The following is a 52567-nucleotide window of genomic DNA, read 5'->3' on the forward strand; positions in this document are numbered from 1 at the left end:
ACTCCCCCACCCGAACCCACTGTGGGGTGACAGGCTGTTGTGCCACTTGCACCGAACAGAGGCTATCACTCATATAATGCTCACAAAATCCATTTCCCCACGTCTTCTGGAAAAGCTCTTTGATCATTCCGGCTCCTTCAGATGATGGCAGGCCGTTAGTATTGATTTTCTGACTAAGCCCTGTTTTGCTTCACAAAGTCCTCTCCAAAATCTATCAGGCTGCAGAAGTGCAGAAGTCAATATATCCCTCTTGAAGGATAAATCTATCATAACACAAAAGGAGAGAGTACTGAGGCCACAACAAAACCTCAACAGATCTCCATATGGTGCCTTGCAATTAAAAAAGAGGGCATAGGGTGGATTAATAATTTTTTGAGAGAGATGCAAGGAGGAGGAGAGGAGTGGGCTTTGGAAGAGATAATGAGTGAGGCGGAGACAGAAGTGGTGTTTGGCCATACACAAAGTAGGACCCTTTCCCTTTGAGCCTTTCATCTCTGGGTCACTGCTTTCAATCTAACCCAGGTCGATTGCGAACAAAAATCATTTTCCTCTGATGGCTGCTTGCTGACCTATGTGAAATGAAATGGTCAAGTCAGCCACCTTCTCAGTTGACAACTGTCCCCATAAGCAAGCCCACTGATCATTATAGAATCATAGCCATGGAGGAGAGCACTGGGGTCATTTAGCTCAATCCCCTAAACCGAGACAGGAGTCACTATACCAAGTCATAGCTAACATGTTCTTACCTAATATTTTTGTCTCAAAAGAGAGAGAGAGAGAGAGAAGATGGAAGTCCTTAGGAAGACATCTGTATGCAGCTGTTGAAAGAGATAATTCATCACCAATGGTGTCGTCAATACTCAGGTCAATTTTTCTTATTTTATCAAATCCAAGAGCAGTGGTTTATTCATCGCATAGATGCCTGGATGTTGATAAGGACTGGATGAGGATGAACAAACTCATGTTGAATCCCTCTGATGAAGTAAACTTCTACAGCTTGTGAATCAGGGAAAGCGAGTTTACCTGTTCTTAAGCAGGTCACACTTCCGAGAGGGAGCAGGTGTGCCCTCTTGGTGTGCTCCTGGAATCTGCATGGCTTCTGGATTCTCAGATGAGTATATGGTCAGGAGTGCTTTTTATTAGACTAGTGGACTAACATTGCTCCTCCAACGAGGCTAGGCTCTGGGCCGGTATCATCCATGTGCCGGTAACCTTATATATTAGCTACTCTAATGCTGCAGCCAAGGCAGAATGCGGCCATTTGTTTATGAACAAGGGTTGTTCACTATGAAAACCTACTGTTCATGTTGAAGAATATCACTGCAATACAATGTTCTTCTGAGCTCTTTCCCCACTAGCAGATGGAGCTCACTGCATGCAACGGAGATTGGTTCCTGCCTGTGCACCTGACCTACTTGATCATGACCTTGTGATGCGTTTTAGAGGTAGCCTACTGTAGTCTGTGTGTCCTCATGCTTCAGCAGCCACTTGAAGAGCAGCTGGAGGGAATGGTATCATGCAAAATAGAGTCATAGAGTTGGAAGGTCCCTTAATTGCCATCTAGCCTATTCACTGCTACTGCAGAATTCTTGATAGAGAACCATCCTGCCCCTGCTTAAAAACCTCTAATGAAGAAGCATCCATGGACTTATGAGGCGGTCTGGTTTACAGTTGAACAGCTCTTCCTAATGTTTAGTTAAAAACCCTGACCTATCTTGTAGTCTGAACCTCTTGTTTCATGTCCAGAGCAAACCAAAATAATCTAGGTGGCGGATCTTCTGATATTGGAAGATGGTGGATTGCAGTGCCTCTTAATCATCTCTTTTCTAGACTAAACTAATCCAGTTCCATTAACCTTTCCTCAACGTGATCACACTCAGTGATTGACACTCAGTATGAAGCTTCTGGGTTGGCTAGTCCTGGTGTAAGTACAAGGCACCAATTTCTGCTTGCTACCTTACAGTTCAAGCCATTGGCTTTGGAGACACTAGATCACAGGACCTCCAGCTGTGGCAGTGAAAGGGGGGGGGAACAGTTGTGGCAGCGCCCTCCCAGTTGTGACACTGTGTATAGATGAGATGGGACAAGATGGTGGCAAGGTTGAGGGAACTCCATGTTGGCAGCAGCCAACTTACAGGATCAAACTCTGAAACTGAACATTGGCACGAGCAAAAACCTATTCATAACCAGACAACTCAGGATCAAACTCTGAAACTTTGGAATGGACAAAAATCTGCTCAAGAAAAAAAATCTCCATTGCATTAAAAAAATTGATACCAGCACTTCTGTCAGACTGAGAAGGATCTGATTTGAAATTGATGTCCCCATACAAATTTAGTTTAAATGAAACTGTCTCATGGGCAGTAGAGGAAAGGAAAATGTACATTGCCTGATGCAGATGCAAAAGAAAACTCCCTATAGGTTCAAACAAAAGAAGAGCTAATAAAATCAACACTCAGAGGAGGTTATAAAAGATGGATGCCCTGGAGAGTGCAGTTTTAATTATGAATTTTATCAGTGTTTCCAAGAGCAGCTGATACCTCCCCCATTAGGATCTCTAAATTATTCTTCAGAGACAGGCTCCTTGCCTTGCATCAATTGACACATAGGCTCATCAGTGTTTCTGTGCTAGATCAAGGCACTGAGCCACATAAAATAACATACTAGTATTGACAGTGGCTACACAGGGTACATCTGGAAACAATAAGGTCTCAGGGCACCGCTAAAGACCCATGACCAGTCCAGAGATCTCTTGTGGGTAGGTGTGCACAATATGCACATCATATTCCCACATCATCTCCATCTACAAGAATGGAAAGGACAGGTGCAAAACACTTTCCTTATTTGATCTACAAACTCAGCTTGTGGACTTTAAGAAGGCTTTCAATACCTGAGGGCTCTGACCAAAGCACAACTCTTTATAAATACTTCTGATACTTTGTGAATGATATCTGCTGAATCTGAGCTGCTAGATGACCCAGATTTAAGATATTGCTCACTTACTGTCCTACCTTAAGGTACAGTAGAATGAAGTATATTTTAATGAAGTATATCTGAACACATATAGGGTTTCCATATTTCAAAAAGGGAAATATGGTTGTTGAGCTTTTCTTTCTTTCCTTTTTTGGCCAAAGCTGTTGAGCTTCAAAATTGAAGTTTTTACCTATTTTTCAGGAAAATTGTCAAAAAAATCAACACTTCCAATAAGCCCAGGTTTTCCCGGACATTTTAGCCGCTTTTTGAAAATTCCGCCCGGACACCATTTTCAGCAGACAGATCCTGGCTATGTCCGGGAAATTCTGAACATATGGCAGCTTTAAACAAATATATTCTTAACTATAGATGTAGTATGAAGACTTCCAAGGCTCTGGGGTTAGTTGGGTGATCAAAAGTCAGCAGATATACTCTAATGTTTGGTACAAAATTACAATATCCTAGCAATTGGTTCAGAGAGCTAGAAAATAAAGCATATATATATATATGAAAGGCCTTATTCTCGAGCTATCTGAACCAACCAATGAAGTGCTCTATGAGGAGCCAGCTTCAGGCACTAGGCCTGTTGGCAGACCAACTCTGCATAACAAGAAGAAGAAGAAGAGTTTGGATTTGATATCCCGCCTTTCACTCCCCTTCAGGAGTCTCAAAGCGGCTAACAGTCTCCTTTCCCTTCCTCCCCCACAACAAACACTCTGTGAGGTGAGTGGGGCTGAGAGACTTCAGAGAAGTGTGACTGGCCCAAGGTCACCCAGCAGCTGCATGTGGAGGAGCGGAGACGCGAACCCGGTTCCCCAGATTACGTGACTACCGCTCTTAACCACTACACCACGCTGGCTCTCAAAGATGACATGAAGGCTGGCAACATCAACCCCGCTTTATGGGACTCCCTAGCAGTGCCTAGAGAAAGACAGATGGGTCATGCATCCACAGCAGTTACCAGTGGAGAAATGACCACTGGGAGGAGCGCAAAGAGAAGGAATGCCATAGTGCACTTGTAGCAGCAAACTGGACGCCTTCATCTGCCCCACTTGCAATAAAATGTCTCTACAGCCACAGCAGGCGCTGTAACTCTCCAATGGTTTGACTCTACCCCCCCCCCCACGCACACTCTTCCATATTCTCCCAAGACAGACAGGTGCCAACAACTATGTGAACCTGCTGCTGGGATATTTTCAGTTTGCACCAAACATTGGAATAAATCTGCCAGTTTTTGACAACCCAACAAACTCCTGAGTCTACAACCGATCAAATGATTTGAGGACATTCATTTTATTCATTTAAGGTGGGGGTGCCTAACCCCGAGTTCCAGGATCTGGCTGCCCAAGCAATTTTTTTTCTGCCCCCCTTCCCAAGACCACTCTGATTTTAGTGGCATTATCAAAACATTCAGTTTATGGTTATCATCTGTTCCCTACCATTCAATGACCTATAAATCAGACCTACACTTTTCCAGTTACATAGTATCTGTCAGGTCACCATCTATGTATTTCAGCAAGTCTGAAAGATTAGTGAAGCACAAGACCACTTGACTGAAACCATCTACTTTGCTTCTAGAATTATACTGCTCTAGAAAAATGGTTTCCAACCTTCCCTCCCCCAATAACACTTGAAAAATTCTGAGGGTCTTGGAAGACCACTTAAAAAAATTCTGCCTGTTGTAGCAACTGTAATGTACTGTGCTAGATGCTGCATGATTTTAATTGTATATGTATAAAAACACAGTGGACCACCTAAATGAAGCTCAAGGACCATTGATGGTCCAAAGACCACAGTTTGGGAAACCCTGCTCTAGAACCGATATACTCAGGAGGGCAAAACATCACCGGAATTTTCCTGGATCCACTTTCCTTTTCATATTGCCCTCATTGTCAAAGGAACTCAAGTTAATCAGCCAGCCAGCTATCAACAATTGTACTGCAAATCTGATTGCTTGATAAGTACTAAATCATTGAACAAGTCTTCACTCATATAGGCCAGTAAGAACAGCTCTCCCAATCTTCATGGCTGGAAGCCTAGGTTTGACTTTGGGAGAGATTTTACTGTGAAGCAAAATCGGGTGGCGCTGTGGGTTAAACCACAGAGCCTAGGATTTGCCAATCAGAAGGTTGGCGGTTCGAATCCCCGCAACGGGGTGAGCTCCTGTTGCTCGGTCCCAGCTCCTGCCAACCTAGCAGTTCGAAAGCATGTCAAAGTGCAAGTAGATAAATAGGGACTGCTCCAGTGGGAAGGTAAACGGCATTTCCGTGTGCTGCTCTGGTTCGCCAGAAGCGGCTTAGTCATGCTGGCCACATGACCCAGAAGCTGTCTGCTGACAAACGCAGGCTCCCTTGGCCAATAAAGCGAGATGAGCACCGCAACCCCAGAGTCGGTCACGACTGGACCTAATGGTCAGGGGTCCCTTTACCTTTACCTTTAAAATCCAACTAATTTGGAAATGAAGTTCCATCATCCTAAAAAAAAAAAAGGTATATGCAAAGTGTGTGAAAGACAACAAGGATGCAAACTGTATGCAACAGGTAATGGCACAGAGACCTTTTTAAGGTATGAATTTCTTTTCACAGTCTGTCTCTTTGCTCAAAAATCTACCTAATGAGTTATGTAGGGCAAACAACAATGAACGGAAACAGCTTTTACATATCCAATTAGGTCTGCCCTTTCAAAATGGCAATTCTGAAGTCACATAAATTTTAAAAAGAACTTTTTCCTCCTATTAAAAATTCCTTTCTGTTTGATTTGCGTCATTTTTGAACCCACAATGAAATATTTTGGATGCAGTGGTCATAGATCAGCTTGAGGAATTGCACAGACTAATTGCCAAGCTAAAAAGGTAAGTTTGACAACATTCCTGGAATTTGTTTTTGTTTGGTTTGGTTTTGAAGTTGTGCTTCTTTTAAAATATTAAAAATGACAACAACGTTTTCTCTGGGAAATGTTTTAATGGAAAACAAATAAATCTACAGCCAACTTTGCTTTCTGCTTACAAAGAACAGGAAAAGCCAATCCATTTGACTCAAACCCTTTTCAGATGTGATACTTACTAGTGGTTTTTTGCAACCAAAGATACACAGCAGTATTAAAAGGTGTTTCCTCGCCTCTACCATTCCTGGGCATGTGGCCTTCTTCTCATAAGAGCATCAGAGCTCTGCTGAATCATGGCCCAACTAGTCCAGCACTTCCCAGGGGAAGACTGCAAGCAAAACAACAATGTTCTCCCCATCTGTGGTTCACATCAACTGGTATTCAGAGACACACTGCCTTCGACAGTGGAGATGGAACATAGCCATTCTCGGTTTCAATTTCTTGCCCTCGTTTTCCTTCTACCTCTGAACCATGATTTCCTAGAGTCTTCCTTGCTCCCCTTGGCCTACTGTGCTGCATTCTCAGTCCCCCATCACCTGCTTTCATAGGCCCTTCCATTCTGGCCTTCCCTCCTTGGACTCTAGACCATGCTCTCCAACATGTCACCATAGAAAACCAGGACGCGGGTGTTCCAGGATGCACTACTGCATGAGTCACGTGACTCGTGAGAGATCATGGCGACCCAAAACATGCATTTTTGGGCACCATAATCTCACATGAGATCACGCCCTGAATGTTTCGGGGGGCTTCAGTGCCCAAAAATGCACCGCAAAATAGGATGTCCCTATTTAATCTGGGCAGTGGGGGGTATGCTAGACTCTGAGAAGTTTCTGTCATTTCTGCCCCCATGGCATCAAGGCAGACCTGCCTGTCATTTTGAGAAGCATCTAAACACCACATTCTCAGTGCTATATAGATATGTATGGTATAGTTAGTCATCATCACCTACAGAGAAGAGTCAGACTTGCATATACATCCAAGCATTAATGGCATTTAAGCATTAATGTTGGCGGTAGTTTGCTGTGTTTATGGAGTTCTTTGTGCCTAAATTCATTCTGTTGGAGTGAGCCACTGACTGCAGAGAAGTGACCATCACCAGCTACATAACACATCGCTTACTTTCAACTATGTTATGTTTAACTTACAAACTGATGCATGAAAGCTTTATTAAGCACATTTTTATACCATTTTTACTGATGGATTGATCTAGACCAGGGGTAGCCACATGGTGTCCTTAATATGTTGTTGGACAACAACTCCTATAATCCCTGAACACAGGACATGCTAGCTGGGGCTGATGGGAGCTCAAGTCCAACAGCATGTGAAGGGCACCATGTTGGCTACTCCTGACCAAGGCACTATTCTGTATCTAGTAGGGAGCAGAACCGATTGCAATAATTTGAAAATGCCATATTTTGCATTTTCTAAATTTTGATTTTTACAAAACCGTGTGAATTGGTTAGAGAGTTCAAATGTGGAAAACCCAGGTTCAACGTCTTGCTCCGCTATAAAGTGTGCTGAGTGGCATTAAGCTTTTTCTGTCTCTTATCCGAGCTTCCCTTCCTTTTGTGAACCCAAATGCTATCATGAACTTTTTTGGAGGAAGGGAGGTATGTGGGTAGCAGTAGCAGTGCATGTGGCAGGGCAGAGCTGTGAACCAGTGGTAAGCCACTGGTGCTGCTGCTTAACTGGACAATGCTGTGATGGGGAGGATGGTCACACCAAGTTTGATGCTGAGCAGTTGCACTCTTGGGAGTTTTGCTGCCAATCCAGCACCCCGGTGATTCAATCGCAAAGCCCTGACCTTGCCACCACATGAGCAGTAACAATGCAATGAAACTGCTAGCACATTTGCAAAGCTAAGCAGGGTCCGGTATGGTTTCAACTTGGATGGGGAACCACGTGTTGAGATTCCTGCATTGCAGGGGGTTGGACTAGATGATGTTCAAGGTTCCTTCCAACTCTATGACTTCATGTCAATGGCAGAAAGGTGGTTCTACTGCACCACAAGTGCCACTGCTGGTGGATACTGTTCAAGCACTAGGAGGCAGTGGCTGTAGTTTATGGTGTTCTGCTCTTGTTTGAGATAAACAATAAAGTTTACGTTGATTTTCCCAACTGATATGCCCTGAGAGCCTTCTATGACAGGAAACAAACAAACAAGAAGAAGCAGCATTAACCTGCACAGAGTTTGTCTGAGCCTCAGAAGACTCAGCCTAAACCTTCAAAGGTGAGCAGTGCCTGAATCGAGTGTTTCCATATTTTTAAACTTCAAAGGTTTTCACTTAAAAGCCTTTTTTCCACTCTGGAGCTCAGCATGAGCTTGACTGCAGGATGGTTTTGTGTGGCGGCCTGTCAGCTTACATCTCCACCACAGTGAAATTCAACTAATTGTAAGTGTGTATTGTTCCAGGCACAACATACACACTCTGCTGCCCAGGCGATGCACACTTGCAAACAGACTTCTCCACTAATGTATCAGCCTGCTCCAGTTTCCTCCCCTCTGCCCCCAGGATAAACTTGTGGTACCTTTTCCATTAGAGCTCTAGTTTCCAGACAGCATGTTACCTGCTGGAATACGAGTCATTTTACCTGTTTTTAAAATGCAGGATGCAATCCTTCCATATTCTAAAGTCAAATAAGGTATTTAGGAAGACTGTCTCAGGAACATAACAGGGTTTGTCAGTGACATCTTTCTTCTCTGTATACACAATTCCACTATAATAAGAGAAGCAGGGAAGATTATTTCCCCATGGTCTTCTTCTCTCAGACTAGCAAGTTCTGTGTGTAAGTGTAAAAGGCATTCATGCTTTTTACCACTTTACACCAGCTGCATCCTTGATGGTTTCACAAACGGGGCACAAAGCTTAGGTTAAGAAACAAAGTCTTTAAACTTTTAAACAGTGCTGTTTAGCAAACCAAGCCTCAGGTAGACTTTCCCACCTAGAATGGCTCTCAGTGTTCTACCCAGCAACACCCGCTCAGCACCTTCTAGGATTTAACTTTCTCTCAGGGAATCAAAACCAGATTGCCCTGCCTGGCTTACCCCACTCAGATAATTCAATCCCCAACTGCCCACATTGACAGTTAGCCCCTATCCCTCTGACAGTCAAATCTCTACCTCTGCGAGCCAATTCACTATCTGTCCCCACTGATGGATACTCTCTACCTCAGCCCACTCACATAGTCAGAGACCTCATTTGCCCACCCAGGCAGAAAGTCCCTATCTGACCATTAAACTGCCAGCATCTGACTTAAATTTTCCCCTTCTCTCGCTCCTGATTGACTGATGGCCTCACCAGCTCTCACTGGTTGCTGGGTCACCAGGAGGCAGCCCCAAGGCCTGTCCATCACAGAAGGTGTTCTAGATTTATAATATTATCACCATCCATTTTAGGGATGGGTCGATCTGTCTATTTTGAATTTTGAAGGAGGGTTGTGTTTCATTTTGCATATTATTTCAGAAAGTGTGAATTTTGTAGGCTTGTCTTTAAGAGAAAACTTACTGTACTTTTCTGTGTATGAGATAATGTTTCCCTCCCAAGTTTTTAAGTGAAAAATTGGGGGTCGTCTTTTACATGGATTTATATGGTAAGGCTGGGGCTAGTTGCAGTTTGGCATGGAGGTAGCTGGAGATGCGAGGCAAGGGGGTGTGGTGGCGAGGAGGCAGCTATTACACAGTGAAATACAGCTCCACTTCCCACTTCCGTCAACCAGGGTGGTGGATTGAGTGGGGAATCACGGGAGAAAAGCTCATCAACTTTTTGGTTGACCTTATTAGAAAAGCTCAACAACCTTTTGGGCAATTTCCCCCCAAAAAGCTCACTTAAACTATTGATTTCTTATTTGGAGGCTCCCCAAAATAGGGGTTGACTTATACATAGGGTCGTGTTATACATGGGAAAATGTGGTAATTGACTTTCTCCCCCTTCCTTTTCGATGGTTACAACTTCATTTACAATAAAATGCATTTGGTGCCACACACCCAGATGGTAGTCAGTCAGAAGGTACAAGACCAGTTCATACTGTGGTGGCAAAGGTGGGAGTCGACAGATGGCTACCATAGGTTTTCAGTGATCAAATGACTAGGCCCTGTAGCCTATCACACTTTTAAGTGTAAAACCGGTGTGGATAATATTGAAACAAAATTTAATTTAAATAGCTGAGCCCCATCCCGTGCAAAGAAGTTCATTAATCAAATGGCTTTCTGAATAGACAGCAGGAAATTTACTCTCGCCTGATTAAGTATTGCTCCTGCCTGGTGTCCACACTGCATTGACAGTAGCTGTTCGTACTGTATTTTGTGTACAAAAATCCTTTAAGTGGAGCATGGCTTACATATTAGGTTTCTGCTCTCAATAGATCTGTGTAATGCCGATCCTTCTGCTGTAAAAATGAGAGGCACGTAACTGAGGTAGTGGAGTTCGAGATGGGAGGGCATGAATATGGGAGCCACCATGGAATTAAAGTATCCATTCTGGGCCTGTTCCCAAGGCCATGGGATGGAAAGGCACGTCCACCATGACTCAGGTTGCCTTTAGATCAAGTTTTCTTTGTGCAGTTGTCTTTTTCTCCCGGCTTTTTCTGCTTCTTCTCCCATACTTCCTGTGTGGTAGCTATGATGCATAGCAAACAAGACCCCAGCTGAGAGGCTGCTGCATGCTGGGATGGAGAAATAGAGGGTTCCTGATGTAGATCTCTACTCACTCCTTCTTCCCTGGTGGGAAGCGGGGCACCATTTTGTGGTTTGCCTCAGGTGCCAAAATGTCTTGGGCCAGCCCTGCCCAGAAGTCTTTGAGGGAAACCATGAGTATTAAAGTATTATAAATGTGCTTAACATGTATGGTGTGCATGTGAACCAAAGGTTCAGGAATGCACTTGAATCTGTGCTGCAAAGTACTTACAGGCTGGACTTTTTGGCATTTGGTGACCATGGGCTTATTGGTTTTTCAATGGCAATAACTTCCTGACATCTTGGGGAAAGGTTATTAAATGTTCTAGCAGTGCCATAAAGGGGTGAGCAAGACCTGAGAAGTATAGTTTCCTGGTTGATCCTTAGACACCCTATTGAGTCTTGAGGGGTCTAATAAATTTGTTATCAAACCGGCAGCCGTATATCTAACTGCTGTAACATCTCAGACCTGCTATGAGGGCTAGTTCCAAACTTATCACCTCTAATAATTAATAATTGGTTCCACTGAGGCTGTCGTTTTGCATTTTCGCTGTGTTTCACGATCAGTCGATCGTAATAAACGTTTGCTGGATCGGTGAGTATGGCCATGATTGCCAAAGGCCTCCAAGTCCACCTTGCAGAGCTCCAGCGCTTGACAAGCTGTATTTGTACCACACAAATCCTAGGGGTGGATTGATATATTTGCCCCCTAACTGATCCCTCAACCCTTAGAGTATAGAAACCTCAGCCAGTAGAAACCTCAGCCAGTGGAAATACAATTGAAGACTTATGGGGTGGATGTGGCTGTTGAGCTACTACAAAATTAGCAAACAATTTTTTTAAAAAAGAATAAAGAAGGAATTTTATTTTATTTTTAACTCCAGCCAAATGCCTCATTTTTAATTTGGTCTCACTGTTTTAAGATAGCTCAGGGCAGTGCAAATCTAGCAAATCTGCTGTCAGTACACTCTTATTAATAAGCAATCATGACGGAGCTGCAGGTCCTTTCCTCTGAGGATTAAATGGTCTGAGATGCATCAGGAGGTCATTAGCCCCAAGTCAGTCATTAATCCCCAGGAAGTGTCCTTTGCTAGGTGGTACGGCTATTAGCCTGAAAAGCATCATAAAGCAGTTGTGGGAACAGTAGTGTTGTTGCTTTGTTGTATTTTTTTTAAAAAAAATCAATAGGCATAGGCAGTGAAAAGCATAGCAGTGCTTTAAATGGAGGATATCTCTTGTGTAAGGGCATTTTGGTGACAGATACAACATACCAGCAGAAGGCCCAGTAATGTGTCCCTGCTTCCCCGCCTGTGATCACAGCTCAGCGACTTTGTAGCTTCAATTGCACATTGATTTTTGTTTCTCTGAGCACTGTTTATTCAAGTAATTGTCAACTCTTTTCCTGTCCTTTGCTGACCCCAGGAAACAAGTTTTTCCCCCCTTTTTTTCAGAAAAGAAACTTGTTTCCATTTTGGGATTCCTATTATCTACTGAATCGAGCTGCATGGACTTCCGTGGAAGACCAAGGAGAGAGAGAGAGAAGGCGAATGCAATTTAATCTTGAGCAAAAGTCAACACAGAAAAAGGCAGAGATTAAAGCGAAGGATTTCCACCACCCGCTCTTAAAAGAGTGCTAGGACTCTAGAACAAGAATAGCCAAACCAGGATGCAGCCATTAAGGGCCCTGGTGAAATTAAGGGGAAAGGATTGTACAATTTGAATGGGGGGGGAGGCGGAAAGTTCATGGTGTTCATTAGTGAAATTTACTCAGCATGATTTACCAAAAAGAGAGGGATGCAGAAAGGAAACAAGGCAGGCAAAACGGGGTGAGAGGGGGGAGAATCTTTATGATTAGGTGCTGGGCAGCAAAGAAAAGAAACAAGAGCCTTGCAGGATGGAGGAACAAAAGACGGACTTTTCTGCCTGTCTTCTGATATTTTCGAACTCAGCAAAAAATCCATTGTGTAGCTTGAAGGGGGGGGGAGAGTTAAACTTGAAAGTGATGTGGGGTGTGAAAGCAACTGTTCAACCATTGTTTAATATGAGCTAATGTAATGTCACCATTTCTCCATTATGTAAGTTCTTATTTTTATTACAGTCACTTTGATGCCATGCTATCACTTTTGTGGGGGGGGGGGGGAGCTTGGAGGTGGCATCGCTTCTTAACCTCCTTCAACCTAGCCCATCCCCAAGCAGATACTTCTGTTTGGAAAGATCACCATTAACCAGATGTCATTGACCTTCCCCTCCCTCCCCCACTTTTTTTTTGCATGTGTCCCCCTAACAGCTGGCAAGAATATCAGCTCAAATTATTCACCACAAGTACACTGTTTCTGTTTGTCTCCAGATAAAGGGATTGGAAATCTTGCTTGTCGGAAGGGGAATGTCAAAAATGATGGGATAGATTTCTTGCAGACAAAAGGAATACTTCTTTAAGATCATTAGCCAGTGACCAATAATTGCCATAGTGAACATCAGAGCATCCAGATGACCTCTCTGCCCTCTGGATTTGACATCTGTTATCCCTGGAAATCTTTTAGCCAATAACTTTTTATGCCAGCCTTTTGCCTGTAACAAATGTGTCCCTAAGATGGTTCAACATGAGGAATTCGTGTTTTCAATAAACAGTGTGGAACAAGATGGTAGACATTATGGCTAGGTTCCCTGTAGGCTCTGCAAAGCAAATGAAAGCAAAATTATTTACCCTACTGCCCAAGGGCTACTCTCCCCCACGTATACTGAATTAAAATATTGAGAATTAGCCTCATCAGAATTGTTACTCTAAAAGATCCCAATCAAAAGCTATTTTGTCAACAAGCAAAGAGAAGGGATGGGGTTTGATGTTCCGCTTTGTTCTGATTATTAGTGGCAATGTCAGCTATTGATAAAGCACTTGCTGTAACTTATTCTTTGGAAACATAGCTGTAGCCAGGGCTTTTTTCAGGGGGAACTTGCCGGAACTCAGTTCCATCACCTTTCAGGTGGGTGCTATTGCCATTCTAAGAGAAAGAGAGAGGCATTCATGATGAGTTCTGGCCACAGGTCGCAACAAATCTCTTCTCAAACAGGGGTAGGTACTTCTTAGTTTGTTATTGCTGTCTAAAGCAGGGATAGATTAACCTTAATTCTAAATGTGCTACTGGTATCTGTATGCTTTTCTATTCGTTTTTTTTTGGTAAGGTGCTTTAGAATGTAGTGGCAACCCAGCTCAAAGAACTTCTGGGTGAAACTATTTGCAGAGGGGTAGCCGTGTTAGTCTCTTGCTGTAGAAACAAGAAAGAGTCCTGCAGCATTGTGAAGACAGGGGCAAAGTGTCCCAGTGGGTTCTGTTGGGCCTCTCATCAGCTTTTGATGCCATCGTTCTGCCCAGACACTGAGGTCCAGTGCCGAGGGCCTTCTGGCGGTTCCCTTGCTGCAAGAAGCCAAGTTACAGGGAACCAGGCAGAGGGCCTTCTCGGTAGTGACACCCACCCTGTGAAACGCCCTCCCACCAGATGTCAAAGAGAAAAACACCCAACAGACTTTTAGAAGACATCTGAAGGCAGCCCTGTTTAGGGAAGCTTTTAATGTTTGACAGACTATTGTATTTTAATATTTTGGAGAAGCCTAGCCAGATGGGTGGGTTATAAATTATTATTATTATTATTATTATTATTATTATTATTATTATTATTATTACAAATGCCCTGTCCTTACAGCATCAAACAGACTCTGTTTTAAAAACAAATGTTTATACTCTATCAAATAAAGCTTTTACAGAGGTCTCGTGAGTCCTGGGCATCCCTCCCCTCGGGCCGGAAGGAGAGGTCATTTATTTTAATGTTGTAGTGAAATTGTATTATTGTGTATTTAGATTATGCATGTTTATATTTCTTCATAATTGATTTTGTACAGACTGTCCTGACCCCCCCCCCCCCTCACCAACCCCAAATAGGTCTCATTGTCAACTCCAGGCTCCAGGCGCTCAAAGTTGGAGTAATCCAAAGCTACATTTATGTAGAGGGATCCTAGAATACATATATACAAATCCTAGGCCACATAATTTTTAAAAAATAAACATGGCAAGTAAAAAAGAAAACTATGGAACAAATTTCAGGAACCTTGGAAATAGTATACTAGCCTTAGTTGCTATGTCGTCTTATTCCTGTGTTTATCCCACCCTATACCACACCTCAAGAACTACCTGGAAAAAGTCCAAGAAAAGCCCAGGTGTAATGGCTGCAGGAAGTGACACGAGGAGTGCTTGGAAAAGTGGCACGCGCCTACTGAGTCAATGTTGGCATAGTTTTTCTGGCATAGAATGCCAATGTAATTGGTTGCTTCTGGCTATTAAAAATGGCATGACACGATTCACACTTCTGAGTCAGTATATTTTGCCCAGCTAATGCTCCCTGTAACTTTAATTACATTAATTGCTATTCTCAACTTCCCCGCCTTAAAAACTGTTGCGTAAAATTCCTGGCACTGAATTACACCTGGCTTCTTCGCAGCTGTGAGTTAGCAGTTCTAGCACAGATGATGTACAAAGGGGCTTTTTGTGAGAAAGGCATCTTGGTGAAGTGGCCAAGTTAAAATGCAGTTAGAATCTTGACACTATAGAAATTAACTTTCCTAAGTTCAGTTCAAACTGATCCAGATGTACAGATTCCTAAATAAAGTACAGTGGAACTTCGACTTCTGAAACATTTGACAGCCGAGGCACAATGGGCGGTCAGCAATTTCAATGGAGAAAATTGAGAAATGTGCCTCAGAAGTCGTTCGACATCCAACGGAAGCAATTAATTCTGGGTTTTCGGTATTTGAAAACCGAAACGTTCGGCTTCCAAGATGCTCGAAAACCAAGGTTCCATTGTATTACAAATTAAACAATCACCTCATATGGGTCCCATGGCTCTTTCAGAAGTTAGTGATGACCACTGACTTGGATGACTTTAGAGAAGGGCTCAACAAATTCACGGAGGATAAGGCTATCAAAAGCTACTAACCATGGTGGCTATGTTCTTGCTCCACTGTCAGAAGAAGTACCGTATTCCTCTGAATACAAGATGCTGGGATTTAAAAGTGGAGTGTGCTATTGTACTCAGGTCAGCTATGTGAGCTTCCCACAGGGATCTGGCTGGTCACCATGAGAACAGAATGCTTGACTAGATGGGCCTTTGGCCTGCTTCAGCAGGGCGATTCTTAGGTTATGCTTGCTTCAGACAGGTACAACAGATTGTTCTACTCCTGCTTCAAAGAGAAGACTAATACCCAACAGCAGCTGGGCAAGGGTAAGAAGTGAGGCCTACTTACATTGACAGATCTCCTACTTCCGTGTCATCAGTCTTTTGGAGCCTTGTTGGCTTGAGTTAATAACTCCCTCTAACAGTAAAGTCAGGGCTAAGGTACGTGGAGGCACAAGGGTGACATTGGAAACAACAGGGAACTATCAGCATGCTTAGAGGGAACCCTGAATTTTGAAGAAGAAGAAGAAGAAGAGGAGGAGGAGGAGGAGAAGGAGGAGGAGGAGGAGGAGGAGGAGGAGGAAGAAGAAGAAGAAGAAACTCCCAAAACATCCTGCTTAGTGAGAACAAAGCATGCTTTGGAGCCACAGAGTGTTGTCACATAGAAAATAGGAATGCATAGGAGAGAGCCAGTGCTTTCTTTAGGGGAAAAAAGGTTCCAGTACTCACCAGGAAGTTGTTAACGTACCGTATTTTTTGCTCTATAAGACTCACTTTTTCCCTTCTAAAAAGTAAGGGGAAATGTGTGTGTGTCTTAAGGAGCGAATGCAGGCTACACAGCTATCCCAGAAGCCAGAACAGCAAGAGGGATCGCTGCTTTCGCTGCACAGCGATCCCTCTTGCTGTTCTGGCTTCTGAGATTCAGAATATTTTCTCCAAAAACTAGGTGCGTCTTGTGGTCTGGTACGTCTTATGGACTGAAAAATACGGTAATTGCCACACTTTTGACATTGGGGGGAGGTCTGGTACTGCACACCTTTGAGTACCCCCAGAAGAAGAAGCACTGGAAAAAGCTAGGAATGGAGTGCCCTGTAGTAGGACATGGCTGGCTCTTTGAAACTCTGAACAGGAGTACTCTTGGGGCATGTACACATTCGCGGCTTAAATTTCAGTGAGGTCCTTTCCCCTGCTGCCTTTCAAGTTGCATTTTACATCTGATTATCTGGTTTGTTTTCCTGTGCCTTCAACCAACCCCCACCCTGCTATTCAACGAAGCTGCCATCTACACATGCATAGCCATTTGTGCATGCACAGCAGCTGTGTGAAATGAACACACCTCAGCTTGACCGCAGTTTGAGGGGAAACACACCCAACAGCAGAATTTTTCAAGAAACTACAGAATTCAGATGAATTGTGGGTAAAGTCACATGTGATCTGCTTCAAACACCAGCCGTGGGAGCAAGCTAGAACCAGAATGGCAAAGTGTACACAGCCTTCTCAAGAGGTGAGGATGTACTGCAACCTTTTGTTGACGGCCCCACTTGTCTCCCAATGATATAGTCTCAAGAATAAGCACTGAATAAAACAATACCTTGACATAGTACTAAAAGGACAGGAAATTTATATTGATTTCCCTCTTTTGCCACAGCCACTCTGATTCAGTGTGGGTGGGAGAAACCAAATTTCAGATAGTCACTGAGAAATATGAGTGGTTTATCTTTTAAAAGGGCAAGATTTGGCTCATGAGGGCACCCCAATGATTTCACCGCATGAAATGCAAGTCAGAAATAATGTTTGGCTTTAAAAGCAATATATATAAACATGGTCCAAATGCAGTCAGCTAGAGTTATGAATTTTGCTGGAAAGTTAATGCTTTGAAGGCCAAATGTTAACCAGGCCAAAGATTTGTGATTAGCATAACCAGCACTCACCATGAAGTTGTTACAGTAAGTGTCATACTTTTTAACAACAACAAAAAGAGGTGCTGGTACTGCGTATCCTTGAGTACCCCTTGAAAAGAAAAAGCACTGAGCATGACACTTATTTGGGGGGCTGAGTTTTAGAAACAAAGAGAGAAACATTCCTTGAATATGTGATGGTGGAAACCCTCTGGGGGGAGAAATCTTGATCCCTTAACAGAAAACCGATTGAAAAAGATGACTTGTGATGCACTAGCAGCTGCTCACAGCACCTGTTATTTATTCCCATCGTTACATTTCCTGCAGCATTTCTGGAAAGACCTAAAGGGGTCTCCCTCTTCTCCTCTCTCTTTTGCAAAGGCTTCTTTGGAATGGCATTTCATGGTAGTTGACTGGTATATTTCAGCGATGACAAGGATTCCGAACGTTTCTCGAAGTAAGCTTTTCCCACAACAAGATATGTGTGCTCTGCGTCTCAAATGTAGGACATGAAAGATCGTTTCTCAGGCTACAGTTCCCATGTGGAGCCTGCCAGGAAATGGGGCTTTGTGCAACGTGCTGTTTCATGTGGACGGCTTCATTCTCCAGATCAGCCCCCACCGTCTGGTTTGCCCTCCAGATGTTGTTGGACTCCAAATCCCATCAGCCCCAGCCAGTGTGGCCAATGGTCAGGGAGGATGGGACTCATACCCAGCAACATCTGAAGGGCATCTGGTTGAGGGAAGGCTGCTCAAAAGTTGACACCAGTTGACAGCAATGCACAGACAACTCATACTGTGGATAGGATGTTACTCTGTGCAATTAACCAGAGTACACGAAATTATTCCCTGCAGGAAACAGCCATCAAGCATAGCCTCCAAGTGCTGCAGGAGTAACCAGTGTTGGTTAGAACATGGTGCTGATAATGCTAAGGTTGCAGGTTTGATCCCAATAACAGACAGCTACATATTCCTAGATGATCGTCAGGGTCCCTTCCAACTCTGCAATTCTATGATTCTGAACTATAGCTCTTTTAAGGTCTTTCAACAAGCCTTTTAAATGGAGAGATTTATTTTGGCCTGCATCTGCAGTGGAACTGTTTTTATCTGTTTTTGTATATGGAATTGTTTTTAAACATTTGCATTGCTCTTATACATGGAAATGTTTTTGACTTTTTACTATATGGAAGTGCATAGCAGATAATTATGCTAGATGACCCTTCCAACTCTTTGGTTCTGTGATTCTATGGTTCATGTCATGTACTGCTATTCATAAAAAAAATAAAACGGACAATTCACAACAACTGTACATAAAGCCATACAATGAAAACCAATTTTTTTTAAAGTTAAAATCAGAAATCAGTGAACTATTATGGAAAGATGCAGTGCCCTGGCTGCAAGACAGGCATAGCAGCCAGAATTAAGGCTTGGCTACCAGGAACGAAGTGCTGTAGTTCTGTTGTTGTGGGAGAAGTGTCTGTTGCCATTCACATTCATTCTATTAGCATGTAAGAGGTCAAGCATCAGCATGATTTGCTGGGTTCTTGTGATCTCTTGAAGAATCCTCCCTCCACTCCTGGGCAATTTGCACTTTTAAAAAATGTGTTATTTTCAAAATTACAGAATATTTCCGCATCTTAAAGGCTAGTAGATATATTGTGGCATAAATGGACTCTCGTCCATGAAAGCTAAGGCAACAATAAATCTATTCAAATTCAAGGTGCTGCAAGACTTCGTTGTTTCTTTATGCAGATAAACTTTCACCGGTGCGTTTTTAATTAAAGTAATGGATGAAGCATCAGCAAGATTGGCAGCTGATTGTGTATTTGATTCAGTAGTTTGCACAGACTGGTCATTATTCCACCTGTATTTTAAAGTCAGAAGGAAGCCAAGCTCACCCTGCAGCTGAGGGTTGCTATTTTTTTTAGATTACACCTGTCTTCATGATATCCACTGAATTATATCTGTGCTCACCCAAGGAGTGCTTGCCTGGCTAGGGAAGCCATGTGATGATGGGAGTGGAGACTTGTGGTACAGCCCCACTTCCCCTTAATCAGCTGGAACACTCCGTGCATGAATGGCACTAGAACTGCTTCCTGAGTGGCTCCTTCAAGAAACAGAGTGATGCTTCAGCCCATGTCAGGACTGGCCCACACAGAGGGACTGCACTGCAGAGCCACCCTCCTGACACCAGTGTCACTGGGAAGGTCAGCAGCAAGGTCAGGGCTGCACATGGATATTGATGGAGACAATCTGTATTTCATATTGACTGCTAAGTGTGTAACTTCACACTTGGGTCCTAAGAGAAGTCAGATTGTTCAGGTGTTTGGACTAATGTCGAGAAATGAAGCAAAAGTCTACCATTATCACATTGAACTGCAGCTCTTGATATTTTAATAGTGGGTGGGAATGGGGATCACTTTTAAAGATGATATGCTGAAAAAGAGAACTGTCTTATCATTAAATCCCCAATAGTGTTATTTTAGTAGTTTGGCACTCTTGATGTTTTCCTTTCAATATTTGTTTAATTGTACCTATTAGTAAATGTAGCTATCAGTAAATGTAAAACAACTAATCATTAATTGGTCAACTCCACTGTGTTAGATATGGCTACAGTAAAAATATATTTTAGTAAAAAATAGACTCCGTCAGTTGTTTCCCCCTGCCCCAAGCTTGTGGAAACAGTTCCATTCATCTTAACTCTATGAAAACATGTTGTTACAAAATTATGCTGCAAGACAAATGCAAGTGGACAACACTCCTTTGACAGCAACAGTTCAACAAAGCAAAGTATTGTATTTCTCAAGAGGAAATGTCAAAAGAACTTTATCATCAGGCAGATTGATAACCTAGATAAATATGCCCGGCTCTGGATGCTCAGAACTGCCATTCTAGAAGATAACACTTCCTGGAATCAATTCAAAAGCAACCCTGGGCAGTGTTACACAAATCCTAACTTGTTGATATCTAAGGTTACATTGCTTTTTTCTTTCATCCAAGCACAAAAGCAGAGGAAGCGAGATCTAAACCAACATCAACAGATTAAATAGTCACACTCCCAACACAGAGTGAAGCATGCGTGAACCTATTTCAGTCATTGGACTCAATCAAGTGCACTTCACTCCTTGCTCGACTGTGGTCACTTGCTTCTTATTGCTGTTGACAAGCAAGATGTTCAGCACTGAGAACAACACTAGAAGTTTATCCTGAACTACAGCTACTTTGTGTATTTTGGTTGCATATTAATTAATCTAATCTGGATATCTTTTGTGTTGGCAAGAATGCGTCAGTACCCTCGTTACTGAGGATCTGACATTTTTGTCATTGAAAACTAAGGTTGTAAGATTGCACACTTCCATGGAAGTAAATTCCATTGAACTCGGTTGTTCATATTTCTGAATGTACAGGATTGCACTGTCAACTGTTGCACAACAGCAGCACGTAATTTCCTGTGTTCATGCACCATGGTATTGAGGTAAGTTAGGTGGTTATTTTATCATTATTATTCAGAGAAAGAGAAAGAGATGAAAGATAGTTATTGTGTGTCCTCAAACAGAATTAAACCTTTGTCTCTTTTGGTGAAAGAATAGTTTGATGCTAACTTTATTCTCTTCCTATCGGTTGTTCTGCTCACATATACAAGCCAGTTCCTGGGTTCCATCACTTTGTCACATTCTAATGGGGCAAAGAGAGAGCTTGCCCAGAGCTTATCACACTCATCAGTCATGTTTATTTCATGAAAACCAAAGGTCATCACAAAAATGCCACATGCCAAAGGTAGACAAGAACTGGGTAATAATTAAAAGTAGACTACACTGGGGCTGAATTCACTTCTCATATGCTTTTTCTGACACCCAAGACCTTTCAGGGGAAATACCCTCACACAATCAAACCTGTTAACATTTTTGTGCGAGGTTTGCCCATCTCCAGTGTGACTGGTCAAACTGTGACACAGGCAAGAGACCGTGCCTGTCTGAAGGTTACATAGGGTGGGTAGGTGAAACATAAAACTGGGAACCTTCCCAAATACAGCAGAAATACTTTAAAAATGTTTCTCCAAAGGAGATTAAATATTCAGAGGTGAGCGCCCAGGGGTTCAGTCCAATACTTTACATGCTTGCTCAGAGTTCCATTGTTTTCAATGCCTTAGAGTGCAGTTTGGCAGTAACACAGTTACTCTTTAAGACTAATGGGGTTTAAAAGAAGTCTGATTGTATGGAAGCTTTTCACTGTAATCCAGCGTTTCTTGAACTTGGCTGCAAGGTATGCTACTAAGCAGAGGAAGTAGGCAACCAGGTGCAATGCTAACAAAAAATCTGGACCACTTGAAATGGCTTTCATTTTTGCCTGGATGAAGGCCTTTATGTACAGCCCTCTGCCACAAAGTCAGCCAACTTCTTTCCAAGTGCACATGGACCTGTTTCCATGCATGCAACACAAGCAGCAAATTTGGATTGCTTAAAACATGTCTTTCCCCTCGCAGAAAAAGGTCTATCAACAGAGCCCAGATATGTGCAATTTCAGATCCAAGAAAGCCATGTGGATTCGGGAAGCTTTAGAAAAGGTGCACAGCTCAAAAAGAGGAGATCATTTAAGCTGGATGCCCAAGGACTCACCCAGAATCAATGCTGAACTTCAGGATGCTGTACTGATATATAAACCATTGCTTTGCGATAACTCTGAGCTTGTGCAAAATGTAGTTTTGCCCCTGTCATCACACATCAGGGATGAGGTGTCAGAGATACCAAACAAGCTTGCTTCAGCATCTGCTTCCCCCATTAGAAACCAAGTGATTGAGAGGGATAAACCTTTTTCAACAGGAGTCCGTCCACCCATGAACAGGTCCTGCAAATTACAATGGCCCTAGCATGAGACTGGCACTCAGTGAACTGCATCTTTATCATTGCCCCCAGAGTTTAGTAAGTTTTTTTCATCGCTACTGATGGAATGACAAAGCTCCATGTTCAAACAGTGAACTTTCACTTACCGCAGCTAACCGTGAGAAAGTCCCAGCTGAGCATGCAGTTTTGCTCCATGGGACCTCATGATCTACAAGATTTAATATAAATGCATGACATTGCTTTAAATGGACTTGGTTCATATGTCCATGTAGCCCAGCTGGGTGGCAGTGGCTATCCAGAGTCTCAGCCAGGACTATTTTCCAGAGCTATTACCCAAGATCTTTTAAGACCTGGTATTTGCCATAGCTGGGTTTCATGCATCCCCCTCCACCAATTTGCTTTCATGTCAATAAGAGTCATGCATGGGAATTCACCTTTGTGAATTCTGATAGAAATTGCCCCGATCACTATCTCCCAGACTAAATGTGTGGATCAGAAAACATTGTTATTCTTTGGAGTGAACACTTCTCCAAATTCTGTAATAAGGTCCTCAGCATATTTTATAATAAAATACATTTAAAAACATAGGAAGCTGCATTAGACCATTGGGTCTAATCTTGATCAACATTATCTAAGCTGACTGGCAGTGGATCTCTAGGGCAGAGCTTTCCAAACTTTTCATGTTGATGACACACTTTTTAGACATGCATTATTTCGTGACACAGTAATTCAGTTTTATGGGAATGTTGTGGATAGTAGGAGAGGCTATATTGACTAAATATTATCCTTCCTCACTCATGCTAGTGAGCTAGTAGCAGAGCACATTCCTTTGCACATTGCTGGAAGCAAGTTAACAGTTCGTTAGAATCCTTTAAATTAAGCAATCCAGTCTGGCTTGTCGAGTCTGGATTGTTCCTGGTAAAATTCCCCTTTATTTCCCTCTTAAAATAATAGTAACAGGGCAGTCTTCTTTAAAAGTAAGCGTAAAGATGAGTTACATTCAGTTCACAGTAGTTTCCTGAAGGCAGGCTTTAGTTTATAGTTGCAGTTACATTTATAGAGATACAAAGTGTGGCTTCCTCCTCTGTAGGGACGAGCCACGTGCTGCTGGCTGAGAGCCAGCAGAGAGCAAAAGGCAAAATGGAGAGAAGGGCATCAAGAAAGTATCAAGAGGAAGATGGCTGCGTGACTGGCCCTTTTATAGGGTCTACGCCAGGGTCACGCCCCTCTACCTGGTCACACACAGGAGAAGGATGCTCCAGACCAGGTGTGACAGGAAGTCCCCTGTGAGTCCACTCTGGGCAAACAGGAAGTGTTGTATTTGACTGCTTCAGTGATGTTACATCCCACAAGTTTTACTAGCAAACCAGAGGTTAAACTAACCCTTTCCAGCCCCAGGAGGAGTGCTGCAAGCATTCGTACAACTACACACTGCAGCTGACACACCAATGTGTCCCGACACACAGTTTGGAAAGTTCTGCTCTAGGGTCTCTCCTAGCCCTACCTGGAGATGCCAGGGATTTAACCTGGCACGTTCTGCATGCAAGAAAGGTGCTCTGTCACTGAGCTATGACCTGAGAGCTGCATACATTGAGTCCAAAGCCATGCAACTCTGATATGGAGCAAGAAATGGACTCATCTATCCGTCCGTCTACCTTCAGATGACGATGATGAATGATAGAATATGGTCCAACAGTGTTATGTTTTTTAAAAAACAAACTCACAAATGTTACTTTGGATATCATTAATAATATTTATTTTGGAAAAATAGTTTAAAAATGAATTTCTTCATTAACAAAAAAAAAAACCAGTAAAAAAAACCTCAAATAACATTTTGCACAATATTCCATAAATACATTATATACAAAAAATATAGTCACATAGACCCGAAGTGCCTTTGTACATATTTACCAAAAAAATTAAATTATAAAAAAGAAACGTCACAAAATACTCAAGCTTTACAAATATCCTGAAAATAATTTTTTTACAGTTTTAAAAAAAATAACACACTTTTCCCCCACCTAGTAAAAACACATTTTAGTATAAAAAGGACAATAAAGGCAGTGTTTGTATCTCTAATTCAAGAAACGACTGGCTCATAAGAATCCAAAATATACACTTCAGGCAGTGCATGCTTCTTATGTAGGAATTAAGTCCGTTCATTTAAATATATATAGGGGGAAAAGCAACTGACCATAGTGCAATGATAAATAGTCATAAAAGGCAGTGCAACAGGTATCTTTGAACACAGACCCTGGCCTAGTGTCCACCATGTATTATTTGCAGTCACTTTTGCTAACTTCAGTAGAGAACCAGCTCAGCCTGAATTTAGTTTCTCAGCAGCAGTCAGTGAAGGAATTTCTCTCCCTTTCTTGTTCAGCAGCATTCATTGGGGCATATCACCTTTGAAAATTGTTCCAAAACAACAATCTTGCCATATCGTCTTTCCTTTACACCTGCGTAAAGTTGGAGGGAAGGAGAGAAAGCGAGAGTGAATTGATGAAGGTACAAAAGATGAAGGTACAAGACCCTCCCAGTACGATGCCATATATAGAAAACAGGCGCTTGTCTGGTCACCTGCAGGAAACAAGCATCTCTTCCAGACAATTAATTTTATGGAAGTTGGTTCTTCCCTTCATGCCCCCAATAAGTACAGGTGGTTTAGCAGTATTTGTGTAGACTAAGCACTTAAGTGGAATTATTTGCAAAGCTGATGAATCTATCAGGCAAGAAGGAAGACTGGGAACAACAATTTGCATATGATCTTATACATTCTCATATGCAGATGCCTTGTAGGGTCTCCCCTTGAACCACAGCCTACCGGATGCCTTTCTCTTTAAGGACACATTTGTGATTTCATACTACTAAAGTACCTAACCTAGTAACTGATGCAATCCACTGGAATCGGTAGGTGGTTTTTCAATAGCAATGGATACACATACAACCTATGGGGCAGTTTCCTTGGAACACAGAAAGCTGCCATTAGTCCATCCATGTCTACACAATAACAGGCTTACCGGCCCTACCTGGAGATCTTGGGAACTGAACCTGGGACCTTCTACATGCAAACCATGTTCTGTACCACTGAGCATAGCTTTATAGGGATCTACTCTGGAATTGCCCTACTTACTTTCCACCGGACTATTCCTATGTACCAAGCCAATTAACTCCTCTTCAAGTCCCCAGTTGCAAAGAACAGCTTGAAGAACTGGGTTGCATCGGGAAGAGCAATAGGTTGCAGGATTCAATTAAGAACAACAACGCAAAGCCAGATCCAATTTCAGCTAGTCTAAGCTAGCACAGCATTGGTAAGTGACGGAATTTGCTGGCTGACTCTAGTTAGCTGGGAAGTTGGATGGGTAAGTTTGCCTTTCGAGTGCATTAGAGAATATACCAACCTCCGTTGCTATTATGCATTCATCTTTCTCTTCTGATATGACATACACCGACTGGTACTTTGTGTCTTTCGAAGTGGAGTATACCGATTCTGGCCGTTTCCTTTCAGACAGTTCACTACAAGCCAAAAAGAAAACAGGAAACAAGGATGAGACGGCTGCTTTGGCGACCAGCTCGAATATGCTGCCTGCACTTCACAAGGGACATGCTGAAACCACCCCCTGCCACCCTCCTTAACCTACCTCTTTAGTTGTACTGCGCCTTTCTCCTCTGCCTCAGAGTCGTATGTGTCGCACTTAGCTTCACATTTGCTGTGTTCCTCTTTAACAGAGTCCTCGTTCTTGAGTTCATGCACCAAATTGTAATCCACTGACGGGTACCGGGCTTTGTAGCCGTTTTTGTCCGCGTTATCGCTGTGGAAGTCCACTTTCTTGTTGGTGTTCTTAATCTGGGTGGCGCCAATGACGCTGATGGAAATGTCCTTCTCTCGCTGACAGTTGGCCAGGTTGTTCATGGTCTCCGTCTCGCTTCTGCACGGGTCGGGCTGCTGTTGCCTCTTCTGCATTTTGAGCCGGAAGCAGACAACCACAGTGGCGCAGCCCAGCAGCAACATCAGGACCAGGATAATCCCGGCGCATACTGCAATCCAAGGGAACTGCAAACTCTGCCCCTCGGTGTACTTCTCGGTGATGTCAACCGTCACTGCCCCCGGAGGCTGTTCGGGGAGCAAAAACTGGCAGTTCAGGCCCCCGTAACCACGAGCGCACTCGCACACATAGCGGTTGTTCCTCTCGTGGCAAGTAGCCCCGTTGTGGCAAGGGCTGTGTTCGCACTTGCTGACGGGAGTGCTGCAGTTCTTCCCGCTGTAACCCGGAGGGCAGGTGCAAGAATAATCATTAACCCCATCTTGACAGGTCCCGCCATTCAAGCAAGGAAAGGAAGCACAATCGTCCACATTATCGTCGCAGTGTCTTCCGGTGAAGCCAGCCAGACATTGGCATATGTAGGAATTCCCCAGATCAACACACTGGGCTCCTGCAAAACATCAGAGAGGACAAATGAGATCAGTATATAGCCCAGGAGTGACCATTTATAGCATTTGCAAAACTGCCTTTTCGCCAAAGAGCACGTGGGATTTTATTCTAGCAACAATCCCTACGAGGTAGATCTGGCTGAGAAACAGTGACCCAAGCTTCATGGCCAAGTGTGGTCCTGACTCCAGATCTCACAGGGCCAAAGACAAGCCTCTTATCCATTAGACAACACATCTTTTCAGTTCCCAGTCGACAGCATCCTTTAAACAGCCCTGTCAACAGCTCGTCCACACTTTTGCCCGATCTGCATTTGGATCGTATTGTGTACCGATTAATTTCCCTGGGCCCAAGAGCCTTTCACATTGTTCCGAGGATGTACTTTGTGAAAATCCGATCTTCTCCACTGAAATGAAACTCGGTTTAAGCAAAATGTCTTTGGTTTTTCCATGCACACTGCAACATCCAATTCGATGGGTAAGATTGGATTTTCGAGAGGCACAGCCATGGCACAATGAGAAAAGCTTCCAGTCCCATTGGAATTAAATGGTACACAATATGATCAAAATGCAAGAGAAAGTATGGATAATCCCTGAAGTTATGTAGTATTCACAGCCTCACAGCGTACTGCTTCATTGTGTAGGAAAGCAAGGAAAACATAGCCCAAAGAGATGAGCCTTTGTAACAGTAGAAAACGCAGGGGAAGCCCAGTACAATCAAATGTCTTATTACAGGGCTTACTTTCAGCTACAGGACTGCAGCTTCACTCTGACACACGTAGTTGGCAGGCTGCCTTCAAGGCATGATGAAACATATTGCCCACTGAGATCCATCAGTACTGAGGCTTTAAAAGGAACTTGTAAAAATAACTTGTAAAAAAAAAGATCCACAGGCCTTTAAGGTGTGCTCTGTTATCAGCCAGTTTTATGGTTCTTACTAGAAACAGTTTTGAATCATTTACAATGGGGTGGGGGAACCTCAGGACTAGGGGTCATATGCAGCTCTCTGGGCCTCACTTTACAGCCCTGGGGACTCTACCCAGGCCATGTCCTCTAAGCTGCAGCCTCCCTGGTCCTGCTCCGCATCTTTCTCTTATGGTTTTACCTGGCTGGAATGTGTCCTGGAAGTGTGATAACACCTTTTGCTTGCCTGGGAGGAGGATGGAGAGTGGTATGTGTCTGGCCACACCTGCTTAAGCCACTTCCATTACTGGTAGGAGGGCCCTGAAAGTTGCCCCCAAGGGAATGTGGTCCCAAGGCTGGAAAAGCTCCCACCAGCCACCAGCCCCCCATTTTATCATGACTACTTCTTGATGAGGTGTGTCTAGGATTCTAGTGGACATTTTGTATTTGGTTGGTTATGTGATTTTATTGCTTAGGAGCTGCTCTGGGGGTCTACAGAAAGGGAAGATAAGGATTTGTAAAACAAATAAATGAAGTGGTTTTGCGGTCACCATACTTCACTGCTCCAGCGTTTCGAAGGGGTATGTTCTATATAGAAAACAAATGTCCAGATCTGGTGACCCAATTCTTAAACACACAGAGGAGGACATATAGTCAGGGTATCAAGCTGGTCCAGGTCATTTCTTAAAAACTGAACCGCAACAGAATCTGAAGCATAAGCATAACCTTACTTACTAAACTCAAGCCAAAAGTGCAATTAAAAAGAACCATCAGAGAATAGGAAGCAGCCCGTCTGATGCCAATTCCCTCAGCTGAAAAGCAGAAGATCAAACTGGTTCTGCTCTCTACACTCATTGCTTAAGACCATATGACAGGAACAATTTGGGAAGAGCAACAGGCATGGACAGGGGGATTTCTTCTAAGTCTTTGGGTCCATTTAGACATTTAGCAGAGAGAACCAAGCAGCCATTTCCTAGACTGCACTACCTCAAGCTACTTTGGGGCAGGCACGGGGAGCAGAAGAGAAGAGTTCTCATGGATGTGAATACTTCCTCATATTTAAAAGTTAAAAGCCTGCCTGTACACCTCAAGGAAGGGGGGGGGGTCAGGAGATGGCTCTCTTTCCTGATATGCTAGGTTTTCCTTGTTTAAGGAGTATTTGGGAGAACAAACTTCCAAACTTGCAACCTTCCAGCCACAGGCTGAGCAGCGATTTATTCAACTGAAAAGGGAAAGCTGACACTGTTGAGAAACAGAGCATTTATACTAGGCAAGACAGATGCGCAGAACAATCCTTTGCGTGTCTACTCAGAAGTAAGAATTACTGAGTTCATTGGGAATTACTCCCAAGTAAACATGCGTAAGACTGCAACTTTTTGAAGTTACACCAAAAGAGTCTTGCTGAGTCAGGCTAGTGGACAACCATACGCCGGGGTGGGGGTGGGGAGCAAAGCACCATTTTGCTGCAGGTCCTATTTATTCTCTGTCTTCCATTTTCAGGGTTCCAGTTATAAACCACCTTGAGCACCTCAGGATAGCCATTGCAAAAATTCTATCCAAAACAAAATGCCCCCTTCAAAAGATGTCTAGCCAATATTCACCCACTGTGAATTTTTAGAAAGATTCTGCGAAGTTTGTGGGTTTTTTCCCCTGACTTGGCACAATCCAACCCAAGGCCACGGCACACTTCAGAGTAAGCCCCACTTCAACAATTTGGGCCTTCCTTCTGAATAAGCATGCATAAGCTGCATACACCTCTCGTGACACCACTTGACTTAGATTGGATCTTACTCTTCTCTCTGCTAAAACGGGAATTCATATTATGGGGCATTAAGTGAACTTCAATGGGAAGTTCATTCACTTCCCCTGAAAGTTACACAAACTTAAATGGGAAGTTCATTCAACTTTTCATTGACGGTCATGGCAAAATGCTCATTAGTCTTGAACGGATCGGTCAAAGACTGGTTTAGCTTACCATTAGCACAGGGACTGGAGCTGCAATAGTCAATTTTCTTTTCACAGTTAAATCCAGAGTAACCCACTGGGCAACGGCAGCTGTATCCACCTTCCGGGTTGTCTGTGCACCGCCCTCCATTGAAGCACGGACCATCAGCACAAGTCATTGCTCCCAACTCACAGTTTTTACCATAGAAGCCAGGTGGACAGGTACAAGAAAAGCTGTTCTCAAGATCCTGTTGCAAAGAAGAGTGTGGTGTTTAGAAGCCTATATTGCATACTGAGATTACCGTAAGCATCTCTTAAAACTACTTTTTAATTAAAAAATAAATAAATAAATAACATTTTAGAAACTTACAGTACAGCTCCCTCCATTCTTGCAAGGATTGGCATCACATTCATTGATTTCAATCTCACAGTTGGCTCCGGTGTAGCCAGGACGGCAAGAACAGGTGTAGCTCCCTTGGCCAGTGTTGGTACAAGTGGCACCATTCTTGCAAGGCTTGTGGTGTGTACAGTAATTGAGATCTACAGAAGATTAAAAACAAGAGGCATGTCTGTAAGGACACACGGTTTCGCAAGGACATTACACAGCTTCCAGAAGCAACTCCACTGTAAGTTATTCCCAGGTAAGCATGCATAGGATTGCAGGCTTAGTTCAAGGAGGATCAAGTCATGTTACTATGAAAGGTGAAGAACTTACCCTGGTTACAAAAGAGACCGCCCCAGCCTTCCTGACAGTTGCACTGCCACGGCTGTTGACAGGTACCATGAAGGCAACCTGGGTACCGGATGCACTCGTCACAGTAACGCCCCTGCCAACCAACTCGGCATCTATTTTAAAAAATCAAAAATACCAGACTATCAGTACAGGAAATCCTACCACAAACTGCAAACCCATTGAAGCTAAAAACAAAAACAGAAAACCCCAGGGGGGAAAACTTCCTTAACAATCAAGGAAGCCATATTCCTAAACTATTAATAGATGCTTCTTTCGCAGACTGAATACAGAATTTTCCATTCCATTCAAACTCTTTGATTTGAATGGAACTCATTTCGGAGCGTAAAGTGCTTAAGAAGGTGGCCTTGGTTTATTATTGATCACACTTCCGCCCTTCCTCCAAGACGTTCTGCGCAGTATACATGGGATGATCCCATTTGATCCCACCAACCCTGTATCTTGAGAGATCTCCTAAGGCCAACTATTTTCGTAATTTAGAAGAAATTTAGACCCAGGTCTTTTCTTAAATACGACACTCAATCTTCTATTCTACAGCACGCCAGCTCTCCACTAGATTTGGTTCCTGGAACTGCAACACTCCACTGCCTCATTATTGCAGCTATCATTTAAGCGATTGTAATTTTTGCCAGGGCTTCATAAGGTCATCGAATTTGAACTCATCATGGCTGAAATCCTATGCACTCCTGCTAGGAAATAAGCCTCATCCCAAAACTTCATTTCCTAGTGAAAGCTGAACAAGACAGATGTGTAAGCCAAGACTTCGGGGGGGGGGGGAAATGTTTCAATTTCTGGATTAATACTTTGACTTCATATTACTGGGACATCTCACCCAACCATCGGGCAAAACTTCTAAGGCATTTCATGTCATCTATTTGGGATTCTCAGATCCAGTCTGCAAGCAGGAGGGTTGGGGTGGGAGGGACAGAGGACGAAGAGCTCCGAAAACTTACTTGCATTCCCCAGGCTTGTCGCAAAATCCATGCTGCTCATCACATCCAGGCAAGCAAATTGCTGAAAAACACAAAGGAGCAGAAATGTACAGATAAGCCTTTGGGGGGGAAGGAAGGGTGGAGTGAGTCAAACTCCTTTCACTAGGGCTGAGTTGGTAACAGCAGCTGAATTAAACTCTGGCGTATTGATCTTGCTTAATAACTGGGTCCTTTACTTATCGCCAGGGATGAACATTCCCCTTAATACAGTTGCCCATGGACAAAAGAGACCTCACAATTGCTCCTGTCCGCCTTTTCTTCCCGGCAAGGGTCAGAAGTCCTCTCCCTCCATCCCCCACCCCGCCAGTCTATGCACACAGCTCCTCCTCTTGCTGTCCTCAGAGTGTGTGTGTGTGTATGTGTGTGAGTGAGTGAGTGAGAGAGAGAGAGAGAGCAGATAAGGGTGGACAGCTGGTGTGCAGGGTGCCAGCCAGGACAGCTGCTCTATTGTCTATTCTCTCCCAGCAGCTGCCCCACTGCAACAATACCCCCAACCTCCTGCGGCCAATCAGGGCCAAGATGTGCTTCCCGAACAGCCTATCCCTGCCCAGATCTAATCTATGGCACGCGCAGTGATTTTTCTTCTTATTCAAATAAATAAGTCCAAAGTTCTTTCACACACCCAGAAAGGGAGGCGGGAGTGAAGAGGCCTAGGGAGCGCACACACACACACACACACACACACACACACACACACACACAGCAATGGCAAAGAAGTAAGCAGGCCAGCAGGAGGGAAGACTTCTGCTCATTACTTTGCCTGGTTATGGAACTCATTAAGCAGGCACTGCAAGTTTTAATTCAACAAAGCAAGCCAGAGACAATGACGAGCCCCAGAGAAGGAGAAACAGAAGACGAGGAAAAGCTGGGCCGATAATCAGATTGTCTCAAAAAAAGTGAACTGAATGGGCAGCGGGAGTGGGGGTGGGGAGGGCAAGCAGGCCTGTGAGGAAAGCCTGCAGTTTGTTTATTTATTTCCTCGGCTTCTAGGGTGACATCACCCCCATTGGTCAAAAAAAAAAGGTGGCATGTATTCTAACTCGCTCCTCAAACTCAGCTTATTAAAAAGAAAAAGAAGGACGGAGACACAGTCAGTCTACACCAGTAATACAAAGGGGCTTCAGAAGGCAACATCAACTAAGGAGTCAAAGGCAAAATTTTCCTAAAGCCGTTTCATTCTGCGCTCCTCCATGTCTAATGCGAAAGGAGGAGGCAAGAAGACTAAGTGTTATGATGGGAAACACAAGCCCTCTGTTCGCTGCATTGGCTCAGACTTCTGCCCACCCTCTCTGAACAGATACTGAGCCTGGGCAGTGTCAATCCATTCAACAGTGTTTTCTTTTTTTAAAAAAAAAAAAGCACACACATACAAACAGCGGCAATTACATTGGACACATCTTATCATAATGGCAAAGATCCAACGTACTACTTTAGACACACCCAAGGGCTTGGGGCATGCCCAGTGGCCTTTGTAAGCTTTTGTTTTCTTTTGAATAGCACACAGCCATACCATATCACAATCTGCTTTTGGAAGTTCCCTCAGGTGGCATGGTGAAGTGCCAAACCCATTGGAACATGTGGAGCTTATGGGGTGCAACTTTCAGATCCTGGTTTGTTGATGTTTTGGTACAGCTCCAGGCCATTTTTTGGAGTTATTGGCAACCCTGGCTCACTAGGTTTGGACAAGGACATTCAAATTTCTCTTGCCAGGCTATAAAATGTAGCCGCATGCCTCCAAACTCCCATGGGGATCCATGGAAGGGCAAGGAGAGAACAGTCCTCCTACCACCAATGAACTATAATCCCCAAATTCCCACCTTTTTTAAATTAAAAAAAAAGGTTATAACATTTGTAGATCCCAAGAAAGGAGACAATATGTGCAGACACTTCTCATTTTTGATGAGCACCTAACCTGCCCACTGCCTTTTAGTGTTCCACCCCAAGAAAATACACCCCCCCCAAAAAAAAAGGTTCTATGGACACCCATGTTTCCTCCACTATCATTGCTGCTATCAATGACATTACCAGAACTGAAACTAAGAACTCAAAAACTAAATAAGACCTTTAAAAATACAACCATGTGGGATGCAATTCAGATGTCACTGAAGTCAAGGAAAGAATGCTCACTGACTTTAGTGTGGGGGTTGCATTTTCCACACCTTCAAGTGAACCAAATTCAACACTTCTCTTGAATTTCTCTCTCTCTGTGTGTGGTGTGTTTGTTCTTTACTCCTCCCACAATTATGCTGGCCTGATCTTTGGGAGAGGGGGATAGTCTTTAACAACTTTAAAGTGCCAAGTGCAGAAATGCAGCTGTCAATCAGCAGAATGACTTTAAGGAATGTTTCAATGTGTGTCCTTGATTTTCATCTTTGTTTTGTGTACATCTGTCTATCTATCTATCTATCTATCTATCTATCTATCTATCTATGCTTCCTCCCAGAGGAGCCTGGGTGGCAGAGGGTGATATATCAGAGTGCAGGGTGGTAGGGGCTAACCTTGGACCCTCCAGGTGTTTGAGGACCTCTGGTTTGAAGCTGGGGTGGGTGGAGGCAGAGGTTCCCCACCCCTTTTAGAGAATGTTGGCATTCTGAGTTGGAAATGTCAGTGCAAATTTAGCATACTAACTCTAGCACTTAATGCTACCATGAGCCTTATCTCTTATGCAATAATAGGGAAAGTCCTCCCTCTGCTAATAAAACAAGACGTTGTGCCCGAAAAAAGGAAAAAAACTGATTGGGCTGCTAAATAGTGATTAAACTATTTGACTACATTTGGTTCATAGGTTTGCTATGTAATGTGCATGCTAAATAACTAAGAGGGGATTAGCTATATTAGACTTGACACTATTGATTAACAATCATGTCATGTCACACAGGGCAAGAACTTGGTGAAGCTGTATGCATTTTAATGTGCATTACAAGAAATTCTATGCATATTTACTCTGAAGTAAGTATCTCTGTGTTCAATGGTCCTTTACTCTCTGGCAAATGTGTTTGGGACTGCAGCCTAATCTATTGTATGTATAGAATGTGTTTACTGTTTACGTTAGTGGATGTTCTTAATTTTTTTGGAATTTGGCAAATGTTTAAAGAATGAAAAAGAACTAAAAGTCAAGAATGTGTTGCAGGCACTGCCATAAATTCTGTAAATTAATAGTAAGTCTGATACCCTATAGTAGGAAAAAGCAGCATGTCACATTTATTGGTGTTCAGAAAAGCACTTGCTGCAAAATTGCCAATTCGGCTACATGCACAATTTGGCTACATCACAGCCAATAGATAAGACAGGCTGCAGGAATTTTGTAGAAATGTGTATGTTTTAATGTGTACTATAATGCTATTAGCCCAACTGGTAACATAATACTATGTTAGTCAGACCCATTGGTTGCCACTGTTCACCTACCATTAAAGGTGGAGTTAGGAATTCTGTATCTGCTAGGCGTGGGAATAAAATGCTCTAAATATTTGTCCAAACCTTCTATATAGCTCCCATAATTATTTTGCTGATTTGCCCTGAAGGTGATGTTTATTTTAGGTCAGGTTCCTGAATTCTGCACCTTTGGATTTTCGTTGGCAATTTCTACGGATCCAATCCAGCCAGTGTCAAGCACGTTCAAATTCCACTGATTTCAGTGGGACAGCCAGGAACCTGTTTTACTCTCCCAATAAAAGTCATGCAAATCCAAAGTGTTGGCTGCATCATGTCCATAACTTTGCTGACAGGAAGTCTCCTAATGCCTTGGCACCTTCTACTTTCTCTGGGAGCTCATCGATTTATTGCCACCAAAAAGAAGTGTCCAATATTATTTGCTGTTTGGTGTACAAAGCATTTTTTTGTAATTCTAATATATTTTATCTTTATTCCTTAAGAACTACAGATTCAGGATTTAAATTTTAAATTTCCTTCGATACGATACAATACGATATCTTTATTGTCATTGTCCCTTTCATTATATTATTGTTGGTATGTGGCTTTTTTAAATTCTCCCTAGCAAGCACACTCATTTCTGAATGGGACATGTTTCCACCAATGCATGAGCGAGGAAGAGAGAGAGAGAGAATCGGTGGCACCAAAGAACTTTAGAAAGACAAATGAGGATTTCCTTGAGGACACTCACGGTCAGTGCAGTACTGCCCCTTCCAGCCAGGATTGCAGACCTTCTCTCCACGCTCTCCACAAGTGAAGTGGCCAAAGGCATCATCCCTGGGGCGGCAGAAGACAGAACAGCCCTCTCCGTAGTAGTGCTCATCACACACAAAACGGTAGGAATACTTGAGGTCAGTGCGGCCACTGCTGTGCAGGTCCTGGGACCATTCTTCGCCAACAGTCAAATGTCTCTGCGTAGCCAGGCGGCTAATGAGGCGTTCTGGATTCTCTGCAAAACAGAAGGCAGGGGGTGGGGGAGCAGAGCGAGAGAGAGAGAGAGAACAGGAATGCAGTTAAATAAATTGAAAGCTTAAGATTACACTGGAAATTTAGAGTAGTTCAGGGAGGGGTGAGAATTTTTTAAGCAGGTATGGAAAAGCTATAGGTTGCCACTGATCCAGGTAGAATTGTCCCACTGACTCCAATGGGACTTCCTTAGAAGTAAGTGGCTGCTATTGGGACTGGAAAAGTTCACTAACTGGAAAAGCAGGCATATCATGGACCCATAAAGCAACAGTCCTGAGTGGAACTTGGAAAAAGCCATTTACCTGTGTTGAGATCATCAGGGGAGTCTGTGTGCAGCGCTTCAATGATGAGAGAGAAAGTGCCCTGGAAAATAAGATTTTTAAAGAACACAGAGAAAACAATGAGAGCAAACATCTACAGTCAGCAGAAATAATATGGTCACAGGAGGGGCAGGAATATGTGTGCCCAGCCAGCGTGACTCTCTGATCCCCTGACTCCAGCCTGTTTTCACTTTCCTCAAGGAAATGGCAGAGCTTTTTGAAAAGTTGCTTCCTGGCCTGTTTTTTCAGCCTGCTCCGCACAGGATGTGGTGTTAAAAAGGAGCAGAGAGGGGAAAGTGGGGGAGGGAGCAGGAGAAGGGGCATCACTGTCAGCCTTCGCACTTTTTCTCTGCACACTGCCTGAGAGGTAATGGGCTGGAGGAGAAGATAGCGGGGTAGATGAAGCCTTTGGGAATTCCAGGCATAAATGACAATGACATAGCCATTTCCATAATGGAAAGACAGGGGGAATGGAGTCGCAATAAAGTATGTACAGCCACCCCTATTATCACCCTCCCTCCAGCTGACTGGCTGAGGCCGCTAATGAGACACAAGCTGGCCCTGCCAACAGTATTGCGAGGTCAGAACTGCTCTCTCTGGAGCACTAATCTGGCTTCACTCCTCGGAAAGCAGGGAGTTGCAGATACATTATGACACTAATGTGCCGATTCTGGACCAAAAGGATGCAGCCTTGAAGTCAGGAGGTCGCTTTGCATTAAAAAGCATCTAGCAACCTTGGCAGCGGCAATCAGCCATTAGCTTGGCAGCAGCATAAGCAAGGTCTCAAGGAGCAAGGGCATATCGTGGGGAGTTGGGGAGAAGCCTGGATTTGTGAAGCAGACACTCTTTTGAGCTGCGCTGTTGCATCAAAGGCTACAAATAAACACACACACACACAAAGCTCTCTTCCCGATTCCATCCCTGCTTCTGAATCCACAGTCCCACCCCAGTTCCCTAACCCCATCCGAGTCTTGACAAGCACTGGAAAGGTTAAAACGCCTAGTTAAAAAGCAAGTCCCCCCCCCCCAGTCTTCTGCAGCAGCCTTATCTGACCATGAGCATGCGCTCACTAATCTGGAATCCTAAAAGTGCATTTACACATAGGGAATGGCAATCCTAATCTGCATTTGTTCAAACAACACTAGGGGGGCGTAGTTAAAAGTGTTTTGTAAACAAGGAGACCAAAGAAGGAAGCGATGGCTCCTTTCCTTAGCTTGCGCTGCTCTCCCCCGCCCCGCCCCCCCGCAGCCTCCCTGTTCTTTACCCGTAACGGAGGCCCGGGTGAACTTACCGGCCAGGTGAAGCCGAAGGGGAAGCGGATGGGGTTGCTGAAGGAGGGGTCGCTGCTGGCGGCGTTGTCGGGCACGCTGAAGGAGTTGGCCCCCAGCACCGGGGTGATGGAGCTGCCGTAGGTGCAAGGCGGCTCCGGGGACACGCTGGCTTGGTAGTGCTTGAGGCAGACGCGGAAGAAGGTCTTGCAGTCGCACTGCTGCAGCCCAGGCGCCGCGCCGCCCCTGGGCACGGCGCCGCCGAAACCCTCCCGGCAGCAGTTGCGGTTGCCCAGAAGCCCCTTCTTGTTGACGAACTCCTGCAGCTTCAGCTCGAACACGCCGGAGCTCCAGACCTGCAGGAGGAAGCGGGAGCGGGAGCCACCATTAGCAACTTAGGGGGGGGACGTGGGGGGAGCTCTTGGCCCTCGGAAATGGAGCCGCAAATTGGCGATTGGGAGGCGAGCGCCCAGAGAGGGGCGGAGCAAATTTATCAATGGAAGTTCTGCGCTGATTCCAGGCAAGGCGGCGCGGGGGGGGGGGGGGACAGCGGCTGCGTTCGCGCAACGCGCCCCCCGCAGAGCACAATGGCCAGGCCCCCCGCCGTGTCGAACGCAGCCGCCGAATTGTCAATGGCGAAGCTCCCCATTGATGGCACCTCGCGGCGCTCCGACAGGGGGCACCTGCGCAGCGGAGTTCGCGTGCCCCAAGTACCGGAGTTCCGCTAATACTGGGGCGCCAGCAAAGCCACCGAGGTGAACTCTCGTTCTCTCTATGCCGCGCGCGTGTATGTGTGAACGCGAGCGCGTGCGTGCAGACGGTTCTCCACTAAAGCGAGGGAGGGGGGGCGACAGGAACCCATGGGGTGGGGGAGAGAAGGGCAACGCTTCGTTACAGATCGCCACCACCCTCCGCCCTCGGTAGCCCTTCAGGTTTCCCGGAGAGGTGCAACGCGCCAACTTTTCCTACCTACGATGCCTTGCGGGTTTCAAGAGGTTTGTCAACACGACCGCACGCGCGCAGACATGCATTATATACAGCCGATGCTTACCTGGCAGGGAAACTGAAGCACGCAAAAGACCACTAGAGTCAGCGTGGACTGGCCTCCCATTCTGAGAGGGAGTGAGTTGCCCGAGGGGAGATATTGGGGCTTCTTTCCTTGCCGTCCCTTGGGGAAAAGGCAACCGCAAAACAACAGGGGCGTCTTGACCAGAAGATGGGTCCCGAGAAACCTCTCGCTCCCTAGCCCGGCCGGAGGGGAATTAGAAGGGAGATGTGCGAGTTTCAAGTCTCTAGCTCTTTTCCCGTCGATGCGGATTTCGATACGCCCTTTGGATGACTGACAGCTCTTTGGGAGGCGATTGTTTTTAAAGATGAATTAGGCTCGAGGCGCAACTTTTACCCTCCTCTCGGCTTTTCCTCTTCCCGAAGACAGTTCTGGGCGGCTTCGTTGCGCTTCGCTCCTCTTCTCCCACCAAAGGAAGAGAAGAGCCACTTAATTCCCAGAGGCGGAGAAAAGGCTCCCCAAAGCAGATTAAAATAATCAACGATCTGGAAATCCCTCCGGGGACGAGAAGGAGATAATTCCCGGTGGCTTCAGGCGAAGAGGGCAAGAGGGGTTTTGCTTTGGGCTGGTGGTCTGGGGTTTTTTTTCCTCTCTTTTTTTAAAGGGGCGGCGGCGGCGGTTTGGGCGGGCGTGTGTTTAAGCTTTGCAGTGGGTTGTCAAGCAGCCGCCTTCAAATCCCCCGGGTTGCTGGTCGCCACTTTCTGGCAGAGACCTGCGATCAGTCTGTTTCGTTTTCTTGAAGGAATCCAAGCCCCCGGGAAAAAAGGAAGGCAAAAGAGGCTTGTCTTGTTTCAGCAGCTACTCGAGAGCAGCTGACTGGCGGCGCCCGCGTGAGAGTGTGCACGCTTCCCGGGTCTCCCCTCTGTGGTTCTAGGTGTGGGTGATCTTTGCTTTCGCCTTGGATCTGGCAGGCTGTCGGCTTTCCCCCCCTCTCTTGTCCCCCCCTTTTTTTGCTCGCTCGCTTGCTCTGTAGCGCTACGGATCTGCCTGCGGTCGGGCGCCTGCCTGCCTTATATCTCGCCGGCCGCCTGCATAGCTAATGAGATGCAAATGAGCAGCCCCCCAATCTGGCGAGAGCGGCCACAAAGGAACCACTTTTCCAAGCCCTCCTCTCAATGGATCGCCAAATGGTCAGTGAGCTGTAAAATGGGCAACCCTCCGCCTCTTCCCCTCCCCTGCGGCTCTCACAAAAAAGTGAGGGGGGGTTCATTTACATTCCTGCAAATTTGGAAGCTGCAAGAATCAACCTTCTCTCTCTCCCCCCCCCCTTTTCCCTTCTGCTTTCAGGGGACGGTCACACCCAGACACACACGACCGACCTCTCTTCCACTCATGTCTGAACGTTATAAGCGCAGGAGAAACTCAGGCTCCCGCAGGAAAACAAGCCGAGACTCAGAACGTCTTGAAAGGTGTAAATGTAACACGCACGTTTTTGTTTTGTTTTTTAAAGTACATTCTTGGCAACGACATCTATCCGCCGCTAAGGATATCCTTCAACCGAGGGAAGGAACCAGATCAGCGTTACGCCCGGCTGAAACCGAATACCTTGAACCTGGCACGTGGGGCCACTGTGATATTTTTGAGGGTTTATAAATGCCCCCATCTGGAGGAGGGAGGAGAGCGAGCGAGACAATCGCGCCGAGCAAAGTTGTAGTTGTGGGGTGTGTTCTTTTAAAGTTCCCTTCCACGTGGCTACCTAAGTGAGAGGTGTTCTTGGGGGAGCAAACCGGGGGGCGGCGGGAAATAAATTTCGAGGACGCGGCAGGACCTCCTGGATGGGTTTAAGTTCCCCAAAGTATCGAGAGCACTTCGGAATCTGCGCGCTCCCTTTGCTGATCATTATGCGGCACACACCCCCGAGACTCTCATGCTCAAACAATCCGGGAAAGACCCATGTGTTAAGTTCCAGGCGGGGGAGATGCGGGGGGGGGGGAGCTTGGCTTGGTAAACAGTCCTGCTTTTTAAAGACCCAAAAAGAAACACACCCCTCCTCCCTTCCCCTGGCTTCTTGGTGAACTGCATGGAACGGCTCCACTTCCCCTAGGATGATGATGAAGATGATCGCCATTCCTTTTTCACTCTGTCTCTCTGCCTTTTTCCTCCTTGAAGCTTAGTTTTTCATTTTTTTGAAGGGAAAAAAGTGAGTTTGGTGTGTGTCGTTCGCGTGGCTGTCATTAAGGCAGTTTGTTATTATGTGAGGCCTGCATCAGTTGGCCCTTTGTGCTCTCAGCTGTATGGTAATGTAGGCAGCACCTGCTCCTTGCACAATACAAACGAGAGAAAGAGCTCCCCTCGGCGCACGCTACTGCCTCTACAACAATGTGCACACATTTTTAAAGAAATCCCTTCCAGCCTTCCTTCCCCTCCCTACCTAAAAAAAAAAAAAAACTTTATGCCAACCGTCACCTTATTATTATTTTTTACACATCCATCAGACACTGGAGCTTTTGTGTTGGTTAACACACACACACACACACACACACACACACACACACACGGGGATGCTGCCGCTGACAGAGCAAGTCTTATTAGTCTCCCTTGCTTCCTGATGGTAGAAGCGTAGGATTTGAACACACAAAGTTTGAAGGTGACTAATTTCGACTTGATGAGGAAAGGGAGGGGGGCTGAGGAGACAGAGAAGGCGACTCCCCCACACCCCACTCCACTCTCCCCGCCTTCCTTGGTTTGGGCCTTGTTACAAAACACCTCTGTAAACAAGCAAACAGCAAAGACTAGCCTGGTGTGCTTCATTGGGATGCAAGGTGTAACTGTCTGTGTAAATGTCATTTGAATTGCAACAGAGCTTTTCAGGGGGCAGCTTAAGCTGGTGGGCAAGGGAGAGTATTGGGCCACAATGAGTGCCCTGTAGGTATGGCTTGCTCATTCTTCTTTATGGCCACTTTGGAAGTGTGTTTTTGCAGGAGGAAATGTGACTTTCATTGAAGCAGATGTCTAGATCAGAAATTATTTTACCATGGAGGGAAGTGGGCACGAAAGGGGGGGGGACACACACGATCTAAAACACTTCTTCAAGTTGCTGGTGAAGGTCAGTTAAAAGAAAATCACTATTTGAATGTGCATGGAAGAAGATGAGTCTGTCATTCCAAGCCGTTGACATTGCCATTAAACCTGGAGACTTCCAACTGAATATAGTAGGCCAGTATTGATTCTGCAACAGACATTGGCCCCTAAACACACAGTTCCTCCCTGCAAAGCAACAGATTTGGTCCTTTCTTGCACTGGTTCACACATTAGAGAGGCAGCCTGGCTCAGTGGCAGAGCGCATCCTTTGCAAGCAGAAGGTCCTGGCTTTGGTCTCAGGTATCTGGGCTGGCATGGGCCTGCTTGAGGATCATTCTCAGCCCTGCCAGAAGATGGTACCAGGCCAGACTTTGTATAAGGCAACTTTGCAGAGTCCTCTTGCTCTAAGCTGACTTTGCCTTTATTTAAACCCTCAACATGCTTAGTCAGCCATGTGAGGAATTCCTGCTGGAGAACTTTTCTACACGGACTGGCAGCAAGTTTCAGAAAGGGGACCTCCCAGATCCTACCTGGAGATACTAGCGAGTGAGCCTGGGACCTTCTGTATGCAGAGCAGAAGCTGAGCTACAGCCAATGTTGTCTTGCTAGATCAGACAACAGCCATCCCGTGCAGCATTCCAAGAGATGCCTTCTGGAAATTCACAAGAAGTCATTGAGGGAGATAACTCAGAGAGAGATTTCACCTTTCATACCCTTCCAAGAGATTCTTCCTTCCTTCGTCCTAGGCAGGTTTTCCCTAAGGTTCAATTCAGCTGATCTCCTTGGAATTTTAAGCCATTGATTATTGTTCTAGCTGTGAGTGGATAATTGTCCCCCTTGCTAAGATACTTTAAGTGTATTTTCTCCATCTTTCTCTTGGGATTCTGGTTGCCTCATGTGCTTCAGGAAAAGAAGAGCAATCCAAAGCTGACATTGGACGCTGACGCAAAGGCAGGCGAGAAGGGGATTATGTGTTTTGTTGGAGATTTAAGTTGACTGAGAGATTGGTGGGCAGACACATTTCTGTCCCACTCTTTTCCCAAGGGACTTAAGGGTGACATGGGTGGGATTCCTCCCCCCTTCACAACAACCTTGAGAGGTAGGTTAAAGGTAAAGGGACCGTCAGACTCTGGGGTTGCGGCGCTCATCTCACTTTGTTAGACTGAGCTCATAACAGACTCAAGGCTATTCGGCCATCTTTATATTTCAGCAGGAATTTGAACCTGGTGGTGTTGAGGTATCCCGCAAGACAAGACAAGCTAGCCAACGGAGAACTAACATGAAAGGGAATACTAGTGTGAAGCATAAGCACAGCTGCTGGAGCACGAAACCTGAATGCAGTAAATTATTGAACAAGTCACACAAGGTGTGTGCGAGTTTTCACAGACACAGGCAGCAAATCCTCAGCTACGGAGACACACAAGGCTTTTTTCTTTTCTTTTTGCAGTGTATGTATTCTTAAGTACACTAGTGGAAACAATCTCACTGAGTGCAGTGGATTTTGTTTCACCATGACCTGTTTAGAACTGGCACACCTGGGCAGTTTAAGGGGAGGAGGGAGGTGATGACGACATATCATTTTGAAACTATCGGTTGAAAAACCTGCATGCTCCGATTTAAATCCAGAGTGACGTTTAGATGCATCTTTCTCCAGATGTATATTCATCACACACATTATGGTTTTATATTGTTTATTCTGGATCTGGTTGGTTTGCACATGCGAGAGCTCCTCTCTCCTTCGGCCCAGTTCCACAAACTGGAAGAAAATTGCAGTAATGATGCTGTAGCTTTTTGCTCCCAGGAAGCTTATAGATTTCCAGAAGTCATTGCAGCAGTTATCTCTTGGGACAGCAACCAAGAGGAATGGACAGGTGGGGACAAGAGGACAGTAAGATGCTGTTCCATAATGCCCTGCCTTCCCCCATTCCTCTGTACTGCACTTTCTTTGGGAACCACAAATGAGATGAAGTACAATGTGTATGTGTATATATCACCACCAGCTTGAGCTGTGTAACCAATGCATTCTCTTGCCAACTATCAGTCAGGCTGGAGTGCAATCTTTCTTTTTTTTAAAGACTTCTCAAGCCTCATTCCCATTCATGTCTTGCGCAAGAGAAGCTCCCCATAGTTTTTTTCTAAGGCATTTGCCAACATTGCGAGGGAGGGAGGAGGGAGAGAAGGAGCGGGTGATGGAATTCTCCCTTTGCTGGATTTGCAGATTTAGGATCCACTGTAGATTCAGCTTGGAAAGGCGACTGGGGAGGGGCGATTTCGCTCATTTACATTCCTGTTTTGGAAGGAGTGGGAATCAAAAGTTAAACACGCGCAGGGGCTGAAACCTTTCCCTTTCCCCTGGATTCCCCCACCCTTCCCCAAAGAACCCCCAAAGTCTCTCCGAATCTTTTTAACCACCCTCCCTTCGCTCTCAAGGATTTGTTAAACTGACGCGGCGCAGATTTCTCGATTAGGCCCGCAAAGCGGAACTGAAAGGCGTCGTAAAATCCGTCAGAATCCTGCCCAAAGCGCTTATTCTCTTCCAACTTAATTTATGCCACGCGATTCTGTATCGGGGAAATCAAGCAGAAAGTTCCTTTTCTTGACTCTCCCCTCCTCCTCCTCCTCCTCCTTCTCTCTCCCCCCCCCCGCCCTGATTCCTTGCTTGTGTGTCCTTCCCCCCCCCCCTTCTCTTTCAGATGCTGCTGTGCTAACGGGGAGACTGTTTAACTTAAGTGTTTCTATAGGAGGCTGTTGTAGTTTAACTCCTGCCCACCAGTAGCTGGGCCGAACAAAGGAGGGACTCGAGGTCTAACCATTCATCCTTTCTCTGCGCTTTAATTTTCATTGATTTTGAAGACAAGGGGAGCCCTCAGGGATTCGAGCTGAAGGGGGATGACACGCCTTTAGACGCGATCAACCCCCTAGCCAGCCATCTGCTCCGAACCAAATGGCGTTTTTTCACTCCCAGTTCCTGCGTGTCTCTATACTCCCCTCTCACACTTCCAGTCCCGGAGGAGGATTTCTCTCTCTCTCTCTCTCTCTCTCTCTCTCTCTCTCTCCCACCCCCCACCCAGCAAAGGCAGCTTAAGTTAGAAGTATGTTGAATGGAGTTTATCCTTCATTCCCCCCACCCCACCCCGTCGTTTTTATTTGCGGCGCTTGGGAAGACGGCAGCAGAAAAGGCCATAAATCCTTACCTTCCTCATTAAGGCCGCGCCGCAACCCCTTTTTAAATACTTTTTGATTCCTCAGCAAATTTACTGTACAACGCCGAGCTCATTAGCCAGCGGAGGAGACATTAGCGGGAGACAAGGAGAATTTGTCCCTGCAAAAAAAAGGGGGGATTATAAAGTGTGTGGGAGAGGGGGTGGGATGCGTGGGTGGGAAGCTGCGGCTCCCTGCCCTCGAAGAAGCTTCTCTGCTTTTCCTTTTCTTAGGGAAACTTTCGTTTTGGCTCCGGAGGATCTCGAAAGAGATTGCGATCCGAGGGCAGGGCGCCGTGGGTCCTTGCAGCTTCCGCCAGGGCAGGACCCTAAGCAGCTTGGGGGGCTCCGGTGGGAAGAAAAGGCCCAGGGCTGCTGACTGTTGGAGCAGACCAAGAGTCCCCGTCGCGCCCCTCCCCCCCCCCACAAATGCCTCGCCCTGTTTCCAAGACGTCGGTGCTGGAGACCACCGCCTTCGCATCTTGTGGCAGTGAATCCCTCGAGCTGGCTAGATCCAGCCAGCGATTCGATAGTCAAGTGGCCAGTTCGTACATGCATGCGCGCAATTTGGTTGCCGAATGCCTGCACTGTCTGGCTCCACCGGAACGCGCGTCACGCGAGACATTTGTCTGCGCGATGTGATGTCTGTCGTGGCTCAGTGTCACCTGCCAATCTCCCCTCGGCGCCGCTTGAGTAAAAAAGGCACGAAACGAGCCGTTCTGGATTCCCCCCCCCCTCCTGACGGGGGAGAAGGGATGCAGACCGAAAGGATACCTTGTGGAACCACAACAGGTCCAGATCTCAGGGTTGCAAACTCAGGGTAAAGGCCGACGTCACCTGAGTGAGGGAGATCCTTGCCCGTTCCCCTCTCAGCATCGGGGTTCATTATAACGCTAGTCGCTTCTCTGCAGCAGCAGCAGCAGCAGCAGCAGCAGCAGCAGCAACAGTCAGGTGGCCTAGTCAGGTGAGAACCAGGGAGATGCAGGTTCAAATCCCTATTGCTCCGTGAAACTAACTGGGCGACCCTGAGCTAGCTGTTCTCTCTCAGCCTGACATCCCCCACAAAGTTGCTGTGAGGATGAGATTGAGGTGCGGAAGATATGTGTTGAAGCTCCCAGGAGGAATGGTAGAATTTAATGCAATAAATAGCCCCTCCCCTTGTTTGGTATCTTCAAATTGTGGTGCGGGGGACAAGAAAACCTCACTGAAATCGAAACACCTTACCAGAGAGAGAGAGAGTATTGGGAAGGGTCTTAGCTCAGTAGCTGAGTATATGATTCCTGCAATGCAGGGGGGTGGACTAAATGATCCTCAGGACCCCTTCCAATACTACGATTCTGTTCTTTGCTTTCCATGCAGTTGCTCTGCATGCCTGCATTTGCTTCCCTCCTACCAATCCATAGGCTATGCTAATAATATAAGTGGTGCGCGGACTGAATGATGGAAATGCCAGGCTGCTGCGACCAGGTGCATCACAGTTGCGCTTTAGATGGGCAGGCGAGGTCTTGCACTTGGGTTCGGGTGTGGCTGGGAGCGGCGGGACGCGCCTGGTGGTGGGTGCCCGATCTGGCGGTGGAGGAAGCTCTAGATCAGCCCCCGGGACGTCGCCCCACCTCACCTGTCTCACAGGTGGGGTGGGGAGACGTCCGGGATGCCAATTCAGAGGGGTAGCCTCGTGCGTCTGTGGTAAGAAAAAGCCACCGAGAGTCCCGGGGCCCCACACAATGCCCCATGTTAGCAGAGGTGGGCTTCCCCTGCAGCTGGTTAAAAATCGGGCACTTTTAAGTTTGGCTTAGAAGTTCACGGAAGAACCGTTAGCCGCCTGGAATATCACACGAGCCTACTCCACAAATGCGGAATAACCCCCTGCCCACTTCCCCGTGGTGAATGGCCACCTCAGCGGTGCAGTCAAGGCAGGACTTCGGAGCAGAAATCTGCTGGGCACAGCAGAATGGACAGGAAGAACCCCACCCCCTCATCAGGGTTAATTTATGGTGCCTATTCTGAAAAAAGCAAAGCAATAGACATTCTCTAAGATGAAAACCTATAGATCCAGAGCATACAATTACATAACTGCATCATAGGGTGGCGGTGCCTTCCATAGAGGCCCTGTTAAGTCAGTTCCCTTGAATTCAGGGGTGTGTATAGGATTGTAGCGCTAATAATCCGGATTGAATGAAGGTTTGAATGAAGGACAAAGGGGAACTCTTGATCAACCTAAAGTGACGCGTCACTAAAACGGATTCTGGACACCATCAGCTCTGGCGTCTTTTCACCTGCTTGATCCGGGAGCAAATGAACTTCAGGAATGCTGCGTGTGAGCAGGGGTGTGATTTGGAAGAAGAGACTCGAGCCCTCCGGAAGCTCGTACGGCGCTCGCTGTGGGTTGTTTTTGTGTGCGCGCGCAAGCACCTGCCCCAGTTGGTAAAACGGAGGGCGCCCCATTTGGATGCGAAGAAAACGCGCGCAAAGTTATGTCTGGGAAGCGAATCTCGCTCAGAGTTCAGGCTGCTATCCTATACGTATTTTGACGGGGAGGGGGCATTACATTCAGTGCGGGCCTTCCATTGGATCGAGCTGCGCAGCCACATCACTCTTATATAATTATAATGTCATTTCTTGCATCCAGACAAAACTCTTTTCCTTTTCTAACGTGGAACAGTTTTTACTCATCGCTCCACTGCCCCCTCCCTGCTCCCCCACCTCTCCCCCTTCTGCTTAGCATGTGCAGGCCACGGAGAATTAATGTGGGAAAGGACTCCTCTCCTGCTCTCCTGAGACTTGTGCCATTGCAACCCCAGCCTTTCACACACCACAACACAAAAATGAAGTGGGTGGAAAGCAGAGACGGCTTGTTTGGGGCTTGGGGGTGTCCAAAGAGGAGTCTGGCAGTTCCAGCCGAACTATTGCTCAAACATACATGTTGGGAACATGTCTTTCCGCCTCCTTTTTTAAAAAGAGAGGAGTCTAATTCTTCAGAAGTTTCTCCCGCAGGTCTGTCGAAAGTTGCAAAGGCATGTGCTGATTAGAATAAGAAAGGGCCAGTCGCGTGGCTCAGCTGGCACACAGAGAAGCCAGATGATAGATAAGCAGCAGCTCGGGGGCTCCCCTCCCCCTCCGCTCTTCTCCCCCCTCCTTTTCCAAATCGCAAATCATCTGCTCCGGCCCTCTCCTCGCCTCTCATTTTCATCACAAAGCTTGTGTGTTTACCTGGGATCCCAGAACCGACGGGGCATTCCTTTGTCTCTCCGATCAGATTGCTGCAGCCAGCTGCTCTTCCCAGCCCCTTCCATGGGCAAATCTGATCGTGGCCCCAACATGTGGGGTTGGACTTGATTGAAAATGAGGTGGGGGGGCGGGGTGGGGGGGGGAGAGAGAAAGGCCTCCAAGACCGCTCACTCGAGGGGAAGGGGGGCAGTTTCTACCCCTTGGTTATACCCGAGTTATTTTTTTCTTTGCCTCTCTCCCCCCCCCCCCCCACAACCCCCCTCGCCCTTTGGTATCTTGTACGTTTCGGCTGCTAGAGATCTGCTGGGACAAGGGAAATGTCTTTGGGGACAGTGCTCTCCTCTTGCTGCCTCTCCCCTGCCTCCCTTCTCCCTAGCCTCCCTCCTCGAACTGGAAAGGATTATTGGTTGAATATTCTTGCGAGGGGCTGAGGTCAGTCGCGTGCCGATGTCTGCCCAGGGAACATCTGCCGGGGCCTTAGTGCAAATAAAGCCAGCCGCGATGGGCCGAGGAGATTAGAGAGAGAACGATGGAGCCCATAGCTAAGATTTCCCCGCAGGGTCGCCGAAAGAAATTGAGAGACACGTGTCTAGGACGACGTCCCCGAATTACAGCATCCACACGACCAAAGGTTTAGAGCGGATCCCCGCGGGATGCGCGCGCATCGCTTCTCCCCCCCCCCCGCGTGGGCGGGGAGAGGAAACCTTCGCTCCGGGGAAGCGTGAACGGAGCCCATTGGGTCACGAAGAACTGCGCCGGGAGGGCAGGATGGGCGCTTCTTTTATTATTATTTCGGGATTCGCCTGAGCATCAAGTATCTCCTGAGTATCATAAGCTAACACATCAGAAAGGAGGGTTGAGTTCAGTTAGTGGAGGGGGTTTGTGGAGTCATTTTAAAAGAACAAAAAGCAGGCCATCACCTCTTGAAGTCTGACATGGGACAAGACACAACATCTGTCCTCTCAGTCCACCACTTCGTGCAAAGCGACTTTCCCACGTGCAAATCGTGGCCTGACGTTTCAGTGAGAAATAAGCATGTGTGAACACAAGCATGGATTCTAGCTAGTGGAACCCGTCCTCCAAGTTAGGCCTCAGTATTCTAATATGAGACGAAGTAATCCTAGTGTGCGCAGAGTGCATTTTGTTCACCACCAAGTAGTCATAAATAATCCTTCCTCTGACCTGTCACAATGAAAAGGTGGGGCTTCGAGGCAGGTGTTGTATCGCCGTATCGTTTACTCTGGATTTCTTATCATGAAGTAACCAAGATGCATATTCAATGTCACTGAATGCGGACTGGTTACCTTCCAGTTCATCCTGTCTTAACCTCCTCTCCTACTCATGATCAGGATGGTCAAATATTCAGCCTTGGCCTCTTTCACATACTTGTCATCTTATGGAAGGGAAAAACCACAAGAGGCTGTTATTAAAGGATAAGTAATCCACAGCCAATTGTCTTGATTACCACCCCTTTGAAATACACATAAACAAAGGACATAGGAAGAAATTTATAAGCCATTTTAAAAAAATGTTACTAAATTCAATCCTGAGTTTAATTCCTGGAAAGCAATCATGTACTTTCATGCAAGTCATACAAAAGGACAAAAGTTACTTTTTTTGCATTTCCCATCTTTGCAATGTGAATGTTAAACCTACAGTGGCTACATGATATACACACAAATAGGCACACACAGACACATATTACATAAATATATATAGATATAATTTTGATTGTTTTTTTCAACAAGGCAACATATAATTTAAATGGTCCATCTTTTGCTTTCTGTCCTGCATTAACAATATGCGCACAAATAGTGAGAGGAACTCAAAAGCAATTTTTAGGGTGTCATGTGTGAAAATGCCTTTGGTTTGTTCGAGCAAAAATACCAAAGGAATTTTCACACTTGACACCAAAGCGCCTTTGAGCCTACCTGAAGCTACTCTCAGGCACATGTGAATATTGTTAAAGTGAGATAAAAGGCAGAAAAAAAGTTTGTCAACGAACAGACATTCTAGACCATGTTGGTTTTACATTTGCGTTACATTTTTTTAAAAGGCAGACTATTCAAGACACCTTATTGAATATGCATTACAAATTATATTCTAAGTATGGGCACGTAAAAATGTACCCACAAGGCCCTATCCCAAAAGTAAGTGGTTGAAACAAGGATCAATTCTCTTCTAAGATGCTTAGGATCAGGACGTAAGGTCTAAGTAAAAGTTTAAAAACCATTTTGCAAAACTCCCTCCAACAGAAACAAATAATTTTAGTCTCGTTTACTCTGAAACGGATCTGCACAAGTTTCCAAACACTTAAATCCTTTTGCTGTCATGACGTATTTCTGTTTCCCACTAAACGTTCCTCTTTGGTGCCACATTTAAACGGTGTGAAGCTGGCTATTGTGGCTGTAGAGCAAGGCAATATTGGAACTGCCCTTTTCCACCCTGGATGCAAAACAAAACTAACCAGTTTTGCATAAGGCAAAGAGAACAGGATTAGAACAACAAAAGGACCAGCCATTCATTGCCTAGAGAGAAAGGAGTGATGTCATGGGCTGTGTTAAGTGGTGACGGTGAGGTTGGGCCTGATCCTTACACCCAGTAGTACATGGTGGCTGGACGGAGAACACAGTGCCTGCTGCGTGCTTAGAACTTTTAATGGGTGGACAGAGATGGTTTCTTTGCAGTGGCCTTCGTGGCTCAGAACAGTGGGGTGGAGGATGCAATTGATGCTCTGCAAGGAAGACTGTTATCTTAACCACTGGCTTAGAAGCAAGTCCCATTATATCCAGTGGAACAGAAGAACATCAAAAGAGCCCTGCTGGAGCAGTTCAAGGGTCCAGCACTCTCTTCTCATAGTGGCCAGCCCAAGGCCTGGGGGGGGGGGGGAGAGGGGAAAAAGGAGTGGAACAGTGCTTTCCCCGCAGGTCATTACTACAACTTGCCGTAGCCAATTCCATGATTTCAACTATGTGCTTCAGCCAGATCCTCTATGCATGTTGATTCAGAAGTGGCCATTTGTCCAACAGGACTTTCAAGGAAAGAACCAGGCTATTAAGCAGCAATTTTTTTGCCCAACATGTGCCTTTTCCCTGGAAGCAAACAAGGCACGAGCCAGTCCAGTGCCCAGGACTCTTAATATGCTGGCTGCCTGTTTTGTTGTATCTTGAATGCATTGTAAACAGCCTTGAGAACGTCAGTCACTAGGTAAGTTTAAATATTTCAAATAAATAACTAAACAAACAATACAGTTGGCTCCTATCCTTGATTACCTGGAAGTGAAACTCACTTGAATTCAGTGACGCTTACTTTAAAATAATGTGGGCACAAGTCCCTTAATTTGGCTCTGGGACCTGTTGTTGGTACATAGAACACTGCAATATTCCTCCAAGCATGTGCAGAGTTCCTCTCTTTCAAAAGTAACTGCCGCTATTACCCCTGTATCTGTGTAAGAGGTTGCAGGTTGGGGCTTGAATCCTGACACCATAAAGTAATACACCCCAGACACCCCAGTAAGAATGAATGAGACAGAGGTTACATGCTCTTTTTGCCATATAAAGATTTAATATTAATATTTGCTGCTGACAAAAAATACTTCAGTGTAGTTTATGTGCACTACTTTGGTACATATGTCAAAAGCAGTACATAAATTTTTTAGTAAGTAAAATGTCTAGGAATATTTTCTTAAGTAATAAAACGTCTCCGTCTCATTTCCAGCTAGACATCTGCCTTGAAACGCCAATTATTAATTGCATTCCAAAGTACTGTATTTTTCAGTGTATAAGACACCCCCATGTATAAGACACCCCCTATTTTGGGGGACTCCAAATTAAGAAAACACCCTTCAGCACTACCTGTGTATAAGACGAGCCCCAATTTTCAACCTAATTTTTTAGTAAAAAAAACACCTATGTCTTATACATGGAAAAATATGGTATATTTACTGTATTACTATGGTTAACCACCATTTAAATTTCGTATCAGCTCTTTTAAGGCCTTGGATTTAATCGGCAGTTCAGAACACCTCAATCCTAAATAGATTTGCTTGAAAGCAAGTCCCGCAGAGCCCAGTGGAACTGTTTGTAAAATAAGTGAATGCAGCATTGCAGCATTAGAAAAAGCCACGTATTTGCTGCTTATTATCTGCCGTGTCTCTTTTACAGCTCTATTCTGTTTCAAATATATTATTTCCTATTAAGCACTTCCTTCTTATCTCTCCCCACCCCCCACGCATTTTACTTAAAGCAAGTATTTTCCAGAAAGTGGTTGTGAAAGAAGAGTTTGGGGATGAGGCAGATCTCCTACTTTTGAACCGGGCTCCCCCTTTTCCCCCTGCGAGCATCTGCCTGGGGAATAACAGATGTGGGCACCTGCGGTGGCAGGCTGCATATGTTCCATCCTATTCACAGGCATTCAGACGTGGTTACAATGGTAAGCCTTTGTGTACGCAAAGTCACTAAATATATTAATCTGTGTTCCCCAGAGCACTGCTCTGTTTAATTTTTTCCACTGGCAATAACATCTGATCTAATCCTCCAATTGGCTCCCCATCGAGCCCCCTTCCCTCCCCCCCACCCCCCCGGAAAAAATATGTGAAGTTATTCAAGCTTCCACCTGTTGCCTATCGGATTGAAGTAGGTCATGTGATCGTCAGAGAACTTCAGAGAGGAGCTCATCATCCAGACTTATGGTGCATATATATGTGTCCGTGAGAGAGAAAGAGGGCATATTTTAGGCCCCAAACCAGCTAATTTTTTTTTTGGTAAACTTAGCATATGTGACTCACTGCTAAAGAAAAGCCACCGGTGCCCTTCTTCCTTGCAAAACACTTGCAAGGCCAGGAG

The 52567-nt window shown here is 45.3% G+C and overlaps 1 protein-coding gene and 1 long non-coding RNA gene across 2 annotated transcripts; one reads left to right on the plus strand and one right to left on the minus strand.

Annotated features, from left to right (window-relative positions):
• Positions 1 to 23948: 23948 nt before the first annotated feature.
• On the minus strand, positions 23949 to 39211 carry DLL1 (delta like canonical Notch ligand 1). Its single transcript, XM_081187959.1, has 11 exons — positions 38260 to 39211; positions 37232 to 37564; positions 35923 to 35983; positions 35346 to 35603; positions 31187 to 31247; positions 30198 to 30328; positions 29853 to 30022; positions 29514 to 29730; positions 25848 to 26640; positions 25608 to 25722; positions 23949 to 24665 (listed from the first exon to the last, which is right to left on the minus strand). The coding sequence occupies exons 1-11, from the start codon at positions 38317 to 38319 to the stop codon at positions 24660 to 24662; spliced, it is 2205 nt and encodes a 734-aa protein (XP_081044085.1). The 5' UTR covers positions 38320 to 39211; the 3' UTR covers positions 23949 to 24659.
• Positions 39212 to 39270: 59 nt separating this feature from the next.
• On the plus strand, positions 39271 to 41422 carry LOC308583745. Its single transcript, XR_014006399.1, has 2 exons — positions 39271 to 39404; positions 39562 to 41422. It is a non-coding gene; the product is annotated as an uncharacterized lncRNA (long non-coding RNA).
• The last annotated feature ends 11145 nt before the right edge of the window (positions 41423 to 52567 follow it).

The sequence above is a fragment of the Podarcis bocagei genome (assembly GCF_964188305.1).
Source record: "Podarcis bocagei genome assembly, chromosome: 3".
Lineage (NCBI taxonomy): Eukaryota > Metazoa > Chordata > Lepidosauria > Squamata > Lacertidae > Podarcis > Podarcis bocagei.

Excerpts from the sequence above, each read along its gene's own strand:
- DLL1 (XM_081187959.1), bottom strand. The coding sequence starts at position 38,319 with ATGGGAGGCCAGTCCACGCTGACTCTAGTGGTCTTTTGCGTGCTTCAG. Across the intron at positions 37,565-38,259 it reads TGCTTCAGTTTCCCTGCCAG|GTCTGGAGCTCCGGCGTGTT; the intron begins GTAAGCATCGGC and ends TTCCTCCTGCAG. Across the intron at positions 31,248-35,345 it reads GGGGCAGTACTGCACTGACC|CAATTTGCTTGCCTGGATGT; the intron begins GTGAGTGTCCTC and ends TGTGTTTTTCAG.